Source organism: Sceloporus undulatus, chromosome 1 (genome assembly GCF_019175285.1).
Source record: "Sceloporus undulatus isolate JIND9_A2432 ecotype Alabama chromosome 1, SceUnd_v1.1, whole genome shotgun sequence".
NCBI lineage: Eukaryota > Metazoa > Chordata > Lepidosauria > Squamata > Phrynosomatidae > Sceloporus > Sceloporus undulatus.
In genome coordinates, this window is record NC_056522.1 from 106032276 (window position 1) to 106104142 (window position 71867).

General features: G+C 41.1%; 3 protein-coding genes and 1 non-coding gene across 5 annotated transcripts; 2 read left to right on the forward strand and 2 right to left on the reverse strand.

The window, feature by feature from the left end:
* Nucleotides 1–2061: 2061 nt before the first annotated feature.
* LOC121919102 (amine sulfotransferase-like) lies at nt 2062–19116 on the forward strand. 2 transcript variants are annotated; one of them, XM_042445343.1, is made up of 8 exons: nt 2062–2334; nt 4475–4647; nt 5475–5641; nt 9521–9729; nt 13044–13170; nt 14862–14956; nt 16885–17065; nt 18138–19116. In XM_042445343.1, the coding sequence occupies exons 3-8, from the start codon at nt 5500–5502 to the stop codon at nt 18260–18262; spliced, it is 879 nt and encodes a 292-aa protein (XP_042301277.1). In that variant the 5' UTR covers nt 2062–2334; nt 4475–4647; nt 5475–5499; the 3' UTR covers nt 18263–19116. The 2 variants fall into 2 exon arrangements, with proteins under 2 accessions (XP_042301277.1, XP_042301276.1); XM_042445342.1 differs by lacking the exon at nt 4475–4647.
* Nucleotides 19117–35311: 16195 nt separating this feature from the next.
* On the reverse strand, nt 35312–35418 carry LOC121920099. The gene has a single exon (XR_006101641.1). It is a non-coding gene; the product is annotated as a U6 spliceosomal RNA (small nuclear RNA).
* A 7198-nt stretch (nt 35419–42616) lies between these two features.
* Nucleotides 42617–51534, forward strand: LOC121919104 (amine sulfotransferase-like). The gene is made up of 6 exons (XM_042445346.1): nt 42617–42758; nt 46312–46520; nt 47973–48099; nt 48223–48317; nt 50196–50376; nt 51410–51534. Exons 1-6 carry the CDS (start codon nt 42617–42619, stop codon nt 51532–51534), a joined length of 879 nt encoding a protein of 292 aa, XP_042301280.1.
* A 10563-nt stretch (nt 51535–62097) lies between these two features.
* On the reverse strand, nt 62098–71815 carry RWDD1 (RWD domain containing 1). Its single transcript, XM_042445348.1, has 7 exons — nt 71541–71815; nt 69198–69263; nt 67695–67825; nt 66821–66964; nt 65009–65141; nt 63872–63934; nt 62098–62377 (listed from the first exon to the last, which is right to left on the reverse strand). The coding sequence occupies exons 1-7, from the start codon at nt 71611–71613 to the stop codon at nt 62265–62267; spliced, it is 723 nt and encodes a 240-aa protein (XP_042301282.1). The 5' UTR covers nt 71614–71815; the 3' UTR covers nt 62098–62264.
* Between the last annotated feature and the right edge of the window lie 52 nt (nt 71816–71867).

The following is a 71867-nucleotide window of genomic DNA, read 5'->3' on the forward strand; positions in this document are numbered from 1 at the left end:
CTACCATAACACAGTGCCTCATTTGCTAATGGAAGGGCAACAAGGAAGGAACCATCCTAGATACCCCAGGGAGAGAGTTCCAAAGTGGGAATAGCCATTGAGAAGGCCCTTTCCCATGTTGCCACCAGACATAACTGTGAAGCTGCTGGGACTGAGGGAAAAGCCTCTCCACAAGATTTTTTAGTTTAAATAGGCTCATATAGGGAGATTAAGGGGCTATACAGACCAGTAGAAAAAGCTGGGTTGGAGCAAAGTTGGAGCATGGTGTCCATATGACGCATGGCTCATCTCTGTCCCCAGGCCAGCATGACACCACATGCCACACCATACAGTGCACAGCATCACGGCGCTCCTCTGGCACTGTGTCTGCATGATGCAGCTCTGAATGAGAGTCGTAAAGACATGGAGCCGCAGATATCATGCCCTTTCCAGGGTGCAAAGAGGAGCTCCTTTTTTCAGTTTCTTTTTGTGCTCTGCAAAGGCCATATCGGGGCCATGGTGTGTGGTTGTCACAGCCCTGATCTGGCTGTAAAAGGGATGACTGGAGGCCACCCCTTGGGGGCTGCCTGCACAGCCCCAAAGTCCCTCGGATTCCAAGTCATATAAGTCCATATGAGTTCAACCTATACAGTATAAGGTTTTATAAGCCATAACTTGCACTTGGAATTATGTCTAGAATGACAGAAGAGAGAGAGAGAGAGAGAATCCACAGGTAATTGATAAGTACATTACAATATTTAAAAAAGACATATCAGTTGATCCAAAGTATAATTCCCACGGTCAGTTCAAATAATCTTTAAGAAGAACTATCTCACAATTTTCGGTATAGGATTATCTCATAAAGTTATTTTAGCATGCCCTGTATATGGCAAACTGCAGTTTGTCTTAAATCTTTTCCCTGAATGAACCAAACCTTAGGTAATCCAGCCAGCCATCTAGACATGTCTGTACACCTTGCTTGATTTTTAGGTGGCTTAGAAATAGCAGAGATAAAAGCATATAAAAGGAAGTAAGAAATGAGCCTGACTGAAACCCAATAGGTCTATTGTGTTTTATGCAGTTCAATGGAAAACTATCCATCTTTTGGCTTTTCTGTTTCTTAGAGGTTCAGTCACTATTTTAAACTGTTCTGTTGCCAAAGAAGCTGCCAGTGGTTCTTTATGCATGTAATTTAGGTCCAAAACTGCAGAAATATTCCAGTTTGAAACTGCTTTAACTGCCCAGGCTCAATGCTACGAAATTCTGGAAACTATAGGCATGGTACAGAGTGCCAAAAAGAGGTGCCGGGGAGGCACCTCTCCTTGCTCCACAGCAGCGCCGCAGCAACCAAATTGTGTGACACTGCTGCGCAGCAAGAAAGGAGCGCGCAGAAGCGGCTCCTTTTTTGTAGCATACTTGCACTGTGCCAAAGCGCCAGCAATGGTTTGCTGACATGCCAGTGATGCAGCCCCATTTGGATGCTGTGCTCCTCGCACATCATTGCTGCACGCACCATCTGGATGATGCCGCGCAGCTGTGATGTGCCCATGACGTGCTAGGGTTGCGGGGCCTGTGCACGCCCAACCCCCAAACAACACTAGCACATCATGGGCATGCCACAAAGGGCTCATCTGTACCAGGCCATAATTTTGTGAGACATATAGCCTTTTCTTTCAGAGAGCTCTGGTGCTAGAATAAGCTACAGTTCCCAGGATTCTCTAGCACTGAACCAGAGCAGTTAAAGTGGTCTCAAACTGGATTGTTTTTGAAGTGTATTCTGGACCTTAGAATAAGAATTTTAAAATGCCATGTCAATGAAAAGTATTTTTGAAAAAAAGAATAAGAATTTTAAAATGCCAGACTGATATCTTCCAACATAGTACGAAGATTATTCTACAAACCTTAAAAACAGGAATGAAAATTTGCTTTCCCCCCCTTTTTGTTTTCTTTCTTTTTCTGTTTTATTCTGTTTGCTCACGTACCATCTGTACTGTCCTGACTCTCCTAGTACCTTGGACTCAAATATGTTATTGAAATTCTGATTTACATGGCAATAGGTCATGTTGCAGTTTTTAGCAAAGAACCAGGAAGGGCAAACTACAAACTGAAATAGTACAGTTTTTTTCTGTGTTTTTCATTTCTTCCTCCTTCTGAGTTGTTAGCTTTTTACTGTGTAGAGCATGTGCTGTGACCTTTCCTCTCATATAAGCCTTGCATGCATCCCATTCAACAACACACAAAGAGCTGGAACCTTCATTACTCAGTCTTGGGGGCTATTTGAACTTAAGTTCTTCATCATGGAGAAAAGATATATTTAATCATCAAATCTGAAAAGGTTTGACGAGATCAGTAAAGGTAATGTTACAAGGTTTTGGATAATATTCTGATATTGTGATTTTATGGATATTAGAGGATGTGATATGTTGATGTAAGCTGAAATGTTCAGAAAATCTTGATGTACAGAATAAATATAGTTTCTCTCTGTTGTTTGTTGTTGCTCTGTGTCTTCAGGTTATTTCAGACATAAGAAATCGTATCACTGGATTTTCTCAGCAAAGTTTCTTCAGATGGGGTTTGCCTTAGCCATCCTCTGATGTTGAGATAGTGTGACTTGCCCTTCTCTGTGAAGCTTTATTAATGGCCACCCAGTGGCTTTCTATGGCTTGGTAAAGATTCAAACCTTGCTCTCCAGAATTGTAGTCCAGCTCTCAAACCACTATGCCATGCTGGCTCGCCTTTCTGTGTAGACAGATGTTTAAGATGTGGGCAAACCTTCTGCCCTTAAATATAGCAGGAACAGCCCTGACCCCCAAAGTGGCTCCCCCTTTAGTGTTGCCTTTGCAAGTGGGGACCTTGCCTGTGGGAGGTGCAGCCTGCAGGATTCCCACTGATCTCTTACAATCCATATGGCTAGAACAGTTCAGCTGCAGAAGTTGCTTGATACTGCTAGCTTGGGTCTCAGTCCTTCAAACAGCCACTTGCATAGAGTTGAGGGCATTCTAGGGTGCATCTCCACTGTAGAAATAATGCAGTTTGACACTACTTTAACTACTTTGGCTCCATCCTATAGAAACCGGGGATTCGTAGCTTTGAGAGGCACCAGCACTCTTTTGCAGAGAAGGCTAAAGACCTTGCAAACCTACAAATCCCAGAATTCCATAGGATAAATAATAATAATAATAATAATAATAATAATATATAAAACTTTTATTTATACCTCGCTTTTTAAAACAATCAAAGCAGCTTACAATACTAAAATAATACAACCATATGGGATGGCACTTCACTACTTAAATTGGTGTCAAACTGCATTATTTCTGCAGTGCAGATGCACAATACAATGTACAACAAGGTGGCAGATGGAATGGCCAGCAAGCTCTCTTTCCCCCGTTCACAGGTATTCTTCTTGGCTCTTTCTCTGCACAGAATTATTAATGGGATTTGATTAGCATTTAGCTCATGTGCTGATTATTAATTCATAATTATTGTACTATAAAGTTTGTGCTATTCTTTATAAATATATGCCATATTTTGTGAAAACGATATGTTTATTAACTTATGAGAACTTCTGAAAAGGATGTTAAATGGTTCTTATTGTGTTCTGGAGGTAAATTAATATAAATAAACTAGAGGCAAGGCTTGCTGACAAGACTTTGCCCCCTGCTCTTTCCCCATGGCCAGATCCTTACGCAGGCGCAAAAAGTGAAATGATACAGAAAGTGCCTCAGAGCATCTAAGCACAGCTGAAACTACAAATGTATAACAAGGAAAAAGCAGGGTGTGAAACTGTGCAAAATGCCTTCAATCCAAAGAGTCTTTCAGGGCTTTTGTAGTCACAGATAAACCCAGTTAGAGGTAAAATATTTTACATGTTACAGACTTTATGATGTAAAATTAATTAATTAATTAATTAACCATATATAACTGTGACAGAGTTGCTAGGCAGTCCAGGAAAACCATGGGGGGGAGGCTGTGGGGGAATTGAAAGGCATAAAAGCTGCTGTATGTGTCTGAGGACAAGGAAGCTAGGGAGAAAAAGACAGAAAGTTTTCCGTTAAGATCAGATAAGGATTCTGGCAGGAGAGGGAGTTCAGTTCAGTTAGTCCAGAGAGGACTGGGATTCAGTTAGGATGAGTAGGGTACAGAGTTTTTAAAAGCCTCCAATTGTTGTTGTTAATGTAACCACACTAAATTTGAAATAACCTACATATGATACTTTCTTTCTTAATTCAATTCAAAGACATAGCCGTGTTAGTCTGTAGAATCAGTCTGTAGAGATATCTTATAGCACCTTTGAGACTGACTGAAAGAAAGAAGTTGCAGCATGAGCTTTCATAGGCTTCAGCCTACTTCCTCAGATGCATTACTGAATTCTACAAAAGCTCATGCTGCCAATTTCTTTCTTTCAATTAGTCTCAAAGATGCTACAAGATCTCTCTGCATACTTTCTTTCTTAATGTTATTTAATAAAATTACTGGGGTTTTTTTTTAACAGTGGACGTCTCTGAGTGATTTCCATAAACTATAAAGAAAAGCAAACACACTACCTAAGATATTGAACTGATTTATGGGACACTTGGGACCCTGACCCTTATACGCTTCAAAATAGTGCCAATAAGGTAAACTCAGGGCAAGCAACAGAGACTAGAAGCCTTCTGTGGAAAACAGGTAAAGCTAACGTAAGATTTGAGAGAAGGTCCCATCACAGTAGCCTATAAATGTACACATATCATGGCTACAGTCAAGCTGCTCATGCAGATCATTAGTGGTCAATTAAAAAAAGCCTAATCCCTCTTGGATATTTGGTAGTTCAGCACATGGCTAATAGTTATTTCTCGTCCCATTCCTACTTGTTTGGGTTTGGGAGATGCATTATCTTTCACACCATTAGTATTTTTCTCTTTCAACTAGTACAGTATCTGGATGTGGCCACATCTTCTGTGATCCACTCACCTCTGGATTAAATAATTGCATTTTATGCTACAAAACGTGAGGCTGCCAGTGTGCCCTCACCTTACACAGGGAATCAATTCCAGACCCCCCACACATGTAAGGTGAATTCCGTATAAAATCAAGACCCATTAGTTTGAATGGAGTGTGTCCGTGCGGCGCACAGTGTGCACCACAGGCACATGCCCCCTTCACCATATTAGGGCTCACTGTACACATGACCTCAAGTCCACGTATTGCGAGCCTGCATATGGCGCAGGCATGCTGTATCAGGCTATTAGCCTTAGATAGCATAGCAAAAGATGAGGAAAGCTGGGAGGGGCACATGATTCCCACTTTACTATTGCCATCTGAATTGCATGCTCAGGCATATGTCCTAGTAAGTTAAATGGGTCTGGTGCCTAAGTTAATGAAAAAGAAATGGAATGGGAAAGAAAAAGGAAAAAAAATAACAAAAAGTTTAGCATAAAATCAATTTCTATTTATTGATATTTTGTCATCCCTCTTTCTACCATAATCCTAAGAAGAACTGTTGTCATTTTCAGAATTGTCCTGACATTTCTGCCAGCAATGGCATCATCGGAGGAGTACCTGTTTGAGTACAAAGGATGTTACTTTATCAAAACTCTAATTACACCAGAATACCTGGATACACTGGAGGATTTTGAAATCAGAGAGAGTGATGTATTTCTAGTCACTTATCCCAAATCAGGTAAGATTTAAAACATTTTCCTCAGAAAAGCTGGTCTGTTGTTTGCCTCTCTTCTTCTATACAAACTTCACACAATGGTACTGTAAAAGGGTTTTAGCTCATTAATTGGATTTTGAGAGAGGGGAACCATGTACAGAACAGACATGTAAAGGAACACACTTTTGAAGATACGTGAATGAACTGGTCCTATTTACATGTTTATGGGGCTTCTTTTGTTATTTTCTGTATTTCCTGAAACTGGCTATGACTAGATGGCTCTGTTTCTTTATTCTGGAAGCATGTGGAATCAACATACACAGAGGAGTATGCTAGCCCTGCCTTTTCTGCCTCCCTTTCCATTATTCTCACATGGAGAGTGGGGAGTCTGCATAAAACGAATGTCCCCTAGATGTTGTCACTCTTGGTGGTTTTGGTTCCTACATAAAAAGTGTTCACATGTAGAGAGTATCCACATTAGTTCTCCTACTCAGCCTTATCAATCTCCATATGAGGAGCTGGAGATGCAGATATGAAATTAATGCACCACTTTTTGATTGTTAGTTTCACAAAGAAGAAGACAAGGTTATCCAAGATCATCTCTTTTATTTGCCCTCACTATTGAGCCATTAGGAAGAACAAGTAAGAATCATCACAACAATAAGGGAGTAAATGAGGAACTCATAAACTGAACATATATATGGATGATACTTTACTTTATCTTAAAGATCTAGAAAACAACATTCCAGCAATTAGTTTTGTGAGATATTTAGCCTTCTCTATCAGAGAGCTCTGGTGCCCCAATAAACTACAAATCCCAGGATTCTATAGTACTGAACCATGGCAGTTAAAGTGGTGTCAAACTGCATTATTTCTGCAGTGCGGATGCAGTCTTAATTTCTCAGGTTTTAGATAACTGGGCATACTATCACCTATTGATATTTCCCTGCTTTTGTATCCTAATTATAATGTGGTATTTAAAAACAAGAAGTGAAACAGAAAGAGTGGACAAAACAAATTGATTATTATGAGACTGTTACCTATTATTAAAGCATATATTATCTTCTAAATTCTTATTTCTATTTCAGACACTTCCAGTAGACCAAATTTTCAACAACAAAAAAATCAGTGAGGGGCCAAAATTTTGGACCTTCCTACCCAAATTTGATATATTAAATAGAAATAAGATTTAAATTTGATCAGATTTGTTAAATTAATCTGAATAAGACATGCACAGGAAATTTCAATAAATTAAGATTTGTTAAATTAAATGTAAACAAGCTATGGACTGGAGTGTCTTAGTGTTCCAGATATGATTTAAAGAGTTAAAGAGCCAGCATGGCATAGTGGTTTGTGTGCTAGATTACAACTCTGGGGACCAGAGTTTGATTCCCCATTCAACCATGAAAACCACTAGGTGGCCTTTAACAAGTCACATGCGCTCAGCCTCCTGGGAAGGCAATGGCAAACCTCCTCTGAACAAATCTTGCTAAGAAAATCTGATGCTAGGTTCACCTTAGGGGTCAGCATAAGTCAGAAACAACTTGAAGGCACAAAACAACAAAGTTCAGTTAAAACAAATTTCCCAATTTAATGGTGGGGATAAAGATTATCATGATAGGAGAGTTTCACAGAAAATGCTAAGGAAATAGATAGGGAGAATCTAACATTGGTAATACACTCTATTACAACAATACCCCAAAGGAATAGCAACAAGTCTCTAATATAATATAAAGAACCTCATTGTAATGATACTAGCAAACACATTAATACATAATGGAAAGTGTCTTGGAAAACTGTATATTCCAAACTGTTATATGGATGGAGTAAAGCAAACAAAATACATAGGTCAGGGGAGACTTTAATCACTGCTGTAGACAGTATATCCTGGAAATGAGTAAATGTGCCTGTAGTAGAACATACACTGAGATTAAAATCCTGCAACAAATAAGTCCACAGTGCTCCCTCTAGTGTAGCAACATATAAAATAGGTAGTGGTTCTAGAATATTGTGAGAGCTAGACTTCTGTATTTCTATTTTGGAAGCACAGTGGGCCAAAATGTTAACCACATCACTGTATAAATCACTTTCAGTCTCATCCCAGGAATGCACACTGCAGGCAATTAAGGGGCAGCAATTAACATCAGTCAAACTTCACAAAATAAATAGTCGTATTTTATAATACTGTCAGTGGGGCTGTTGAGCAGCTGGGACAACAGACCACATGTGGTTGCAGTGTCCAAAAGTAATGGCTCATTGAAATGGAGTAATTGATTTTTGTAAAGAAAATAATTCATTAAGAACTACATCCAGAGGGACTTCATTATTATTATTATTATTATTATTAATAAACATTTCTAAAGGGAAAATGCAAATGCTTTCTTAAAGTGCTTATAACTATACCATTGAGGTCTGCATAGTTATTGATTACCAATAAAAATACTAGAAGACTTTTCATTTTGACACTGTTCGGACTGGATGTGGAGCTGCTCTAACAAAAAACTGACTTGTAGATTCTGAATGATTTGTTAAATTAAATGTAAACAAGCTATGTCACAATTTTGTTTCTTTTTATTTTATATAGAACTGAGCAAAGGTGGTCCACCATCACACCAACAAACAATTTGGATTTTGTCTTTTTATTATAATTGTGCAATTAGTGGGATAATGTTGCAATAATATTGGGACAGAGCAAAAAGGAATCTTTGCAATGCTTGGTTGCCAAAGTTGTTGTTGTTGTTTTGATTTTTCTCTCTTTTTTCTTTTTTGGATGCACTGATTTATTGTTATTGTTTGGCAATGGCAATGAATTAGTTTTTAAAAGTAATACTACAGTGCATACTCTGAATCTCTTTATAATCTTAACCTCTGTCAATCTAATTCTTTCATTTTTAATCATGACCCCCTAGCTGTCCTTCTTTTGTTGTTTCCTCCAACAAACTTGCAATTCAAATGGCAAGTTCTTTGAAAAAGAGATATAGTGTTTATTTGTAAAACACCTAAATCCTATTGTTAGTCCCAAACATTTTTAGGGCTGAACAGAGAGCCTGGAAAAGCTGTCTTCTAGTAGCCTTGGGGGTGTGGCATTTTGATGATGCATGCCCCAAGATACCTGGAAGTCACGCTGGGTGATTACACAGGAATGGCTTCCAGTTGCTCCAAGAGCAAGGCCTTTTGACAGTGCACATCTCTGGGGTGCCCAGAAGCCACCCTGGAGTTGCACTGGAGCCACCAAAATCTTTTTGGCTCCTATTTGGGCTAGCAGTGGGGTGAGGATTGGGACAACGACATCTGTTTGCCATGGCTGTGGGGCAAGCAGCTTTGGGGCAGCCCCAATCCACCCTTTTGGGACAGTTTGTTTCACCTCTTAGTCCTACCATTGAATCAATGATAACATGGCAGTTCAACCTTACCTACATTTCATTGATATGACGGCTCTGTGTTCATTAGGATTCAGCATTGGATTCAAGCCTAAGGGCCAAAACAGACAGCTACAAAGGGGCAGCTTGAAGACGCCCCTGCCAAAAACATCTCAGGACCATAGCAAACACACGGTATGGTCACGAACCAGCCCAAATAGGAGCGGAAAAGATTTGCTCCTATTTGGGGTGGTTTTGGGCTGCCTTAGGCGGCCCCAGTACAACCTCAGGGCAGCTTCCAGCCATTCCAGAGGCATGTGTTGTCAAAATATCATATCCCTGGGGCAGCATGAAGCTGCCCCTATCTGATTGGTTGGGCAGCTTCCAGATGGCTTGGGGACATGCTCCATCAAAGCATCATACCCCCAAGCCACCTGGAAGCCAGCTTTTCCAGCCTGTCTGTTTTGGCCCTAAGTTACTTTTAAAGTAAATGGTGTCTTTATCTCTTCGGATGAATTCAGTGAGGCTGTTCATATTTATGCAGGCACTGTGTGGACACAGAATATTTTGAGCTTGATTTATCATGAAGGACATCAAAATGGGACTGAAGAAGCAGACTTGATAGACAGGGTTCCATGGCTGGAGTGTAAGTTCCGCAATGTTGATTATGCCACTCGTACATCACCTCGCCTTTTTGCTACCCATCTGCCCTACTACCTAGTTCCAAAGGGATTAAGAAATGGAAGAGCAAAGGTAGGACCTGCTACAACATTTGCTGTTGTAACTTGTTCTAAGTTTACTGAATTTGTCAGAAACAAAAAACTAACAGAGTAAATTTCTGTAGTGAGATTTTAAGGAATTAGTATAGTTTGTTGAAGTGGCTGTGATCCAAAGAGAGGACCACATGATTTAAGACATATAAAAATGGAGGAAGTTTCTGTAAAGAATCTTCAGAAGGTCTAGGCATGTTGAAGGCAAGAGTGAGAGAAAACTGAAATATGAAGTTCTTCTGAGAGTGAGCATCTGCAGGAAAGGATACTCTGCTTCAAAAGTGGGTATTATTTAAAGATGGCTAGCCGGGACAGAATAGTGATTCTGTTGCTGTACTGTACACCCCACTACTCAACATCTCTCTTCCAGAGCTAGCCAGGGTGGTCTCAAAGTTGCTGTTGGAGTCTCTTTGTCTAGTAAGGTTGGGGGGCTTTAACATACTGAGATTGCCCTTTCAAGAGTGGCTAAGGACTTCATGGTCTCCGTGACAATCATGGGTCTGTCCCAGGTGGTATCTGGCCTACTCATGCTACAGCCATTTGGACTGCATGCTCAAGACATATTTCTTAGTAAATTTAATGTTTAAATGGGTAAGTTAAATGGGTCTGATATCTCTGTAAATGAAAAAGGAATAGAATGGAAAAGGGGGGAAAAGGGGGGGAGGCATCACAAAAAGTTTAGAGTAAAATCAATTTCTATTTATTGATACTTTGTAATCTGTTTTTCTAGCATAATAATAAGAACTGTCATCATTTTTAGAATTTACTGTGTTTTATTCTTTTAACAAGTAATCTGTTTTAATATTGTAATAGTTTAATTCTATTTTAATGAATCACTTTTCCATATTTTTAATTATACTGTTATTTTAAATTATAATCCATTCTGAGTCCCAGTTTATGGGGGAAAGCAGGATACAAACAACAACAACAACAATTCATCAATTGCAGAATGCCAGTAAGTGGTGTCACTCTGGTTGACGTCACCTGGTGTGGGTGCCCAAAAAGGATGGTGGGGAGGAGGACTGCTTCACTCACCTGCCCTCCAGCCAGTTAGCCACTGCTCAGCGAGACCACTGTTGGGGGCCAGAGGCCCATTTAGAGTCTCGTGCCATTGCTGGGCAAGCAGCCACACCAAACTCTAAACATAAGATAGTGCCCTCCCAGCAGAGCCACTGCTGGGGGGAGCAGTGCAGTGTTATGACAGCCTGTATAGGGTCTGGAGTGACTGCTGTGACGAGCCACCACACCAGGTCCTAAATGGAAGACATTTCCCACACAGTGATGTGGCCCTGGGACAACCTGTCTAGGGTCTGGCATGGCTGCTGGGCAAGCAAGAAAGGAAGATAATGCTTTCCTTTTGAGCGAGAAAGAATGTTGCTTCCCTTTCCCACTTACCAAGCAGCTGCACCAGTCTGACTGGGCATACCGCCCCAATGGATATAAACTCCCACTCTGGGATATCTATCACTCAGTGTGGTCCCCACTACTTGCAGCCACCCAGTGATATCCCTGGTGCTGGTTATTAAAAACTCAACACAAGAGAGGAAAGCATCTTTCTTTTTTCATTGTAAAAGTCCCTGCTATACATATCCGAAATATAGATTATCACATTGCTTTTAAAGTGCCTTATCCCTAACAGGATAAAGGCACATTTAAACTTAAAACTGTGTATTATTGCACTCACTGGTGGCCTGGTGAATGTAACCCATATGCAGCCCAGATCTCGGCCACACTTATCCAGCAGCTTTTCAAAAATGGCAAAACCTCAGTTTTGAAAAGCCGATTGATAAGCACAGCTGGGATCCAGGCTGCATATGGGTTGCATGCACCTGGCCACCAGCTAGTGCAATAATACACAGTTTTAAAATTAAATGTGCCTTTATCCCAGTGATGACGAACCTATGGCACATGTGCCAGAGGTGGCACTCAGAGCCCTCTTTGTGGGCACACATGCTGTCACTCTAGCACAGAGTTTGCCAGAGTTTCTTACTAGAAAGTCAGAGGGACGTGGCACTTTGCAATAAATAAGTGGGGTCTGGGTAGCAGTTTGGGCACTCGGTCTGTAAAAGGTTCATCATCACTGCTTTATAGTATTAGGGATAAGACATTTTAAAAGCAATGCAATACTCTCCAAAGCATTTTCCATTTGATCCATACTTGGTTTCTTGATCAATCAGTTTAAATAAGTGTATTTCTATTAATGTACCTGTAACAATCTTTCTTCCTATCTGATGAGGCAACAAACTTTCAATCTCTGGCCTCAAATATATAACTGGTAGCGTGTTCAAAACTCATCACTCAGGCCAAGCAGATCGACTTCAAATCAACAAAATAAGTTTATTGTATAAACACAACAGAATAAAAGATTGTCAAAAAAATAAACAGTTGTAATCTTGTTTCTCAATCAATCAATTGTAGCAATTCCTAGCAACTCTTATTTTAGATTCCACCCTTCTTCCAATCTTTAGACCCTTCCTTGATCTATAAGATTAGATTTACTCTTTTCACACCTTGTCCCCTCAGGGACTTCCAGACTATATAGCCCTCCTCAGGACCAGTCTATTCCCCAACCTCACTCAACCAACCCCTTCTAACTTCTTCTCCTTCTCAACTGCCTCAGAATCTTTTATAGCCCCAGCCTGCCTCTGATTGGTTCCGAATCTTTGGCTCCTGATTGGCTGGCTCAAGATTCTGAGCACCACAGTACCTTCCTTCAGCAGCTGGTTCCAAGGCAGATTAATAAAAAAGTGATAGTAATAATGCAAAATTACACAAAAAGGCCAAGTGACAGCAATTAAAACACTTCATTGTAGACTTTATAAGGTCTTAGAATACAAACAAGATGGCTCATTTCCTGGTTCGGGGGCTGGCCACCATTTTGGGTGTTAGGTAGGAGAAGGGAGTCTGTCTCTGGCTGCAAAGGAGGAGGGCACAGCCGAGGCCGGCTGAGAGGGATCTCTCCTCCTCCTCCTCGAATTGGATAGGAAGGCCATCCCCCGAGAAGAAGCTACCGCTTTTAAATTTTAATTTAAAAAAAAAGAATACAAACAAGATGGAAAATGAGGCATCAGGTGATCTTCCCTTTGGGAAGATACCCAGAAAGGGGTTGCTAAGGGTAGGACTGCCATCTATTTCACAACTTAGGGTTTTCACTGTCCTAAAAAGATGGTGAAAATAAAATGAATATGAAACCAGACAATTCTGTGAAGAGAACTGAATCTGAGAGAAAGTACAAATACTTTATATTTAGTTTAGGTGATACCACACTAGAGATTCTTGATATCATTTTTCTTACAGGTTATTTATGTGGCCAGAAACCCAAAGGATGCCTTGGTCTCCTATTATCATTATTCCAAACTAAATATCTACATCAAAGATGCACAAGATTTTGACATTTTAATGGAGAGTTTTTTAGCTGGTAAAGGTAAGCATTAATTGATGGTTTATTATTTTGAATACTGAAAACTTTGCAGAATATAGTAGTGCAACTAGGGTTGCAACCGTTTTTAGCCATTTTGAATGTCCCGGCCCGGGTTTAGAGCCAGTCCCGGCTCCAACCTCCTCTGCTGCCGCTCCTTCTCCTCAACTACTATCTCCAGCTAGACTCTCCCCCAGGGACCCTTTGGGCCCAGATGCCTTCCACCCAGCAGCATCCCCAGAAAGGGTGGCTTCTCCTCCAGAGCCAATTCGGCCCTGAAGCCTTGGAGAGGCGAGGGTAGGGTTGCCATATCCCATATTCATCCTCTCTTCCTCCTCCTCCTCCTCCTCCTCTTCTTCTTCCCCTCTTCCTCCTCCTCTTCTTTTTATCTTCTTTCTCCTATTCTTCTTCTTTCCCCTCCTTTTCTTCTTTCTCCTCCTCTTATTTCCTCTTCTTTCCCTCTTTCTCCTTCTATTCTTCTTCTTCCTCCTCCTCCTCCCCCTCTTCCTCCTCTTCTTCTTCTGTTGTTGTTGTTGTTGGTGGTGGTAGTGTGTGCCTTCAACTCCTTTCCAACTTATGGCGACCCTATAGAGTTTCCTTGGCAAGTTTCTTCAGGGGGTGTTGCCTTTACCTTCCTAAGAGAGGCTGAGATAATGTGACTTGCCCATGATCACTCAGTGGGTTTCCATGGCCAAGCTGTGATTTGAACCCTGTTCTCCCATTGTCCTAGTCCAATACTCAGGCCACTACACCATGCTGGACCCTCCACTGCACTTAAAAGTACAGTAATCAGTTGTTTTTTGCTGTTGTGTACCTTCAAGTTGTTTCCCGCCTTATGGAGACTCTAAAGCAGGGGTAGGCAACCCTTTTGAGCCGGGGGCCGGGTTGCTGTCCCTCAGACAACTGGAGGGCCGAAGCCAAAAAAATAAATAATTAAATAATTTTAAAAAAATTAAATAAATAAAACCGGGACAAATGTAGGACAAAATTTTCAAATGGAGGGCACTTTTTAAATAAAAAATGGAGGACACGCAAAAAAATTTGCTGATTTTTTAAAAAATGTTAAGATAAATGCATGTTTCTGAGGCTTCTATAGACAATTGCCCCACCATGCCCCTCGCGTGACACGCCAAAGGCCCCGGCGGCAATCGGCGGCAGGACCAGGCTGGGGCCGGTCCCAAGGCCTCGCCGGGCCGCATCCGGCCCGTGGGCCGCAGGTTGCCTACCCCTGCTCTAAAGCAAACCTATCCTGCAGCTTGCTTGGCAAGATTTCTTCACAGGAGGTTTGTCATGGCTTTCCGCTGATGAGGCTGAGAGAGTGTGATTTGCTTGAGGTCACCCAATAGGCAGGGAGTCGATCACTGGTCTCCAAAATCCTAGTCTAACACAGAAACCACACAAAGCCAACCTTCTATCCAGGAAGAATGTAAAAATGTCCTCCATTTTCAGAATGACTGAGAAAAATGTATCTATATTGTTTTTTTATTAATTGTTTTTTTACTTTTAGTTGGTCATGCCCTCAATTTTTCTTGAACGTCCTACAATTTGTCCTACATTTTGTCCCATATCATGTCCTCCATTTTTCCTACACTTTGTCCCAGTTTTGTGGAAGAGAATTATGGCAACCCTAAGTGCAATCAGTGATCTCAAATGTCATTTTAATTTATTTTATTTACTTTTACTACCTGTCCTCCCAGTGCCAGCCGGTTTATGGCTAGACCATATAGATGGCTGGTCTACTCACAGGGATAACTTCAATATTCTGTTCCTTACCTATGAAGAGATGAAAAAGGTAAGACACAGCACAGCTTTACCATTTAATATTGAATAACCACCAAAGAAAAGGCAGGAAGTAGGGATGATTAGGAAAAGTGAGGTTCAAAAGCATGTTCAGTATGAATATAAAAAAATAACATGACAATTTAACTGTTAAATCCCTTTTCTTTTCCTTTTCTTTAAAAAGTGCACATTTTTGTAATATTTATCTTTCTTTTTTCTTTTTTCTTTCTTTTTTTTTTTTTTACAAATTGCCCATTTTAAGATACATTTTTAATAGCTAGACATGTTTTGTGCACAGTTTCTTTGTGAAACATACTGCAAGACTTACAAGTAGGGTTGCCATTTCCCAGTTTTACACAGGATAATCACGGTTTTACCCATTGTTAGAATGTCCCGCCTGGTTCAAACTTCCTGTCCTGACTTCCAATAAGGGAACGCAGCTTTGTACCAATGGTGGAAACAAGGGAGTTTATCGCACAGGCCCCTGGAATGGGCCTGGTGCATTTCAAAAGGGCGTGTGATGAGAACAGAAGGTGGCATAGAATGCTGTTTACCGCACAGGAGACGCCACTGCCGGAAGTTCCCATCGCATTCCAGATGCATCCCAGAGGAGGCGATTTTCAGGAACACTTTAGGAATGCTTCTGGGGGATGCAACCAGAACTTCAGGCAGTGACGGTGGTGTTCTGCTGTGCGGTAAGATGCATTCTATGCCACCTTCCCTTCCCATCATGCCCCCCTTTTGTAACGTGCCAGGCCTGTTCCAGGGGCCAATGCAATAAAGCCCAAGGTCAGTGCTAGGACCCAGGGGATGACAGAATACCTAAAGTTGGGTCTGGCTTGAGCTCTGGGGCTTCTGGGGGTTGGACCCAGCCAGCAGGGTGGTTTGAATGCTGGCTGGATTCAAATCCCCCTTCAGCTAAGGAAGGCAGAGGGAGGGAGGAAGAGGAGAACTACATCTCCCGGCAGCCCCTGCCACCCTTCCCTTCCTGCTACTGCCAGTTGGCCGGGCTCCCCTCAGCATCTCCTTCCTCTCTAGCCTCCTCTTCCTCTCCTGATTCTCTCCTTCCTTCTCTTTCCTCCTCATTCTCTCCTTCCTCCTCTTCTCTCCTGATTCTCTCCTCTTTCCTTCTTGTTTTCTCCTTCCTCCTCTTCCTCTCCTCTTTTCTTTTTCTCCTTCCTCCTCTTTCCTCCTCTTTTTCTCCTTCCTCCTCTTTCCTCTTCTTCCTCTCCTTCCTCTTCTTCCTCCACGGCAGTGCTGCTGGCTTGGCTGATTCCCCTCCAACGGCACCAGGCCTCCCCCGCCTGCCCAATGCTTTGAAGCTCTTGGCAGACAGCAGAGACCCACCAAAATCCAGCACTTCTCACCCGCTGTAGGTGAGCCGCATCTGGGCTGCCTTCCCTTGCCCACAGGTGCCCTCCTCTCCAAGCCAGAGCCCCATCTTCCTGGAGCTAAGCCAACATCCTACAATTGCCCTACATTTTGTGGAGGCTGAGGACCAGGGTGGCAGGTGCCCCAAGGAGGCCAGTCTGGCAGCTTCAGACATTTGTTTGGGAAGTAGGCCATGAGAGCATGTCCTATGTTTCAACCTTCTTTCTGTCCAGGATGAATGGCAAAATCTCCTCCATTTTGAGCATGACTGAGAAGCATGAGTTTATATTATTATTTTTTTATTTGAGTTGTGTCCTCCATTTTTCTTGCATGTCCTATATTTGTTTTACATTTTTCCTTTATTTTCCATACACTTTGTACCGGTTTTATGGTAGAGACTTATGGCAACCCTATGTTGGACTTACTCCAAAACCTTACATAATGGTTACCATTGTTATTTCTTCTTTCAGCGAAATTGTTATCAATTGTTGTGATCAATGTAATTAACTACAAAGTTGTGGCAATCTTCAGTCATTCATTGTATCATAGCTAAGCACTATCCCATTTCAGGATCTGAGAAGCTCTGTACTGAAAATATGCAACTTCCTAGGAAAAAGTCTACCTGAAACAAAAGTGGATGATATTGTAGATAAGGCTTCATTTGACAAAATGAGAGTGGATCCTAGAACAAACTATGAAACTATTGCTCCTGACATTTTAGATAATACCAAAGGACACTTTCTTCGTAAAGGTAAATTTGAGGTCAATCAAACTCCATGTTGGCACTTCTGTGTAGTCCCCACAGACTCATCTGAACCCTATTCTGATATATTTTATTTTATAAACTGGTTAATTCTTGGTTTTACTGTAATGTATATTATGGTGCTTTCTTACTATACTCTCTTTGTATATTATTGTTGCATTTTTAAACGACAAAGTGTTATAGAATTCATTCAACTGAATATATAAATAAAAAGAGATTAGTATTAAGGCCTCCTCTTCCATTAACCATTGGGGGGGGGGATTAAATCCAGACCTATTATGAGATGGTAGCTGCCACAGCATGAATATACCCCTAATGCTACCATGAGATAACATTTCTGACATGGAACATACTGGAATCAGCTAAATTTGGTGTTCCATGTAGACTGTACGATTAATTCCTACATTCATGAGCTTTCAGAAATCCCAGGAGTTCCTTCTGCCATGCATTGGAGATCTGTGGCAGTTCTGTTTGATCTCACAATGAGCACAAGACAGCAAACAGTGGTACAATAGTAGCACTCAAAACAGAGAGCCAGTGAGGAGAAGTGGTTTGAGTGTTGGACTAGGGCTATAGGAGACAAGGGCTCAGATTCCCCACTTGGCCATGGAAACCCATTGGATGATCTTGGGCAAATCACACTCTCTCAACATCAAAATAAGGCTATTTATTTATTTATTTATTTATTTATTTATTTAGGTATTTATACCCCGCCCTTCAGCCCTAATGGCTCTCAGGGCGGCTTACAATTATTGTTTTTAATCAGACAGTTCCCTGCCCTCAGGCTTACAATCTAAAAGGCACGAAACAAAAGGAGAAGGGAATGGTGGAGGGAAAGGGGATGGCAAATCCCCTTCAAAAAAAATATTGCCGAGGATCTCCCATTATAGGATTGTCATAAGTCAGAAGCAACCTGAAACCACAGAAAAATAGCAAGTGCTCAACATAATTCCCTACAGCAAGGATTATGTTATTTGACCTCACCAGCACCCATCTCCATTAAGGATAACAGATACTAACCATAGCTTTCATCTCCCTGTCTCTTTGTGTTCTGGGCCAGGTACAATCGGAGACTGGAAAAACATAATGACTGTCGCTCAGAGTGAAAGATTTGACAGCATTTTCAAGGAGAGAATGGAAAAGCTGCCTTTCAAGTTCTGCTGGGATATCAAAGATGAATTGTGAGGAGAAATGGGCAACTGCATCCATGAGGGGGGGGGGGAGAAACTATAGTCACCCCTCAATGTTCACAAGGGTTAGGGCACAAAGATCCCTGTGAAGTGGAAAAACTATGTATATGTGTCCCCCCCCCCCCCAAAAAAACATGAATGATAAAGAGTCCTCTCCTGCCAAGAGTATCACCTGTAACTCTCTTTGCAACCTTGAAACACATAGCCTCCCAACAATTCCAAAATGCTTCCACTTTCATTCTGATGTAAGCAGCTCCTCCTCCCTTTCCCAGCCAGACAAAAGCAACAGCATATCTTCCCCACTTTGACAAACTTTGCATTCTCCTCATTTCCAAACTCTTTCCAGTTCAAATCTGATGTTTGCAGCTGTCACCACAAAGAGAAATTGTTGCTTTTGTCTGGCTGGGAGAGAGGGGAAGAAGAAGGAGGGAAGAGAAGCTGGATCCTCCCCATGGGTGGTTCAAAACACTGGATTCAAAGAGAAATGAGGGGGAAATGAGGAGGATGCAAAGTCTGGCAAAGCAGGGGAAAGTACGGTGTTGGTTTTGGCTGACTGAGAGGAAGGGTGAGGAGGAGGGATGAAGAGGTCAACCTTGTTAAGCAGCAGCTGATGAGGAAACACAACCTCCAAATGATCTACAGACCAACCAGGAAAATCCAGCAAATGCTACGCTCATTGAAGGACAAGATATACCCTTTCATGGCCACATTACCTCATACTGTGCAGCTGTAGACAAGTGTACATAGGGACCACCAAATGCAGCATTCAAACACTTTTCAAGGGACATGAGAGACACTGCAGACTGGGCCAGCCAGTAAAATCAACAGTAGCAGAACATGTTATAAACCAACTGGACATAAAATGCTATTTGAAAACACTGAAATTCTGGACCATGCCAACAACTACCAGGTCAGAATGCATAGGGAGGCCACTGAAATCCACAAACACCGGGCAACTTCAACAGGAAAAAAGAAACACTGAAAGTAAACAAAGGCACGGCACAGACTGTCATAAAATGGTGTACTTGCACTGATACCAGGGTTAGGGAGCACACACCAACCACATGCTCCCTAATCTTAGTACGTGTGGACGGTGCCATCGTTACATGATGCCGTCCACATGGGGCGCATGATGACATCATGCACACACCTCATCCAAATGGAGCAGCGCATATATGACACATCTGCGCCACCCCAGGCCGCTTACGGTGGCCTAGCTGCGGCATGGCTGTGGCTCCTGGGGTGTCCGGGGGCATGAAGCATTTTGCTGCTTCTCCGTGGCCTGTAAAAATGGCAGATTGGGGTCACAGGGCTGCCAGTGAGGCTGCCCTGGCCCCAATCTGGAGCAAAAAGGGGCAGGTGCAGGCTTCCCCTTTGGGGCAGTCTTTACCATGCCAAAGTCTGGCTACCAGTCCTGAAAAATACCAAAATCAAGACTCAACACATACAAATGAACACCACTCAAGCTCAGGGAGTTTCACTGCAGACAATGGATTGCTAATTAAATAGACACAAATCCCCCTAGCATATCCCCCCCCCCCCCACAACACAACTCCAGGCTTTGCCAGCAATGCCAACAGTACAGCAAACTAACTCCACCATTAACATGCAAACCACTTCCTCCCAACCAAGGGTCCCACAGGTATATATACTACACACTTCCATGCCACCACTCTCTAAAGATGCCAGCTACAGATGCAGGCAAAACATCAGGAATAAATTCTTTCAGAACGCAGCCACATAGTCCAAAAAAGAAACAAAACCCATAGGAAACTCATTATTTTTGTTTCATTAATGTCCAACATTAAGCCTGCCATAGCACTTTCCTCTGTGACTTTCTGTAAAGTCCCAAATGGTAAAATAGATTAAAAGTGTGGCTGCAGAGTTCAGCCAGGACGACTTCTTCCATTGCTATCTTGACCCTCCTCCATTGGCCAAATGCAACACCAGAGTGTGGTGATGTCACATCACGCTGTGTCACACTGAGCTTTTAAATCAGCACAGCCACAGATTTGGCCTCTTTGCTATTTCTGCTCTCCTGGTCATAGGGTTGCATTGCACCATCCCAGACTCTGTGTTGCATTTAGCTCTGTTTTCTCTATGTATTTACAGCCATTTCAGCTACCTTTTGGCTGAGTGCATTAAAGGTGCACCTATGCTGTAGAAATAAAGCAATTTGGCACCACTTTAAGTAGTGCAGCTCCATCCTATGGAATCCTGAGATCTGTAGTTTTACAAGGTGTCTGACAAAATTACAAATCCCAGGATTCACTTAAAGTGAATGTCAAACTGCAATTTTCTACAGTGTAGATGCACCCTGATAAGGCTCTGTGACTGCATAAACATTTGGTGAGAAATGCTTTATGAATTAGAAATTAAGGAAATACGTATGGGTGGGGGGGAGGAGGATAATTTTTTATTTCTTCCCTGCTTCTCCTTGAGGTGGAGTACAGCATGTTAAAATACAAAGCACAATTAAAAGCACATAAACCCACAGTTAAAATACACTACTATAAAACCATTAAAATACACTCATACACATGTACAATATTAACAGAAGTAATCAAGTAAGGAGCTGGCCAGAGAGGGTGAATGAATTAAATGATGATAGTGAGTGAAAATTGGTGGAATGTTTTAAGGGATTTGAAGAAGGATAGTGATAGTGGCTCTGAGGGACTGTAGAGGGCAGTGTGGAGTGAAAGAATGAGAATTAGAGTTGGAAAGATCAGTCAAGTTTAGGAATAAATAAATTGGATTTAAAAGTCTTGAGTTAGCTAAGAGAAGAATGTGAGTGAGACTGAAACATTTTAAATGTATTGTACCATGAATCTGTTATGTTTAATGTTTGTTAATAAAATTTTGGTTGTGCATATAGTGCGCCCTTGTTATCTGCGGGGAATTCTTTTGGCACGGGAACACTGTATCATACATTTCTGGCCTAAGGCAACACTATATATATAAAAATTGGATTCAGATGGCAGAGAACGCTGATGTGCAGTGGGTGTAGATATTGCACAATAGCATTCATTTGAACCTGGAGGACATCTAGTAGGTCCCCACAATGGCGGCCAAAGCAGTGGGACAAGATGAGGATAAGGGAAAGCTCTTCAATTTGGTGACAGCAATGAGCGAGTGGTGTAATTGGGGACAGGAGCCTCACAGCCTCTGTGAAGAAAGCATCACTGCCACTCCTTACAGCACTGAGTCCTTTAGCTTATAAGCCACCTTGCAAGTTGCATATGTACACTTGGCCTCCACTTTCCTTTTGTTTTGCAGACTTAGCCACACCTCACTCTTTCCGAGCCACCAGTGTGTTGTGTGTGGGTCTCCCTGCAGTCTTTAAAGCTACAATTTCTCTCTGCCTTCAGTTATGGCACTCCAATGCATTTTGCTCAAACATGTCCCCTTCTTCTGGGGCTACCAGCTTTTGCCAAGCTTGACTGTACCACTGGTTGTATGTACTCTGATTTTTGGCACTGTGCCACATTTAACAAGTCCAACACTATTCTAACCAAAATTCCTGCTACCTAATATTCATGGTGCACGGCCATCTCATCCTCCTTCCCACCCCACTCAGGCCTCAAGCAGGATCTGTGGGCCTTGTCCTCCTGCATCCCTGCTTTCACTCCCTCCCCTTTTCCTTGTATGTCAGTCAGTTGCTTACTTTAGAAAGACAGTTTTCCTCTGGGCCATATTTTCCCAATGATGATAATTCATGATGTGTGATTGCCTCCTGCTGGTTGGCTTTGGGAATAGCATCAGCTTCGGCATCATCATCCTTGTCATCATCAGAAATATCATCATCATGAATCATCATCACCTAACAATTAGTAGATAACTAGGATAACACAGCAGATAAGGAATTTAGCATAGTACCTTAAAAACTTTCAATTGTTTGGGTTAAAAAAAGACTAATATTGATAAATATTAATTCAATAAATAATATTTTTCCTTCCGTATAATCCACCACGCACACTCAGGTCCTCTGGGAGGAATTTGTTGCAACCTATAAAAACTATAAAAACTAGATTGTCTGCAACCACCCAGAGGACCTTTTCGGCAACTGTTACCACATTATGGAATGGCCTGCCAGATAAGTTCTGTCATATTACCACCTTAAACAGCTTTAAAAAAAGCTATTAGGACAGATCTCTTCCAGCAGGCCTTTCCTGAATAGTTACCAGCCACCAATAAAGTTGAACCCACTATATCTATGAGGAACAACAACAATTAACAGACCAACCACATCAGTTAAAACATGTCTATTAAAATACACATCAATTTAAAAGGACAATTATACACATATTAAAACAATCTACATTTAAAATACATCATTTAAAATTCACAATTTAAAAATCATCTGGGTAAGCCTGATGGAAGAGACTGGTCTTTAATGCTGTTTTTTAATTCAGACACTTTATTCAGTTGTCAAGTCCAAGCAATTTATCTGCAAAGTGCTACATCTTCCAATGCAGTGCGAAGATTATTCTGTGAATCTTTAATCAAAGGAATGAAATTTTGCTGGATTTCCCTTTTTCTTTTCTTTCTTTTTTCTGTTTTCTTTTGTTTGCTTATGTACCACCTGTTCTCTCCTGACTCTCCTAGTATCTCAGGCACAAATATGTTATTGCAAATTCTACTTTATGTGGCAATAGGACATGTTGCAGTTTCCAGTAAAGAACCAGGGAGGACAAACTACAACCTGACATAGTACAGTTTTTCTGTGTTTTCCATTTCTTCCTTCTTTTGAGTTGCTAGCTTTTCCCTGTGTGGAGAATATGCTATGACCTTCCCTTTCATATAAGCCATGCATACATCCCATTCAGCAGCACATGAAAAGTTGGAGCCTTCATTACTCCATCTTGGGATCTATTTTAACATAAATTCTTTATCACTGAGAAGAGATACATTTTTTAAAATTTATATACCGCTATTCCAAAGATCATAGCGGTGAACAGCAAGTAAGCTAATTAGCAAGTAAGCTAATTTGCCCCCAACAGTCTGGGTACTCATTTTAGCGACCTCGGAAGGATGCAAGCCTGAGTCGAGCTTGGGCCCTTTGCTGGTCTTGAACTCGCAACCTTGTGGTTTCGAGTGAATGGCTGCAGTACAGGCATTTACCCACTGCATCACCAAACCTGAAAAGGCTTGACCAGATCAGTAAAGGTACTATTACAAGTTGTTGGAAAATATTCTGATATCACAGTCTTATGGATATTGGAGAATGAGACATGTTGAGGTAAGCTGAAAAAGTTCAGAATATTTTGATGTCCAGAAGAAATATAGTCTCTCTGTCAGTGTTTTTATTGTTGTGTGCCTTCAAGTCATTTCTGACTTATCGCAACTCTTATCACAGGAATTTCCCGGCAAGAGGGTTTTTGCCTTCTCCTTCCTCTGAGGCTGAGATAGTGTGACTTGCCCAAGATCATACACAACACTATCCTACACTATCCTGACCAATATTCCTGCTACCTATAGCTGAACAGAGGTTCGAACCCTGGTCCATGCTGGCTCATTTCTCTGTGTAGGCAGATGTTCAAGAGGTAGGCAAACCTTCTACCCTTACAAATAGCAGGACCAGCTCTGACCCCCAAAGTGGCTCTCTCCCTTTCATGTTGCCCCTGCAAGTGGGGACCTTGCCAATGGGAGGTGCAGCCTTCAGGAGTCCCACTGATCTCTTCCAACCCATGTGGCTAGAACAGTTCAGCTGCAGAGGTTGCTTGATACTGCTAGCTTGGGTATCAGTCCTGTAAAGAGGAGCTTGCATAGAGTCAAGGGAGTTCTAGGGTGGATTTACACTGTAGAAATGATTCAGTTTGACAGCACTGTAACTGGTGAGGCTCCATTTTATGTAATCCTGGGATTTTGTGCTGGCCAAATGGCCGTAATAAAGTTATTATTATTGTAATCCTGGGATTTATAGTTTTGTGGGATGCCAGCACTCTTTGGCATAGAAGGCTGAAAACCTTGCAAACCTACAAATTCCAGAATTCCATAGGATGAAGCTGTAGCTTTAGCACTTAACATGGTGTCAAACTGCATTATTTCTACAGTGCAGATGCATCCCTAGAATGAACAAAAAGATGACAGATAGAACAGCCAGCCAGCTCCCTTTCTTTCATACACAGGTATTCTTCTTGGCCCTTTCTCTGCACAGGATTATTAATGGGATTCGATTAGCATTTAGCTCATGTGCTGATTATTCTTAATTATCATACTATAAAGTTTGTGCTATTTTTTTTATAAATATGCCATATTTTGTGAAAACTTTATGTTCATTAATTTATGAGAACATCTGAAAAGGATGTTTAATAGTTCTTATTGTATTCTGGGGGTAAATTAATATAAATAGACTAGAGACAAGGCTTGCTGACATGGCCAGACCCTTAAGCAGGCACAAAAAGTGAAATGATGCAGAAAGTGCCTCAGAGCATCTAAGCACAGCTGAAACTGCAAATGTATAACAAGGAAAAAGCAGGGTGTGAAACTGTGCAAAATGCCTTCAACCCAAAGAGCCTTTCATGACAGTTAACATAAAAATTTTATTGTCACAGATAAGCATGTTAGAAATCAAATATTTTACATGCTGCAAACTCTAAGTTGTAAAACAAAATCAGTCAATGTGTAACCTATAAATGTATAAATGTTGTGGGCTGCATCTGCACTACAGGAATAATGCAATTTGACACCACTTTAACTGCCATGGTTCAATGCTATAGAATCCTGGGATTTGTAGTTTGTTGTGGCACCAGAACACTCTGATAGAGAAGACTAAAGATTTCTCAAAACTATAAACTGATCCATGCCAGTTAAAGCACTGTAATATTTTGGAGTGCAGATCCAGTCATGGCTATAGTCAAGTTGTTGAGGCAGATCTTCATTGATCACCAATATAAACTAATATTTATCTCTGTTCCTATCTCTACTTCTTTGGGTTTGTGAGATGCATTTGCTTTCATACTATTAGCATTTTCCTCCTTCAACTAGTACAGCAGGTCAAACTCTTCTGGACCTGGCCACAGCCTTTTGTGATCCACTAACTTCCAGATTTAACTATGGCATTGCATTCTACAGAATATGGGGCTGCCCTTGAAAAGTACCAGGCTATTAGCTGATCTGAAATGCTGTTTGTTTACTTGAGCTATTGGTGACCATTTGCTATAAGTTTACATTACTGATTAAACTTAATGAAGCAGCAAGCAGTTTCTGGCGGCAACACTAATCTGAGGGTTGCAAATAAAACCACCTGTTTGGGTTTATGTTGGTATAACAATTTCAATAAAAGCATTTCTTGTTGCGTGTATGTTCCTGGAGGTACGTAGTAAATATGGAAAGTTCTCTTTCCATATTTCCTCATCTGGCCATACCATAGTGGTCATGATCCTGTGGATTCAAACAACACATGGAACAAAACGTAGTGCAAGTGGATTGACAGTTTGAGAATTCACATATAGGGCTATCTGGGCCATGCTTATTTAAACAGAAGTGTGTTAGTGGTAAGTAACAGTGAGAACAATAGGAAGAACCTACTTCTGGGACAGCACTGCCACCACCACAGAAAGAGATGACTGCATTGTATGCAAAGTTGACCATTTCCTTAATGCCTGGGTCAAAGGGAAGAGGTGATTTTCCAAACTACCTCTTATACTTCCTTAGATCTGAAGAGCCCTCAGAGCCAGGCTTTAAGGTGGCAGGAGTCAGAATCATACATAATGCCTGCAGTGAACCTTTCTGCTCTTTCAGGAATGAATAGACTTGTGTTGTTGTTAACTGCCTTCAAGTTGGTCCCAATTTATTGAGACCATATGGATAAGCATCTCCAAGCCCCCCTGTCCTCCCCTGCTCTGCTCAGATCCTGCAAAGACAGTGGCCTCCCTGATTAAGTCTACCTATCTGGAGCATGGTCTTCCTCTCTTTCTACTACCTTCTACCTTTCTAGCATTATCATCTTTTCTTGTGAGTCTCATGATGTGGCCAAAGTACAAAGTACTCACTTTTGTTATCTTTGCTTCCAGGGAGAGTTCAGGCTTGATCTGGTCAAGGCAAGGACCAATTTGTTTGTCTTTCTGGCTGTCCTTATTACAACCACCTGCCCTGTGTCTCCTCCCTCCTCTTGGTTCCAGAAGAGAGACAGTGAGGAAGAGGAAGAGATAAGACTGGAGGGTGGTAAGATAGAGAACACATTTACAAGGTGGAGGTAGCAAAGTGGCAGCAACAAAAGAACCCACAGCCTGCAGAGGCTATGGGATCTGTTCAGTCACACAGCTCTGTTGTTGTTTGAGAGAGAGGTGTGCCCCGCTCCCTGATCTCAAGCAGCCAGTGGCAAGATACAGGGCATGCTTTTATGGGTTAGAAGCAGAAAAGGACAGCTTGCAGGTGGAGCAGCCCAACAGCGTGATATAGCATGCAGCTGGAATGAAATGTATTTTGATGTCTTCAGCCCCAGCATGTCCAACTCCTTTCTGAAAATAGTGTGTGTTCGCATTCCTTATGTTGTCTTGGGAAGGGTACCAATTTAAGGGAAGGCATGGCAGCAGTGCAGATTTGGTGATTGTTGAAGCTGATGCTGGAGTGTGGAGAGTATTTTGTGTGGTTGGCATGTGTGTGTGTGTGAGTGTTTGTAGCACCCTATCACATGGGGTTAAAACTCCAGCTTACCATTCCTGAATTCAGTGTTAATTTTGGAGACAGCGGGGTCCTATCACACAGAAATTGTCACCGGATCACCACCCAGGTCCATCCTGGATGCAGCCCAGGTCCTGTAAGTTATTTCGGTGGCCATTTTTAGAAGTCTTTTTCAACACGGAAGCTTCCAACTTCTAAAAATGACCACCGAAGCGGCTTACAGGACCTGGGTTGTATTTAGGACAGACCTGGGCAGCGACTTGGCAGCGATTTCTGTGTGATAGGACCCAGCTGCCTCCCCAAATCAGCACTGAATTCGGAAAAGGTAAGCTGCAGTTTTAACCCCATGCAATAGGGTCCTTAGTCTATTTCCATCTACTTAGATGCAAAGACTGTTGAGACTGTTCAGTCACTTCCCCCAATGCAAGATACATTACATAATATATTCTGAGTAACACAATTTAAGAAGAATGTGAACAAGCAGGAATGTGTCCAGAAGAGGGTGACCAAAATGATAAGAGGTCTGGAAACTATGCCTATGAGGAGCAGCATATTATGTTTAGCCTGGAGAAGAGAAGGTTAAGGGGTGATATGATAACCGTGTTTAAATATTTGAAGGGATGTCATATTGAGGATGGAGGAAGATTCTTTTCTTCTGCTCTATAGACTAGGGCATAGAGCAATAGATTCAAGTTACAGGAATAGAGATTTCACCTAATCATTAGGAAAAACCTCCTGATGGTAAGAGCTGTTTTATAGTGGCACACTGCCTCCAGGAGTTGTGAAGTCCCCTTCTTTGGAGGTTTTTAAACAGAGGATGATGACCATCTGTCAAAAGTGCTTTAATTGTGTATTCCTGCATGGCAGGTGGTTGGAATAGACAGACCTTGTAGTCTCTTCCAACTCTATGATTCTATAATTCTATGATTCTAAAACCAAACCTAAAGGAAAACATAAAAATGCAACACATACAGGTCCTTCTACATGATTAAATATTTGATTTTCATTCCTCTGCTTCATCTTTCCTTCTGTGTCCTCCACATTTCCCATCCAAGCATAATTTGAGAGATTGATTTTAGTATTGTGAAAATAGAGAGTATTCACCAATTCAAATTTTTTTAATATTATTAAAAAAATACTCTTTACATATATATATATACACAAAAAGAACACATTAATACAGCTCAGCTATATTCTTCGTTACTTCTTTTCTCTTCCCCCCCCCCCCCCCAAAAAGAAAAAATTATACAAGAAACCTGAACATCTTGGTATCAAAACCCTCTGTTTGGTCTCGTAGAAATTTATTCTATTTTCCAGCCTATTCGATTCAACATTTTATTCCCCGATTCATAGTCAATTTTTTCTACTTCATCTCTCTACAATGTTCCATTAACTGTTGCTGTTTGATTGAACGGATCTATGATTTTTTCTCTTTATCATTTATCTTATTTCTCTATTATCTCTATACTGACTGGGAATACCATGCCTCTCCTTCTATCTATCCTCCAGGGAGGCTTTTCCGACTCCAGACCTATCATATCAACTATCAACTAAAGACCAGAAACTAGTGAATTAAACCTCTTAAGATAGATAAGGAAATGTTATCTCATTATCCTAATATTTTCTATCTTCTTTCTAAATAAATGAGATCCGACACAACCATTAGTCTTAGTCAATAATTTAAGGAGCCTTGGCCCTGTCCCCTTCTCGGCTTGCCTTCTTCAAGTCTTCTTTAATGTTTATGTTCAGGACCATCGTTTTTCACAAAATTGTGTTAAAGGTGTCCATATATTCTCAAAATTCATCTCACATTTATCAACATCTCTTAGCCGTGTAGTAATCATGTCCATCTCTATCACATCCATTGCCTTTATCAGCCACTCATCCACATCAATATCCCCGATTCTTCCAATTCAAAATTTTCAAACAAATTAGTAATACATATAAAACGACTGCATTTTTAAAGCATATAGTCCTAAACATGTATGCCAAGGCTTAAGACCTATTTAACTCAATGAGACTTAGGGGCTGTACATACAGCCCCTAAGGGACGGCTTCCAGCCACCCCTTCTTCAGCCAGATCGGGGCCATGGCAACCTCATGCCGCAGACCCAATCCAGCCTTTCCAGGGTGTGAAAAAGAGCCGCAAAAGTGGCTCCTTTTTGTGCCCTGGAAAGGGTGCCTTAGCTGTGTTGCCACAGTTATACAGCAGTGCTGGAGGAGCACCATGATGCCATGTATCTTGTGGAGTGGCACACAGCATCATGGCACCCTGGGGGCAGGGTTGGGGCATGTATCTTCTGGATGCAATGCTCCAACTCCACCCCCAGGCTGGCCTCTCAGGCAGGGCTGAACAGGGCCTTACTTCTGTGTAAAGATGCTTAGGGTGGCACTGTAGATGTAGTATTCTGCCTCATCATAAATCCTCATATAAGGTCAGCTGTATGATGTAAAGACAGGATCCAAATATATCTCCGCAAGAAACAGTTTGGTTGCTCCACCCCTGCCACCACCATTTTGCTAACATGGAACTCAAAATATAGTCCAGGGATGGAAACTCCCAGAAGCCCTAGACAGTACAGTCAATGGTGAAGAAAGCTGATAGGTGCAGTTCAAAGAAATCTTGAGGAACACACGATTCCCATTCCAGTATAACCATTTGTATTGTATGCCCAGACATAAGTTAAATGGGTCTGACACCTAAGTAAATGAAAAAGGAATGAAATGGAAAAGCAAAAGGACAATTTCACAAAATGTTTGGAATAAAATCAATTTCTATATATTGATACTTTGTAATCTCTCTTTCTACCATAACAGTAAGAACTGTTGTCATTTTTGGAATTTTTCTGCAATCACTGCTAACAATGGAATCATCAGAGGAGTACCTGTTTGAATACAGAGGATGTTATTTTGTCAAAAATCTAACTACACAAGAATACCTGGATACACTGGAGGATTCTGAAATCAGAGACAGTGATGTATTCCTAGTCACTTATACTAAATGAGGTAAAATTGAAAACATTTTCCTCAGAAAAACTGGTCTGTTGTTTGCCTCTCTTGTTCCATACAAACTTCACAAGGTTGTACTATAAGAGGGTTTTAGCTCATTAATTCATGTAACTGGATTTTGTGAGCAGAGGACAATGTACTGAACAGACATTTAAAGGAACAAATCTTTGTAGAAATGGGAATGGACTGGTCCTGTGCACATGTTTATGGAGCTTCTTTTGTTGTTTTCTGCATTTCCTGAAACTGGCTATGGCTCCATTTCTTCATTCTTGCAGCATGGGGAATCAACATACACAGAGGAGTGTGCTAACCCTGCCTTCTCTGTCTCCCTTTCCATCATTCTCACATGGAGAGTGAGGAGTTTGCATAAAGAGAACTTCCCCTACATGTCAACACTCTGATAGTTTTGGTTCCTGATTGCCTGGAAAGTGTTGTGATGCAGGGATTGCTCACATTCTTTCTCCCGGGCAGCCTTATTCCTCTCCATATGAGAATGACGAAGCTGGAGCTGGACAGAGGAAGTTAGTGCACCACTTTCTTTGATTTTTGGTATCAAAAGAAGCAAGGTTGTCCAATCTCATGTCTGTTATCTGCTCTAACTATTGAGTTATTAGGAAGAGCAAGTTTAAATCAATGCAATAGTAAGGGAGTATAAAAAGAACTCATAAAATGAATATATATACAGATGATGCTTTACTTTATTCCATCAGTTAAATTCCAAAACAGCATTCCAGCAATTAAAACTCTTGTTTAACTTCAAAATATATTCAGGATTTAAATTATTTAGAAATAATTCCTGATTTATTTATTTTTTTGAATGTGCCAACAGAATGTCAAATGCAAGTTATGAAACTGACAGATCCCTCTCATAGGCAATTATCACATGGAGGCTTACCATGGCTAAAATGTGGCTAAATCATTCCCAAAGCACATGGGTGTGATAGCCAATTGTGCTTGCCTCCCATGATTTAATTGTCCCGCTCCTCTCCCATCCTCAAAGTGTTCATGGGGCAGCCATTTTTCAGCAATGGGAACAGTATACTATTAGTTTCTCAAGTTTTAGATATTTGGGTATACTATTAACTAATGGTATTTCCTCACTATGTTTGTATGTGTTATGTGCCTTCAAGTCATTTCCAACTTATGACAATCCTAAGACAAACCTATCACATGTTTTTCTTGGCAAGATTTGTTCAGAGGTTTGCCATTTCCTTCCACTGAGGCTGGGTGAGTGTGACTTTCTCAAGCTCAACAAGTGGGTTTCATGACCAAGCTGGGGTTCGAACCCTAGTCTCCAGAGTCATAGTCCAACACTCAAACCACTATACCACACTGGCTCTCTATTATTGTACCCTAATTGTAATGTGGTCTTTAAAAACAGTAGGTTAAATTGAAAGAATGAACAAAAGTGAAATTGACTATTCTGAGAATGTTAGCTGTTGTTAAAGCACATAATCTCTCTTAAATAATAATAATAATAATAATAATAATAATAATAATAATAATATGTTTATTTATATCTCGCCTCTTCCATTTGGGGATTGAGGCGGGTAACAACAGAGTTTATATGATACACAATATAAAAACAATAAAGCCCACAAAACTCTGACCCAACACTCCCTCCCAAATTATAAAATTAACATAAAACATGATTAAAATATATAATAATACAACACTACAAGATTATTCTATAATCTGTGAATGATGAGGAGATATAGTAGGAAGGACAGATAGAATCAGTTCTGGGCGGTTATCACTCAGGGAAGGCCTGCCGGAAGAGAAAAGGTTTTGTCGATTTTTAAAAAGCCTCCAATGAGGATAACTGGCGAATCTCTTCTGGCAGGTCATTCCAAGCATTAGGAGCCGTAGCAGAAAAAGACCTCCTGGAGGTCACCGCCAATCTGGTCTTTCTTGGATATAAAAGATTTTCCCCAGAGGAACGTAGTGTATGGGAAAGATTATATGGGAGGAGGCGTTCCTTCAAGTAGATTGGACCCAGGCCATGTAGAGCTTTGTCGGTAATAACCAACACCTTGTACTGAGCCCGAAAGCTAATAGGCAGGCAGTGTAATGACTTTAGAATAGGTGTAATTTGGTCAAACCTAGATTTTCCGGTGACCAATCTGGCTGCCATGTTTTGTATCAATTGAAGCTTCCAGACATGGCACAAGGGTTGCCCCATGTAGGGCGCATTACAGAAATCAAGACAAGAGGTTACCAGGGCATGTACAACCGTTTCTAGATCCCGCTACTCCAGGTAGGGGCGCAACTGGTGTATCAGCCGAAGCTGATAACAGGCACTCCTGGCTGTCGCGTCAATCTGTCAGGACAGATGAAGTGACGAATCCAGGAGCGCCCCCAAGCTGCGGATGCAGTTCTTCAGGGGAAGTGTGACCCCATCTAGGAATGGTGAACATATCTCCATACCTGGGTTGGGGTTACCTATCAAGAGTACCTCCATTTTGTTTGGATTCAACTTAAGTCTGTTTTCCCTCATCCAATCCATTACTGACCTCAGGCAGTCATTCAGAGGAGAGATGCGTTCCTTGGTCACTGAAACAGTCTGAGAAATAGAGAAGTAGATTTGGGTGTCATCAGCGTACTGATAACACCCCGCCCATGTCTCCAGATGATCTCACCCAGCGGCTTCATATAAATGTTGAAGAGCATTAGCGACAGTATCGCTCCTTGAGGGACACCCGTTTGAGCTCCCTCTTGGCCGAACAGCTGTCGCCAAGCGACACCATCTGGAATCTGCCCAAGAGATAGGACCGGAACCACTGCAGAGCAGTGCCTCCAATTCCTGGTTCCCTCAGGCATTCCAGAAGGATACCATGGTCAATGGTATTGAAGGCCACTGAGAGGTTCTATTTCAGACACTTCCTCTGGGGCCAAACAAATAAAAAAATTTATGAGTGGCAAAATTTTGGATTTTGACACCCAGATCAAATACCCATATTTTATAATTGTTATATTTTAAAATAAACATAAACAAGACATGCACAGGAGATTTTATTAAATTAAGGTTTGTTAAATTAAATATAAAAAAGCTATGGACAAAAGTTTTTGGCTGTTCCTGATTTGATTTATTATATAGTATTTCAATTAAAACAATTTCCCCAATTTAATGGGGGATAAATATATTTATACCATGGATTCAGATTGGAAGTGAAGAGTTTGCTTTATGCCTATATTAAACCTAGAATCATAGAGCTGGAAGAGACCACAAGGGCCATTCAGTCCAACCCCCTGCCATGCAGGAAATCTAAATCAAAGCATCCCTGACAGATGGTCATCCAGCCTCTGTTAAAGACCTCTAAGGAAGGAGACTCCACTACACTCTGAGGGAGTGTGTTCCACTGGCAAACAGCCCTTACCGTCAGGAGATTCCTCCTAATGTTGAGGTGGAATCTCTTTTCCTGCAGCTTGCATCCATTGTTCCGGGTCCTGTTCTCTGGAGCAGCAGAAAACAAGTCAGCTCCCTCCTCATTTTGACATCCCTTCAAGTATTTGAACAGGGCTATCATATCACCTCTTAACCTTCTCTTCTCCAGGCTAAACATCCCCAGCTCCCTAAGGCGTTCCTCATAGGACATGGTTTCCAGACCCTTCACCATTTTAGTTGCTCTCCTTTGGACATGCTCCAGTTTCTCAACATCCTTTTTAAATTGTGGTGCCCAGAACTGGACACAATATTCCAGGTGGGGCCTGACCAGAGCAGAATAGAGTGGCACTATTACTTTCCTTGATCTAGACACTATACTTCTATTGATGCAGCTTAAAATTGCGTTGACCTTTTTAGCTGCCGCTTCGCACATGTTCAATTTGTGGTCTACTTGGCCTCCCAGATCCCTTTCACACGAATCTGAATTAGCCAAGAGAAGAATGTGAGTGAGAGTGAAATATTTATTGTAAACGTATTAAATCATTAATCTGTTTTGTTGTGCCCAATTTCTATTAATAATATATTGGTTTAGTGTATTATACACTTCTGGCTTCTGGGAACACTGCTTGTGTGCAGTAGGGGTAGATGTTGCACAATAGCCTTCATATGAACCTTGAGGACATCTAATAGGTCCCCAGAGGGGTGGCCACAGGAATGGGACAGGAGGAGTCTTTACATTAGTGGCAAAGATGGGGAAGGGAAAGCCCTTCCACTTGCTGGTAGCAGTGAGATTTGTGGAGAATTAGGCAGAACTTTGCATCTGGTGGGGAAAATGGTGTAATTGGGGGCAGGAACCTCACAGCCTCAGTGAAAGAAGCACCACAACCTCTCCTTGCAGCACTGAGTATTCCAGTTTATAAGCCACCTCACAAGCTGCAGATGTTCACTTGTCCTCTGCTTTCCCTTTGTTTTACAGACTTAGGGGTTATTCACACTGTCAAAATAATCCAGGATGAATCCAGGTTGAATCTCCATTGTTCACACACTTCCCAAATGCACCTGATCAAGTTGGGGTATCCACAGGGTCATCCAGAACAGATCCCCCATGGATACCTGTACAGAGTGATCAGATGTCCTCACCACAAAGGAGGACAAGGTATTCAAGAAAAATGGTAGGACATTACACAATAAAAGCTAAAGACACTAATGTAAGTTTGTACTTCTTAGTCATGCTCAAAATGCAAGACATTTTGGAATTCTTTGTTGTTGTATGCCTCCAAGTCGTTTTTGACTTAACGGTGACAAAAGATGTTAATGTATGAGTTGTTTTTTCTAAACTAAAACCTCAGTGTTCAGGTTAAATTGCTGTGTTGGCACTTGGCAATAAATAAGTATTTTTTGCATTGTAGTTTGGGCACTTGGTCTCTAAAAGGTTTGCCATTACTACTCTGGGCCAAAGTTCTACATGGGGCAACCCTTGTACCAAACCCGGAAGCTACAGTTAGTGCAAATATGGCAGCGAGACTGGTCGCTGGTGGTTCTAGGTCAGACCACATAACACCTATTTTGAAATATCTTCATTGGCTGCCTATTTGCTTCCGGGCTCAATACAAGGTGTTGGTTATGACCTATAAAGCCCTAAATGGCTTGGGCCCAGGGTACTTGAAGGACCACCTCTCCCCATATAATCCACCCCGCACACTCAGGTCGGCAGGGAAGAATCTGCTGGAGGTCCCAACTGCACGTTATGTGAGGACCTCGCAACAGGCCTTCTCTATCTCGGCCCCAAGAATATGGAATAATCTCCCGGACGAGCTCCGCTCCACCACATCTTTAGATACTTTTAAGAAGAACCTTAAGACCTTCTTCTTCTCTAAAGCCTTCCCCACATGAGGTGTCATTTCACCCCTTATGTTGACGACCTTGTAATGTTTATGGATTCCCCTACTCAGCCGGCCCTGTGTTGTTATTGTGACTGTTTTTAAATGTTGTTTTAAATGTTTTTATCTTGGTGTATTTTTTAAAAAAAATATGGAACGCTTCACGAATTTGCGTGTCATCCTTGCACAGGGGCCATGCTAATCTTCTCTGTATTGTTCCAATTTTAGTATATGTGCTGCCGAAGCGAGCACATCTTGGTGTATTTTTTTATCTAAATTCTGTATGCTGCTTTGATCAAAATTGGAAAAGCGGGATAAAAATAAACTTTTATTTATTCATTATTATTATCTTTCCCCAATACTGATAATTCGTGACGTCTGATTGCCTCCTGCTGGTTGGCCTCGGGAATAGTATCATCATTATCATCTTTGTCATCATCATCATTGGGAATATCATCATCATCATCAACAGCTAACAATTGGTAGTTAAACAGGATAACAAATTAGATAAGGAATTTATCATAATACCATAAAAACCCAATAATCCAATTGTTTGGATTTAAAAGATGACTAATATTAATAGATATTAATACAATAAATATTATTACAATACACTAAATAATAATATTCAGTAATGGTCGAATAATCCATTTGTTTGGATTTAAAAGATGACTAATCTGGGCGCATTACAGACCGCCCGAAACTAATCTGGGCGCATTACAGACCGCCCGAAACTAATCTGGGCGCATTACAGACCGCCGCCACCGCCATTTGCAGTGTGGAGGAGCCCCAGCATACAAACCTCACGGCTCCTCCGTGCTGCAAAAAGAAGCCCCAAATGGCGCTTCTCTTTGTGGCATGCTTATGACGTCACGAGGCACCAATAGCGGACTTGCGGCATCATTTGCGCCATGCAACGTGCGGACGCAATGCATCCGCTACGTCAAGATGGTGGCGGCCATGTGGAATGGGTGCCGCCATTCTGTGCGCGCTCCACATGTATTAGAGTTAGGGGCATCAGGAAGTGACGCCCCTTTCTAACCCTAGTACATGTGGAGCGCGTACTTTATGCCCGTGTGGAACGGGCCCTTAATAGATATCAATACAATAAATATTATTACAATACAACAAATAATAATATTCAGTAGTGGACCCTTGTTATCCGCTGGGGTTTGGTTCCAGGACACCCTACCACACCAAAATCTGTGGCTGCTCAAGTCCCATTTAATACAATGCCATAGAAAATATATAAAACAGCAAAATCAAGGTTTGCTTTCTCAAATTTATATATTTTTAAAGTATTTTCAAGCCATGGATGCTTGAATCCATGGATAAAAAATCTATAGATAAGGAGGGCTGGCTGTACTTTGGGCTTGCCGTCTTCATAGACAATAGCTCAGTTGTCTAGTGCTGCATTTGCTCTGCAGAAATATCTTATATATGTCAGGAGGGAGCCCAGCCAGGGACAGGCTATGGGGCAATTGGTTGCCCTTCCCAGCATTTCCCCAGCTGGGCTTTCCCTTGTGGAGGAAGCCCAGCTGGAAAGAGGTTGCAGGCCAATCAGTTACCCTTCCCAGCTTCTCCCAATCTGGGACAGATATATGTTAGGAAAGATGGAGGGAAGTAGAGGGAGAGAGGCTGTATTCTAAATGGATGGACTCTATTAAAGAGGTCACAGGTATGGCTTTGGAGGAATTAAGCAGAGCAGTGGAAGACAGAAGACCTTGAAGATGTCTGATCCATAGGTTCCCCATGGGTTGAGATCAACTTGAGGGCAATTAACAACCAAAAAAAGATATCTTATTTCACCTAAATATTGTTTCACATCTGTAAGCATAGCAAGTGTCTGGTGTGAAATAGAGCACACTCTACTGTTTTATCCTAATCAGGCTTTTTTGTTGGATTTTTCATTTTCTTTCCTTTTTTGCCAGGTTTACTTTGTTTGCTCATGTACCATCTGTTCTATCCAGACTTTTCTAGTACCTTTGACACAAACATAATTCTACTTTGTGTGACAATAGGTCATGTTGCAGTTTCCAATAAAGAACCAGGGAGGGGCAAGCTGAAAACTGATATTGTTTGTGTGTGTTCTCCATTTTTCCTCCTTTTGAGTTGTTAGCTTTTTCCTGCGTAGAGCATATCTTTCCTCTCCTATAAGCCTTTCATGCATCTCATTCAACAGCACATGAGGAGCTGGAACCTTCATTATTCCATCTTGGAGTCTATTTGATCTTAAATTCTTCATCATTAAGAAGATACACATTTCATCACCAAATCTGAAAAGGCGTGACCTGAAAAGTAAAGGTAATGTAACAATTTGTTGGATAATATTCTGATATCACAGTCTTATGGATATTGGATGATGTCACATGTTGAGGTAAGAGGGAAGAGTTCAGAAAATTTTTATGTACAGAAGAAAAATAATCTATCTATGTTTGTGTTGTTGTTGTTTGCCTTCAAGTCATTTCCAACTTATGGCGACTCTATCACAGAGTTTTCCTGGCAAGATTTCTTAAGCAGGTTTTTGCCTTCGCCTTCCTCTGAGACTGAGATAGTGTGACTTGCCCAAGATCACACAGTGGGTTTCTATTGGCTGAGCAGGGATTCAAATCTTGGTCCATGCTTGCCCATCTCTCTGTGTAGGCAGATGTTTAAGAAATGGGCAAATCTTCTGCCCTTAAAAATAGCAGGACCAGACCTGACCCTCAAAGTGGCTCCCCCTTTAGTGCTGTCATTGTAAGTGGTGACCTTGTCAATTGGAGGTTCAACCTGCAGGAGTCCCACTGATCTCTTCCAACCCATGGAGCTAGAACAGTTCAGCTGGAGAAGCTGCTGAATACTGTTGTTATGAGTCTCCGTCCTGCTGAGAGGGACTTGCATAGAGTCAAGGGTGTTCTAGGGTGCATCTGTACTGTAGAAATAATGCAGTTTGATACCAGTTTAACTGCTGTGTCTCCATCCTATGGAATCCTGGGATTTATAGTTTTGTAGGACTCTTTGGCAGAGAAGGCTAAAGACATTGCAAACCTACAAATCCCAAGATTCCATATGATGGAGCTGCAGCACTTAAAGTGGTGTCAGACTGCATTATTTCTAAAGTGCAGATGCATCCCTAGAATGAACAAAAAGGTGGCAGATACCTCCGATCTGGGCACAGAGCTATGCAATAACATCGGTTTATACATAGTCTCAACCCGTGCCCGTGCTCAGATAAGGGGGAAAGGCTGTGTGATAATCTCAAAAAGAAATGATGCATTACCTGCCTCCCATCAGAGACTGGCTATATGCAATCTTGATCACTTCCTTATTGCCTGGGTCAAAGAACAGAAGTGATTTTCCAAACTACCTCTATTTAGGGTTGCCATAAGTCAGGACCTCCAAACCGGGACAAATGTAGGACAACATTTTCAAGCGTAGGACACATTTTTATAAAAAATGGAGGACACGCAAAAAAATGTGATGATTTTTTAAAAAATGTTAATCTAAATGCATGTTTCTTAGGCATGATCAAAATGGAGGACATTTGGGCATTATTCCTAGACAGATGGCAGAAATGTACTTCCCTTTCTGGCCAAACCACCCCCCTCCATTCCAAAACACACACAACACACATTTGGGCATTGAACATGGCTTTATTTAACATTGCCTCTTGCCTATTTCAGAGGCTTATTTCATAACCAAACCCCCTGGGTTTAACACTTAGCATGGTTTAACATGGCTATGCATATTGAACATGTCAAGGTGGTTTCACAAGAAGTGGATTTGCCGTTTCAGGTTTCTTGCACCAACTATACTTCTCAAAAGTATGTACTTGGTCAAGGGACTTTGGTTTTTCTTCACTACGCATGAGTTTGTAAAAATCAGAGCAAATTACATTGGCCATGCCTCAGAGGCTTGCTGATATCAATATCACCACCACCATCATCATCACTATCATTGTCAAAACAAGGGAGACTTGTTAGCATTCAAAGCACCAAAAACACACAGAAAAAGCACTTTGGAAAGTCACACTATCTTGGCTTCAGAAACAGTGAGTGCAGGCCTTAGAAGCTGGCTGATATCAATATCACCATCTTCATCATCATCACTATCATTGTTAAAAGTGATGAAGGCCTTGAGTTCTGGTCCCCACAACACACTCCAGCTCCCTGAATTCCACAGCCTTGAGTCAGAAAAGAGTTAAAGCATTGCAAGCCAAACTGGGTTATTTCTCCAGTGTGGATGCAGCGTGATGGTGCCACTGCCGTCCCTTCCTCCCTCCTGGGCTCCCTTTTGCCTGGTGCCTCCCTCTCAGCCCCCCCCCCCCCCACATGGCCCCCACGAGTCCTGGCTTCCCTCTTGTTGGGAAATGCAGGTCTGGCTAAGGAGGGAGTTGGGCACACAGCAACAGCAGCAGCAGCAGCAGCAGCAGCAGAGGGAGGAGGAGGAGAAAAAAGGAAGGAAGGAGAAAGAAGGAAAGGAGGAGAAAGAAGAAGAGCAGGAAAAAAGATAAAAAGAGGAGAGGGGAAGAGGAAGAGGAGAAGAAAAAGAATAGGAGGAGGAGGAAAAGAAAGAACAAGAGAAAGGGGGCGAAAAAAGAAGAGGAAGCACCTTGCAGGTAAAGCCCTCTCCATGCTGCTCAGCCTTGGGCCCGCTCAGGGAGGAAAGAGAAGCTCCTCCTCTTGAGGCTGGCTGGCCAATGGGAGAGGAGCTGCTAGCTTTCACAGGCTCCTGCAGCAGGGGTGGGCTGTCCAGCCATTGGCCAGCCAGACTGAAGAGCAGGAGCCCCTGCTCAGCCCTGCGTACGCCCACACAAGAGCGCACAGGGCAGCTCATTGGATCATTTTGTGCATTTATCCTTGCCTCCCGCAGTCTCTTTAAACCCCGGTTGCTTCCTGCTGTCCCTTTGAAGTTTAAAGTGTATTACAGTTCTTTTTTAAATGTGCTAAATTTTTTATATGTGCTATAAAACCTGCAAGCAGAAGAGACTGAGAAGGCTCCTAGAATCCAGACTGAGAGAAAGGAAAACAACTCTATTTTTAATTTTAATGTTTAATGTTTAATGACTGTATTTTAGTCAAGGGATGAGGGATGGAATTTAAGTTTGTATAGGTTATGTATTATTATGCATTTGCTTATGTAAATTGTTTATGTATTTTATATATTTGTTAACATTTTTTCTCTCTCTAGGGTAGCGTCGATTATTGTTAACTGAGTATATGTTATTATGCCTTGTACTGTATTTTGTCATATTCATATTTTTTCGTTTCTTTTTTATCTTGGTACTATGTCATGTTTGTAATTTGAATTTATATAATATTATATTGTTTGCGTAATTTTGTTTAATGTTTAATGATGGGTGTATTTTAGTTAAGGGATGAGGGATGGGATTTTAGCTTGTATACGTTATGTACTGTGTAGATATTTTAATTATTTGCTTATGTAAATTGTTTATGTATTGTGTTTTTTATGTAGTTTTGTAAACAGCTTTGATCTTTTTGGAAAGGTGGTATATAAATGAATTTATTATTATTATTATTATTATTATTATTATTATATGTGTTGTTGATGTGCTGCGTCTGAAAAATCAGCTTCACAAAAATCGTATTTTTCTTTTCCTTTAACAAACCGCCATTCCCCCCACTTTATTCCCTCCCAGACAAATGGAAGGGAATTAAGGCAGTGACAGAAAATATACAGTGCATCCGCATCATACACAGGCATGCTATACATGGGTATGCTAACCTGCAAAGAGCCATGGGGGAGTGTGTGGGCGCAAGGGGCAGTGCATCCCATTTGAAATGAATGGGACGTGCGCCTTTGAATGGGGCTCAAGCATACACGGTATTTGGTTTACGCAGGGAGGGGGGCGTTCCGGAACTCACAATAACAATAGATAGCAAGAAAATGCAAAGCAAATAACAACAACAATAAAACCTAGCAAATCAATACAATTTAAAATTAATCCCCAGAATACATGGCAAAATAACAGTAACATGGCGGAATAACAATAACATGGCAAAATAGCATAGCAAATCACAGTAGCAGTAAATGTGAATGGTTTGTTGCTTGAGCATTGCTGGTTATTCCTGGGAGAAGTCTCGATTGAGCACAACATCATCTGAAAATCGGCGCAATTGTATGATTATCCCAGTATTTTGCCTTTTTCTTCCCCCTTTCCCCCCATGTGATAATCTCCTAAGTGGTCAACAGAAACTAAACCAGTTAAAATTAGAACAAGGGAGGGGGCTGACCACAGGAGTTGGCCTCTTAATGCCCTATGGCTTATTAAACCCTCATTACAATGTTAACTTTGATGCCCACAGGATGGGAGCTGGTGATATAATTTGAGTCCATTTTTGGGAACATGCTCAATAAAACCAAAGTCATGTCAGAGGTAGTCTGGGAAATAGAAGGTGTTACCACATGTGGACTAGCCAATAAACTGAACTTTGCTTCTAGAACTCTGCCTGGCAAGGTATAAAACCAACTGTGTGTGGCCATGTGCTTTGAGCCCTTATTTTCCTGCACTAGCAGATGAGGCCGCTCCTTGCTTGCAACCCAATCTGCAAATAAAGAATCTCTTTTGTTATGATTGGGGAGTCTTGATTACTAGGTTGCAGTAGGATGCAATAACACCCCCCTAGTGACGCCACTGATTTACTTTTAGGTAAGAATTACTACAGTATTGTGAAAGTAGAGACTTTCCATCGGTTCAATTTTTTCAAACAAATTAGTAATAAATATAAAATGTTTACATTTTTAAAAGGTATAGTTCTAAACATCCATGCCAAGGCTTATGATCTATGTATCTCCATGAGTCTGTGTAAAGATGTTTAGTGTGGCACCATAGATGTGCATAAACCCACATATAAAGTAAGTTGCATCATTTAAAGACAGGGCCCAAATATATATCTGCTGAAGAGATAGTTTGTCCATCCCACCCATGCCACCACCGTTTTGCTAGCAAGGAGCTCAAAATATAGCAATGGGGGGAGGATGTCATAGACCTGGCATCTCACAGAAGCCCTAGACCAGTGGTCCCAAACTGTGCTCTTTAAGGGATTTGAGACTTCAGCTCCCAGAATCCCATGCTATTGGCCAACATGGCTGAGGCATCTGAGAGCTGAAGTCCAAAATATCTTAAAGGGCACAGTTTGAGGACCACTGCCCTAGACAGTATAACCAATGATGAGAAAAGCTGGTGGGTGCAGTTCAAATCTAAAGGAGCACATGATTCCCATGCCAGTATAACCATTTGTATTCCATGCTCAGACGTAAGTTAAATGAATCTGATAACAAAGTAAATGGAGAAGGAATTGAATGAAATAGAAAAGGAAAAGGGAATTGTCACAAAAATGTTTAGAATAAAACCAATTTCTATATATTGATCCTTTATCTCTCTCTTTTTACCATAATTGTAAAAAGAACTGTTGTCATTTTCAGAATTGTTCTGCAATCTCTGCTAGCAATGGAATCAGCAGAGGAATACCTCTTTGAATATAACGGATGTTATTTTGTCAAAAATCTAACTACAGCAGAATACCTGGATACACTGAATGATTTTAAAATCAGAGACAGTGATGTATTTCTAGTTACGTATCCTAAATCAGGTAAGACTGAAAGTCTTCATCTCATAAAACCTGTTCTGCTATGTGCCTCTCTTATTCCATATAAACACACAGGTGTTCTGAGGGTTTTAGCTCATTCATTCATGAAATTGGATTTTGTGAGGAGAACAATGTACAGAATAGAGAGAGATCGTATAAGATGAAATGTAAAGGAAGAAGTTTTTGAAGATATATGAATGAACTCCTGTACACATGTTTATGGGGCTTCTTTTGTTGTTTTCTATATTTCTTGAAACTGGCTATGATTAGATGTCTCTATTTGTTAATTCTGGAAGCATGGGGAATCAACATGTACAAGAGAGTGTGCTAGCCCTGCCTTCCTCTCTATAATTCTCGCACAGCGAGTGGGGAATCTGCATAAAGAGAACTTCCTCTAGATGTTGATATGCTGATGGTTTTGGGTCCTGATTACATGGAAAGTGTTCACTTGCAGAGATTGTCCACATTTCTTCTCCTGTGCAGCCTTATTGCTCTCCATCGGGTAAGAATGATGAAACTGGAGATGGAGGGATGAAGTTAGTGCATCACTTTCTTTGACTGTTGGTATCACAAGGAAGAAGGCAAGGTTGTCACCTCTATTATCTGCTACAGTCAGCCCTCCTTTTCCACAGATTTTTTATCCACTAATTCAAGTATCCACAGCTTGAAAATATTCCCAGAAAGTATAAATTCCAAATAGCAAACCGGGATTTTGCCATTTTATATAAGGGACACCATTTTACTATGCCATTGTATTTATTGGGACTTGAGCATCCACATATTTTATTATCCACGAGGGGTGTGTGTGTCCTGGAACCAATCTCCAGTGGATAACAAGGGCCCACTGTATTAGGAAGAGCAAGTTGAAATCAATACATCAGTAAAGAAGTAAATAAGGAACTCATAAACTGCATATACAGATGATATTTTAATTTATCTTTAAGATCTACATAACAGCATCCCAGCAATTAAAACTCTTTTGCTTAACTTCAAAAATATATTCAGAGTTAAACATTATTTAGAAATAAATCCTGATTATTATTTTTAATATGCCAAAAGAAAGTCAAAAGCAACTTATGAAAATGATAGATCCCTCTCTTGGTTTCTCAAGTTTTAGATATTTGGGCATACTATTAACTAATTATATTTTCCCATTGTGTGTGTGTGTGTGTGTGTTGTGTGCCTTCAAGCCATTTCTGACTTATGGCAACCCTAAGGCAAACCTATCACATGGTTTTCTTGGCAAGATTTGTTCAGAAATGATTTGCCATTGCCTTTCCTGAGAGCATGTGACATGCCCAAGGTCACCCAGTGGATTTCATGATTGAGCTTGGAATCCAACCCTGGTTCCAGAGTTGTAGCTCAACACTCAAACCACTATGCCACACTGGCTCTCTGTTATTGTATCCTAATTATAACATGGTCTTTAAAACAGTAAGTGAAATTCCAAGAATGGACAAAACTGGAATGGAGTAGTCTGAGAAAGCTAGCCATTATTAAAGCACATACAGGGCTCCCCCGGGTTACGAAATTAATTCGTTCCGCGGCGCCATTCGTAACCCGAAAAGCATTCGCAAGCCGAAGCCCCATAGGCGCTAATAGCGAAAGCCGCGATTTGGTGCGAAAAAGCGCCGAAAAGCACCAAAAATTTTTTCGTAACCCGAAATAACCTTCGTAACCCGGAACAGTTTTTTTTAATGGATTTTTTTCGTAACCCAGAAATTTCGTAACGCGGCGCATTCGTATCCCGGGGTACCAGTGTATTCTTTCCTAATTTCTTATTTTTATTTCAGACACTTCCTATGAGATTAAAAAAAAATCAATGAGTGGCAAGATCAAATACCCAGATTTGATAACTGCTAAAATTCTTATTGTTAAAATAAATATAAAGAAGACATGCACAGGAGATTTTATTAAATTAAGGTTTGTTAAGTTAAATATAAACAAGCTATGGAAAGACGTTTCTGACTGTTCCTGAATTGATATATCAGATAGCATTTCAATTAAAACAAATTTCCTAATTTAATTGGAGGGAGGAGAGATAAAGATATACCATCAATTCAGACTGAAAGGGAAGAGTTTGCTTTATATATGGATGCATCTATTAAGCCTAATATATCCTTTAGGTAAGATTTGTTTGAAGAGCTTTATTAACCCCTTTCTTTCAGAAATGTTGACCATATGGATGACTTATTCCAAGTATTTAGTGCCTGTAATGTCACCTTTGTGACTTTTTTTTTATTACACTTCAGTTTTAAGCATGAGATATATAAACATTATGAAGGCTAGAGAGGTGTATAGGATTAAAGACATATTTTAATGGTTACTACTGAAATAGCCTTTGACAAATCTATTTGATATCGAAGTGGGATGGTTTCAAAAAGCACAAACCTATATTTTTATTAACTATATGGAAGAACATTTGGTTCCCATCGGCATTGACTAAGTTTGAGTCTACTTACACTTCCCACTTTTCAAACATTAAATGAATGGTATTTATATTATATTAAATACATATGAACGAGGGAATGATTCTAGAATATTGTGGGAGTTAGAACCAAATACTTCTGTTTTGGAAGCACAGTGGACCAAAATGTTGACCATTATCACCCTATAAATCAGGAGGCTAATAAGATGTGGCTCTTCTTCTTGAATAAATAGTCATATTTTACAATATTATTGGTGGGACTGTAGTTCAGATCATAGACCACATGCAATGACAAAGTAATAGTGCATGCCATTATAGTACTTCTATTCTTTTCCTGGGAGAGACGGGCATAAAAGTGTGCCTCTTGTCAAACAGATTTTTCCAGCATGACAGAAGACATGCTATCACAACCCCCCTCTCTCAGGAAAGGTACAGAAGTGCTACGACACATGGAAAAGTATGAAGAAAGCCACTGGTCTCCCGATCCATTTCAGCTTTCATTTCCTACACGATAAGGCTCATTGGAAAAAATCTCTCCTGGGCCTAAAATGGTCCCAAAAGGTCAAAAACATGGGGGAATGCCCCCAGTACCTTCCTAGAGGGTATCTGATCATATTTAGGAACAAAAAGGTGTTTTTGTAGTAGAATGTAGCAAAAGAGTTTTCCATGGTCTCTGACAGTCCCCTTCCCACCTACTGGTATAGTAGGTAATTAAAATATATCTATTCTAGTTACTCATCAGAAATGAACAGGTGATATGCTTTTTACATTTTAACTACAAAATTAAAGCAGGGCTATGCCCTGTAATGATAAGTAGTGTTTGAAAGTAACATTCCACACTCTCCAGCTGTCCTTCTTTTATTGTCTCCTCCAATGTTGAAATTCAAATGGCAAGTTCATTGAAAAAGAAATATCCTTTATGGCCTAAATCCTATTCCTAGTCCCAAATAGAGTAGGCCCATTGAATCAATGATAACTTGGTAGTTCAACACTTACCTCAGTTTCATTGATATGATGGATCTATGTTAATTAAGATTAAGAACTGGATTGAAGCTTATGTTACCTTGAAAGTAAATGGTATCTTGATGCCTTGAGATGAATTCTGTCAGACTGCTCATATTTACACAGGCACTGTGTGGACACAGAACATTTTGAGCTTGATTTATCATGAAGGGCATCGAAATGGGTCTGAAGAAGCAGACCTGTTGGACAGGGTTCCATGGCTGGAGTATAAGTTCCGTGATATTGACTATGTCAATCGTACATCACCTCGCCTCTTTTCCACCCATCTGCCCTACTATCTCATGCCAGAGGGATTAAGAAATGGAAGAACAAAGGTAGGACCTGATACTTCTATCATTTGATTCACTAGTTTGCTATTGTAATTTGTTCTAAGTTTACTGGGCTTGACAGAAATAGAAAACCAACACAGGGTAAATTTCTGTAGTGAGAGTTTGAGGAGCTAGTGAGGTTTACAGTGGGAGGTTATGATCTAAAGAGAGATGCACACTACTTAAGACCAAAAACAGATAAAAATGAAGATGCCAGCCACATCAGGAATAAACTCTTCTAGAACATGGCCTCATAGCCTGAAAAAGCCACAAAAAAACTAAAAATGGAGGAAACTTTGTAAAGAATCTTCAGAAGGTCTAGGCATGTTGAAGGCAAGCATGAGAGAAACCTGAGATATTAAGGTCTTCTGAGAGTGAACATCTATAGCAAAGAAAGACACTCTTTGCTTAGTCAATTACAGTATGCTAATGGTTGTAGGGCTAACATAACAGAGGGCATATTTCATTTTTCATTCTATAACTAGCTGACATACATGTCAAAGAGATAAGCATTTTCCAGTTGATCCAACAACTGGAAAATACTTTAAAAGATATACTTGGTTTATTACCGGTAATCACTCTGTTTAAATAAGTGTAATTGCATTAATGTACCTCCCTTTAGCAGTTAGTTTCAAGGTAGGTTCATACAAAATAATATAAAACCAACAGGTATCAGAGTACAAACAAGATGGAAAACTAGGCATCAAATGAGCTTCCCTATAGGAAGCTTCCCAGAAGTTGGATTGCTTAGCCTGGGACTGCCATCTACCTTACATCTTAAGGTTTTCACTATCCTAAAAAGATGGTGATACTTAATTATAAAACTCTTCTTATGAAGAGAACTGAATCTGAGGAAAAAGTACAATTACTATGCATTTAGTTCCGCAGTGAAGAAACCAGAAGACTAGGACCAGGATGGACAGTTTTCACAGAAATGGATAAGATCCTAAAGTGCAAAGATATAACTCTGAACACTGAAGTGAAGATAGTAATAGCAGGGCAGTGAATAAACCTGATAGAAAGAAAATCAACTCATTTGAGATGTGGTGCAGAGAAAAGTGCTGAGAATACCATGGTTGACCAAGACAAACAAATGGGTTCTAGAACAGATCAAGCCTAAACTCCCCCTGGAAACCAGGATGACTAAATTGAGGCTGTCATACTTTGGCCACATCATAGGAAAGCATGAATCACTGGAACAGACAATGATGCTAGGAAAGATACAGGGCAGTAAAAATAGAAGGAGCCCATCCATCCAGATGGATGGACTCAATCAGAGAGGCCACTGGTCTGAACCTGCAGCAGGACAGTTGAGGACAGGGGATCTTGGAGATGTCTTATCCACAAGATTGTCATGAGTTGAAGTTGACTCAAGGGCAGTTAACAACAACAACAAAGAAGTTCAGGGATCAGAAAAATTGACTTCACTAGAGATACCTGATATTGTTTTTCCTGCAGGTTATTTATGTGGCCAGAAACCCAAAGGATGTCTTTGTCTCTTATTACCATTTTACCAAAATAAATATCCACATCAAAGATGCTCAAGACTTTGAAATTGCAATGGAAAGATTTTTAGCTGGTAAAAGTAAGCATTAATTGATGTTTTATTATTTTGAACATTATAACTTTGCATCACTTAGCAGTGCAACCAGTGATCTCAAATGCCATTTTTATTTATTTTATTTACTTTTACTTTCTGTCTTCCCAGTGCCAGCCAATTTATGGATAGACCATATAGAAGGCTGGTCTGCTCACAGGGATGACTTCAATATTATTTTCCTTACTTATGAAGAGATGAAGAAGGTAAGAAACAGCACAGCTTTTTCATTTAATATTGAGCAACACACCAACACCCCTGGCAACTTTGTCATGGAGTCTAGGGCTGAGGGGAAAAGCCAAGTAAGTGGGGATGATTAGGAAAAGTGAGGGCCTGAAAGGACATACAACAGCAAGTTTTTTTTAAAAAAAATAACTGTGGTTTCCCTTTGTCTTTCATTTTCTTTAAAAAGTGCACTTTTTGCAGTGGTTAAAGAATACTTTTGCACATTTTTCAAATATGTGTCTTTTTTTTTTTTTAAGTGTGTTTTCAAATACACATTTTAAGATCCTGACATGGTTTTGTGCATAGTTTTCTTCTGAAACATACTACCAGCCTTCTTAGGCAAAATGTGGCAGTCTTAACATATGTGAAAAGAGTGTTTTCATATAAAAATATGAATCCAAAGAATTTCTTTCTCTTCTGTAGCATGCAGTCATATGCTACAGATTCATGACATTTTCATTCAGATGAGCTATATATTCGGAGTTTTGTCCCATACAAGTATCCTTCTCTAGATGTACTGGAAATTGGTTAAGATTCTAGATTTGATAACAGATTATGGCACATAGACATACTTTGAAGTGTTAGTGATATCTACATGATTCTGGTTTAGACTCAGTCTAGGAAAGCTAATCCTACAAATCACTTTCTAGTCTCAAAGGTTCTACAAGATCTCTTTCCTTACTTAGACAGATGAATATGATTATGTCTTTGAACTCTGCTATCCAGACTTGTTTGAAGATATGTCTTGACTCTGGGAAGTATTTATTCATGTTCACATGTATAAATATGCTATGTGAATACATGGGGAGATTTGTGTGTGTGTGTATGGTTCAGCACTGGTATTCAGTTGGTTCAGGTAACATGATTTAGTGCAAATGGGTTCTCTGCCTGTCCAATTGTTTGTTTATTTCATTTATATCATGCCTTTTCCCAATATGAGACAGAAGACAGTGCTACAACTAGATTCATTTATTTGTCTTGCCCATTTTTCAATCTCTTAAGATAGTTTACAAAGCAATCTCTGAAACAATAAGATAAAAAAAATACAAACTACTGAAGCTATAAAAGTTTAAAGCGTGTAAAATATTAGCAGAATATTAGAATTATTATTATTATAATATAAAAAATGATTAGGATATTAGAATCTATTCAGGTTAATATAAAACATATTTTATTTATCTAAAGCGGTGTACAGACCGCCCCTTTCCCCGTGGATCGGGGCCTCAGCTGTTACAGTGGCAGCTGCAAGGCCCCGATCCACCGCTTTTCCAAGCCGCAGGGAAGTGGCAAAAGGCCACTTCCCCGCAGCCTGGAAAAGGGTGTCCTTGGGGTTTTAAGCCCCAAGGACACCCAACAGTGGTGGGGAAAGGGAGAAAGGGGCCACGCCAGCGACACAAACCCAGGAAGGAGCTCCAAAATGGAGCTCCTTCCAGCGCCACCGAAAAGGTCACAGGCACCCTTCCGCGGCAACAGGACATCACGTCTGCGCCACTCCATTTGGACAGGGCACCGCCATTTTGTACGTACTCCATACGTACTAGGGTTACAGGTGTCTAAAAGAGACGCCCCCAGGCAACCCTAGTACGTACAGAGTACGTACTAAAAGGCCCATTTGTACAGGGCCTAAGATTGGCTGTGAAGTGGATGAAAACAAAGCTATTTGCTCAAGCACACCAACATACAAAGAATTAGAATTAAAAAGGTGTTAGAGTTACTCTAAAACCTATAAAGTGGGTGTCATTGTTATTTCTTCATATAACAAAATTGCTGTTATCCAGTCTGATTACTGTAATTAATTACCAAGCTGTGGCAATCTTCAGTTATTCATGGTGGCATATCTAAGCCCTATCTTATTTCAGGATCTGAAAAGTTGTGTGCTGAAAATATGCAACTTCCTAGGAAAAAGTCTAGCTGAAAAGGAGGTGGATAAAGTTGTAGATATGGCTTCATTTAACAAAATGAAAGAGGATCCTAGAGCAAACTATGAAACTATGGCTCCTGACGTTTTAGATAACAACAAAGGACACTTTCTTCGTAAAGGTAAATCTGACATTAATCAAACTCTGTGTTAACATTTCTGACCTCTATTATGATTATTATTGTTGTTGTTGTTGTTATTTTCTTTTCTTGTATCCTGCCTTTCTCCCAATATAGGGACTCAAGGTGGCAAACAAGTATAAAACAATACAATTGAAAAACAGTACAAAATATTGAAATACATAAATATTAAATTTAAAAAACAGTTAAACAATTTTAAGGATTAAAATATTTATAAATTAAAATAGAATATATTATTTTTATATATGATTTCCCTAGACTTTTTAACTCTTAGTTTTATCTTACTGCATATTGTGGTGCTTTCTGTCTTTTAGTATAGGCAATCTTTCTATATTATTGTTGTGTATATAACATATAAAAATAATTATTTTAAATGACAGAGCATCAATAAAAAGGGATTAGTACTTAGGTACCCAGACCTCCTCTTCCATTAAAAATGTAAAGGTAGTTCCTTGATATGAATGTCTAGTCATAACCAACTATAAGGGGCGGTGCTTATCCCAGTTACTTAGCCAAAACGCTAACATTGTGAGAGGACTACTCTGGTTGTCGTGTGGCCAGTATAACCACCAAACGCTGTTACCTTCCCATTGAAGTGGTACCTATTTATTTACTTGCATTTGTATGCTTTCAAACTGCTAGGTTTGGTCACCCACTGGGTGATCTTGGTAAGTCACACTTATGCAATGGCAAATTCCCTCTGAAAAAAATCATGCCAAGGAACCTATTTTATAGGGTTGTTATAAGTCATATATAGTCATTATCTCGGATTGGCCTTTTTAGTCATCAACACGCTTGTAGAAAGCGTGGGATGAGTCCTTCCTGAATCTTCGTTCGCGAAGTAAAGCCAGAGGGTATAAGTCATAAACATCTTGAAGGCATACAGCAGCAAGTGCTCTAAACAGTTCCCTACAGCAAGGATTGTGGTACTTGACCCCTCCAACACTATCCCCATTAAGGGTAATGGATACTAACCATGACTTTCATTTCCTGTCTTCTCTGTGTTCTGAGCCAGGCACAATTGGAGACTGGAAAAACATATTGACTGTTGCACAGAGTGAAAGATTTGACAGCATTTTCAAGGAGAGGCTGGAAAAGCTGCCCTTCAAGTTCTGCTGGGATATCAAAGATGAATTGTGAGGAGAAATGGGCAATTGTGTCTGATTTGCCCTCTGCAGCTTTTCAACTTTGTGAAACACAACTTTGTTCAATACTCTACTGTATTTGCAGGGCAGTTTCAATATTGCTTGAATTCTATTACTTCCTTGGGTATAATTACCCTAGGGACCTATCTCAAATGATTAATCTGGATATATGTACTCTGATAAAGTATATTGTACAAGATATAGAGAGATAAGCAGGCTTAAAGACAACTGAGGGGTAAGGTAAATACAATTAAAATAATTGTTATATCTAGAATTGTTTTGGAATTACTCTACTATACTTTGCAAGTATTTTCAAAAACTAAATGAATTTTTAGGCGATGGGGGTAGGAAATTGCCTCCTAGAATTTCCATGAAAATTGGAAAATTGATGAAAATTTCAATCAAAGAGGGAGAGTTCAGCCTTCCAGATTTTCTTACATACTGTTGGACATATCTGTTATCATGTATTAATCTTTGGATACATCAATTTAAAATAAGTAATCGACCATTGTCAGCCTTGTAGTCCTCATTTTTGGCACCTCTAGTTGTTATTGTTTTTAAAATCATTTTTATTAAACACTAATGGCACAACAAAATACCAATAAACAATACAATAGACAAAACAGAACAGACTATATACAACCTAAAAACAATACATACAAAAATCCTTCTTTGTTTTTTAAATATCTCTCTGCTTTAATAAATAAACCACTTCTTAACTTCCTTCTTACTGTGACTGAATAATTCTTTATGTCCAAGCTAAAATAATTCGAATATAACCATAGTGCTTATGCAAAACCATTGGTAACAAAGACCAAGATCATAAGCATGTCCATGTCCATACATTATTTTATATCAAGGATAATATATTATCACGGTAAGCAATGCTTTGGGATACTTTCAAAGCAGTTTTGAGGGGCCATCTGTTCAGGAAGGGGCAATACAGAAGAAAATTAGGGAAGCTAAAAGAACTACTTTTTATTAGAAATTACAGCATTTCAAAATCCAGACACCTTTGTTCAGCTATCCAAAAAAAGAGAGCTGAATTGGAGGAGTTAGATCTAAGGCATATACAGTCAGCTCTTTACTTTACAAAAGCCCACTATTATGAATATAGTAATAAGAACTATAAACTTCTAGCTAAATTTGTCCAAAAAAAAAAGGGCAGAAAAGAAAACTATACATAGCATTTCTACACAAGAAGGCAAGATTGTGACCAAACTAAAAGCAATATCAAAGGAATTCAAAAAAATTTATACTGCTCTATATACCTCTGAATTGCCCAAAGAAACAGTCATGCAGGGCTTCATTAGGTCATTGAACCTTAAAACATTAAGCACTGCACATAGAGAAATGCTTAATAATCCAATATCAGAACAAGATGTGAAACCAGCTATTGCAAAGTTAAAAATGGGCAAATCACCAGGCCCCGATGGGCTCACGGGGGAATTCTATAAAATTCTTTCTGAAGACCTGTGCCCTCGCATTGTAAAACTATTTAATGAATTACTCTTTACCTCTTTACCACCACCTAGCAGGAAACTATCACAAATCATTCTACTTCCTAAAACATCTGCAGATAATCCTATGGTAAAGGATTTCAGGCCCATCTCACTTATTAAATGTATTGTCGCCTCGTAGACCTTCTTGGCTCCAAATTCAATAAATTACCTCATTTGTGTTCCAACTAATATGGTCAGGAGAAACCCCTAGATCATTGACCATACTTGAACAAATGTGTACAGTCCCAGGCCCACCAGTGAAGGGAGGGTCAGCTGCATTGTATAACTGGATGGTTGAAAACTCATATGGGAGGGGTACTTTCTATAAAACAGGGTGGGAGTTGGATATACAGTCAGTTATTTCAGAGGCAGAATGGCATCATATACGGTCATGTCCTCCTTATAAGTCTAAGTCATCTGCCCTATGGGAAAACACACTGAAAGTGATATACAGATAGTATCTGACCCCTGTCCAGCTAGCATGAATGACAAGGAAATCATCTTTGTGCTAGAGGGGTTTTGGGACAAGAGTTACATACCTACACATGTGATTGGAGTGCCCAATTGTCCAACAATTCTGGACATAGATTGTTCAATTGATGTCAGACATCACTAAGCAAAAGGTTCAACACCGGAGTTGCTTCTCTTGTTAATATTTCAATTTGATAATACATTTCTCCATCATAAAGAAATTATATCCTTTTCAGTTGCTATAGCTAAATTAATCATTGCCAGAAACTGGAAAACAGGTCATCTGTCCATGGATCAATGGTGGATGAAGTTCAATAATAATAATAATAATAATAATAATAATAATAATAATAATAATAATAATTTGTATACTGCCCTCTGGCAAACCAATCCGGGCGGTTAACAACAGTAAAATATAAAATATGACAATTAAAAACACTTTATCCCTCCCCCCTTAAGACAGTATTAAACAGGATAACATATTAAAACACAATATCAATGCATAAAAACAACAATTAAAAACTAAAAATCCTGATATCCCTCTGTTGATCCTCGACCATCACTAAGATGGGGCCACGGGAGGAATGAGGGAATCAGGGAACCTGGGCCGGGATGGTTAATCTGGAAAGGCCTACCGGAAGAGATCCGTCTTGACCACTTTTTTAAAGCTGTCAAATGATGTTATCTGACGGATCTCATCCGGCAGGTCGTTCCAGAGTTTGGGGGCGACAGCAGAGAACGCCCTCCGGGAGGTCGCCACAAGCCTAGATTTTAGAGGCTGCAGTAAGTTCCTCCCAGAGGACCGGAGAGCACGGGGAGGATTGTATGGGAGGAGGCGGTCCCTGAGATAGCTTGGACCCAAGCCATTTAGGGCTTTAAAGGTGATAACCAACACCTTGTACTGGGCCCGGAAGCTTATAGGCAGCCAGTGGAGGGATCTCAAAACCGGAGTAATGTGGTCCCTCCTAGATGTTCCTGAGACAAGCCTGGCTGCCATATTTTGAACCAGCTGTAATTTCCGAGTCAAGCACAGGGGTAGCCCCATGTAGAGTGCATTACAGAAGTCAAGGCGTGAGGTTACCAGCGCGTGCACAACCGTCTCAAGATCCCTTACTTCCAGAAAAGGGCGCAGCTGGCGTATCAGCCGAAGCTGATAACAGGCACTCCTGACCGTCGCATTTACCTGATTTGTCATCAGGAGCGACGAGTCAAGGAGCACCCCCAGACTGCGAACACAGTCGTTGGAGGAGAGTGTGACCCCATCCAGGACTGGAGGTTGCAACCCAATTCTTGGTTTCGGGGCCGCTACCATGAGCACCTCTGTCTTGTCTGGATTCAGTTTCAATCTGTTTTTCCTCATCCAGCCCATTACCGCCTGAAGACATTCATTGAGAGAAGAGATGCCATCGGAATTCGAGGCCGACGAACGAGATACAGAGAAATAGATTTGGGTGTCATCAGTGTACTGATAACACCCAGCACCATGACTCCATATTATCTCACCCAGCGGCTTCATATAGATGTTAAATAACATCGGGGACAAAATAGCCCCCTGAGGAACCCCACAAGTGAGGTACCTCTTACTGGAGCTACAGTCCCCGAGTAGCACCCTCTGAGACCTGCCCGAGAGGAAGGACCGGAACCATTGCAAAGCACTGAGAAGGATGGTTAATGGAGAAGCTTGCAGATGATGCCAGGAGAACCTCTGAGGCAAGAAACTGCAACCAGTTCAAGGAAAAGTGGTTACCTCTTATAGAATATATTAACTTCAATTCTCATGTTCATGCTCCACCACAGCACCACAGGAGATTTTGGTTTGGAGTTTTGAATGAGACCTCAGTTTTGTAAATCTGTATTTTAGCTTGTGTTTTTAAAGTAGAATGGTGATGTAATTGTGTTGAACTTTTTGTAAACAATAAAAATAATATAATTCTGTCTTTAACTTAATACTCTTGCACTCCTGTCCTCTTTATTCTCATAACAAAAAAAGAGAGAGAGAAATCATGTTATTTTTCTGAATAATGTGAGATGATCTTCATCTGTGACTGCGCCTTGTATCTGGCTTTACTTCACGAACGAAGATTCAGGAAGGACTCATCCCATGCTTTCTACAAGCACGTTGATGACTAAAAAGGCCAATCTGAGATAAACAAGTCCAGTTGCAGAAAGCACAGCAGAAAGTCTCCTTGGGTGATGTTTCCAGGATGTGGTTCTTTCTGCGTTGTTGTTTCTCTTCAAGACTTGTACGGCGTGAGCTTTCAAAGAAGGCTGCAGCATCGTGGATAGTGCATCTCCATGCCTCCTGATGCAAGGCCAGCACAGACCATTGTTGGTGATCAGTTTGGCCAAGCCTGAGATGTTGTTTCAGGGAGTCCTTGTATCACTTCTTTGGAGCGCCCCTCTTACGCTGACCCATGGCGAGTTCACCATAGAATACTATTTTGGGGAGTCGATGGTCCTTCATCCTAGAAACACCTTGTGGTGCAGTGGTTAAATGCCAGTACTGTAGCCACTCACGCAGAGTCACAAGGTTGTGAATTTGAAACCAGCTAGGGCTCCAGGGCCAACTCAGCCTGGCATTCTTCCAAGATCGCTAAAATGAGCTTGTTGGGGGCAATTAGCTTACACACTGTAAACCGCTTAGGGAGTGCTTAAGTGCACCGATAAGCAGTATAGAAACCTATTTGCTATAGCTATTGTTTAATTGCCCTTACATTGTTTCCTCCAATATTTTACAATCGGTCCTGAGACCTCTTCCAGTACTCTAATTCCACGTTATGGTGAACAAATTGGCTCCATTGTACTATTGACTCTTTAATAACCCCTGCTTCCATATCTCACTTTAACAAAATCAGAAATGCCAAGAAAAAAACATAATGGGTTTACTTTAGGGTCACCATAAGTCAGAAATGACTTGAAAGCACACAACAACAACTTTCTAGATGATAAGCCATTTTTGAATATAGGGTTTAGCACTTTCAACATCTGCTTTAAGTCTGGATAAGAACAAAGTTCAGCTTCCCTGTCCAACTCACACTGGAACAGTTACTACTAAAAGCCATACACTGGAACATGGTTGTGTTTGTGTGCCTTCAAGTAATTTTTGACTTATGGTGACCCTATCACAGGGTTTTCTTGGAAAGATTTGTTCAGAGGGTGTTTGCCTTTGCCTTCCTATGAAGCTGAGAGAATGTGACTTGGTCAAGGTCACCCAGTGAGTTTCCATGGCTGGCTAGGGATTCAAACCCTGCTCTCCAGAGTCTGAACCCAACACTCAAACCATTATACCCCTCTGGTTTTCCAGAAGAATAAGTAATTGTGATATATTTTCCTTGTGGAGAATCCCATGTGAAAAAGTTTGTCTTGCAACAATATAAAAACAACCTATTAAAAGCTAAGACATACAGCAATGTTTATGTCGTAGCAGCAGATGAAACAATTATTCAAGTAAAGTATAATAACAGACCCCAAAATAAAATAAATTTTACAAGCCAAAGAAGAGGATACTATATTTAGCAAGAGCATATTTCACTAATAACTCACATTTCTTCTTATCATTTTTGTGTGTCTACACACACTATCAAGTTCCTGTCAATTTATGGTGACCCTAAGTGTAGGAATAACCAGAAAAGCTAGAAATCAGCAAAAGCATTCAAATATGCTTAAGGGATGTGTAATCTAAGTACTTCAAATTTACTAGTTAAACAAGTAGGCTTATAGCAAAACGTTTTCTCTGGTAGGCTATGCAAAGGTCAGTGCATAGTGATAGGTAAGGATGTCTCCATCTTACAATTCTTGAGAAATTGTTTGTTTGTTAGGATTAGTGATCATTCCATCTGCGTGCTTGCTCCCTCCCTCCCTCCCTCCCTTTGCCTGCACTTTCCAGAACAGGAGTGGTGGCCTGGAATATGAGTGGCTTAGGGCCCTGGAATTATTAACTCTTTTCTGATCCATGACTTTGAGGGTGAAAGGAGACATTATGGGGAATATGTCTTCTCAACAGTTCACACAGGGGCTCCATGGACGGGCAGCTCCATGCCGGCCTTTTTAGCCCTGCATAGTTACCACGGCCACCAAATGGCGTGGCAACGATGCGCTCCCTCCCAGGAGCAAAAAGAAGCTGCCTGTATGCTGATGCTGGAGGCAAGAAAGATTGCAGAGACAAACTCTCAATAAATTGTATTTGATTAAAGGGGAAATATAAAAATAAACATTTCACAATCACTCAAACAAGCACACAAGAACTGGGAAACAAAGGCGTTAGCGTGGAACAGAATTGGGCCTTCTAATTGAGATACGGCACCTGAAGGAATGCTGCTCCTACTGAAGGTGTTCCGAGGGGGAGGCAATGGGAACTCAATCACTCTCAGGCCTTGAGGAGTTTGGTGAGAGACAGAGGGGTCTAGCAAAGTACAAACCTGCAGCACTTCTACCTGTGAAGCAAGTTAATCCAACAAACAAAGGAAAGGTTACCCAATTTATAGAGATTTTGAACCCTGGGGCAAAGTCCAGAGAAATGATTGGGGCCAAATGGGCTAAAAATTTGATATGAGTAAAAGGCACTTTGAAGCAGGATCTTCCAAAGGTGTGAGGTGTAAATGGGTGTATTCCTGCAACAAACTGCTTACGGCAGGGGTATGCAACCTTTTTGAGCCGGGGGCCGGGTTGCTGTTCCTCAGACAACTGAGGGGCCGAAGCCAAAAAATAAATAATTAATTTTTTTTTTTAAAAAAATCAATATATAAATAAACCAGGACAAATGTAGGACAAAATTTTCAAATGGAAGACACTTTTTTGAAAAAAAATGGAGGACACGTGAAAAAAATTTCAGATTTTAAAAAAAATGTTAATATAAATGCATGTTTCTGAGGCTTCTATAGACAATTGCCCCCCAAAGGCCCCGGCGGCAATTGGTGGTAGGACCGGGCTGGGGCCAGTCCCAAGGCCTCGCCGGGCCGCATCCAGCCCGCGGACCGCAGGTTGCCTACCCCTGGCTTACGGTATCAAGCGGATATGTTTGTTTACTCCAATCAGAGACATCCTATTATTTATGGCATTTCCTCACCTCCTCTGACATGTTTGGAACATAAAGGGATTTAGGAGTCCAAGTAGACCACAAGGGAATCTGGGGATCTATTTTTCTAAATAGACCACAAGTTGAGCATGAGTCAACAGTGCGATGCAGCAGGTAAAAAGGCCAATGCAATTTTAGGCTGCAGCAATAGAAGTATAGTGTCTAGATCAAAGGAAGTAATAATGCCACTGTATTCTGCTTTGGTCAGGCCCCATCTGGAATACCGTGTCTAGTTCTGGGCACCACAATTCAAAAAGGATGTTGAGAAACTGGAGCAGGTCCAAAGGAGGGTGACTAAAATGGTGAAGTGTCTGGAAGCCATGCCCTATGAGTAACGCCTTAGGGAGCTGGGGATATTTAGCCTGGAGAAGAGAAGGTTAAGAGGTGATGTGATAGCCCTGTTTAAATATTTCAAGGAATGTCATATTGAGGCGGGACAAGCTTGTTTTCTGCTGCTCCAGGGATGCAAGCTGCAGGAAAAGAGATTCCACCTCAACATTAGGAGGAAATTCTTGACAGTAGGGGCTGTTTGACAGTGGAACAAACTCCCTCAGAGTGGAGTCTCCTTCCATGGAGGTCTTTAAGCAGAGGCTGGATGGCCATCTGTCAGGTATGTTTTGATTGAGAGTTCATGCATGGCAGAGGGTTGGACTGGATGGTCCTTGTGGTCTCTTTCAACTCTTATGATTCTGTGATAAACATCCTGGCAATTCCCAAGCTGGCCAACATGACTTGCTCACTTAACACTTCATGGTGTCCACATTAGGCTCATAGAAGCTGAGTTTATGACAACTCTTGATATTATAAGAGGAGGGGTAGCCCCCAAGCCTATCTTACCGGTAACACCTCCTAATTGAAGAATACAGTGGTACCTCGGGTTACGAAATTAATTCGTTCCGCGGCTAATTTCGTAACCCGAAAAACCTTCGTAACCTGAATTGCCATAGGCGCTAATGGAAAAAATAGCTCTCTGCTGCCCTCCGGTGGCGGAAAATAGCGCCGAGGTTTTTTCGTAACCCGAAAAAACCTTCGTAAGCCGAAACAATAAATCCCTATGGGATTTTTTCGTATCCCGAAAAATTCGTAAGCTGGGTAATTCGTATCCCGGGGTACCACTGTATGTGGAATGGTTGGACCTCCCAATGACATTTATGCATTCATATTGATTCCCATTTACATTCTTTATGGATTTAATAGTGCAGGGATGAGTGGCGATCATAAATATCTCTCTATCCTGAGTTATCAGGCATCAGCCACTGTGAGCAACAAGGAGCTGTTCTGTTGATCAGGATGCAGCAGTCTGACATTGCCACCATTCCATCCTGGAAGGAATCTTCAGTGCATTACATATTGCAACAGAGATCTTTGACTGTTGTGCCAGAGATCATTCATTGGGAAGGGTTGCAACCATCAGTTTGCTGACAGAACAGACCCCCATAGCTTGCAATGATTGCAATAACATACATGCATTCTCTCTGTTCTTCGCACATGTTAATCATAACAGCAGCAACTTTCTTCTGGGCTTGGAATTCTGCAGGAGATGCAGATTTTCATTGGTAACATAAGGGAGGCCTGCCGGCACCTGTTTTTCCTCTGCAGGGAAACTGCGCGGCTTCCCTGTGGAGGAAAAAGAACCTGCGAAAAGCGGGTTCTTTTTACCCCGCGGTGGCGGCGTCCCCGGGCAACCCTAGCACGTGATGAGGGCATCACAAAAGGCCCATCTATACCAGGTCATAGATGTGGGAGAATTTGTTTTTAAAGAAATCTTTCCCAGGTGGGCTTCAATCCAAACCTGACAGGCACTATTAAACATACACCCATAAGCACGATCATGTAAAGTAACATGCAGTTTTGATTTAAAAGAAATCACTTTACTCACCCTTTCTGCTAACCAATATTCTGAACTTCTCATAATCTACAAATACATAAACAGCTAATCTAATAGCATTACCCTACCTTTAGTAAATTTTATTAAATTTATATACAGTGCGCCCACGTTATATGCGGGCGCGCTTTACGCAGCTTTCAGCATACGCTGAAAACCACGTGGTGAGAAAGGGGCAGCATGTCTCATAGGGATGAATGGGCCGTGCTCTCATGGGACGCATGCGCCCCCACACTGCCACGTTGCCACGCCCCTGACCCCCATTCATTTAAATGGGGCTCGAGCATAGGCATTTTTTATTTTATGCGGGGGAGGTGGTCCGGAACAGAACCCCCATGTAGAAAAAGGGTGCATTGTAGTTACATTGGTTTCCTCTCTTTTCTTCAAAAGAATTTAAACAGCATGCTACCCATAACCACAGGAACTACCTGCCTGGGTGGGCTCAGAGCTCTACAAGGGGTGGAAAGTGGGGAGATTTTCATTAAGAGCATAGAACGGGGGGGAAAGATGAAAATGTACAAACCTAGGTTAGGTTCTCTGATAGCTACTATTAAAAAAAGTTTGATCATGTCTTTCATCTAATTTTCTGCATTTTCCACCCATTTCTGATGAAAGGTTTTACCTACACCTTGTTCTCACTTGACAGTCACTTGTTACAGAATGATGATTTCGATTCAGAGCCTAAGTGAGATGGTAGCAGCAAAATGGGAACAAGCTTGAGTCTTCTGGTTAATAACATGTTCATCTTGATATTTATTTATATGCTGCCTTTTTGGACCAAGTCCAACCATGCTGACACACAGGATGGTCCCTCCTGGATTCTAGTGTAGACATCACTATATGTGATGACCTCAGGGTTCTTGGCCTCTACCAGCAAGTCCTTAATGGATTCTGTCCAAGGAGGGATAAAATATTTATATAAAATAAATAAATGACAGTACTGTTTGTGACCTAACATGCCGCATTTATAATAAATGAACTGAGCATGATTTTTCCCCATGGTAGTTTATTTCCTATGAAAATAAAGGAATGGCCCTGTAATTGAGGGCTAAACAGCTTATGATCTTCCAGATTTTTCTGCAGTACCACTCCCATCAGCCCCATCACTGCCTACAGGGGATGGGAAACAACATCTTTGAGGACCTGCTTGTTTGCCAGCCTAAATGTAATTGAAGTGCAGGACAAGTGTGCAAACTCCAGGCATATACGGTTACTGGATTTCAGCAAAGCATCCTTCGGGAAAACTGTACTCAACATCCTCAACCATAGTCACTGATAATGTGTTAAATTTTTAGACGGGAGCCACAGCAGAGACATCATACTTTTTCAAGTCAGTCTTTAAACTTCATCCTTTCCATTCTCCCAATTTATCCTCATACCATACATATTCTGGAACGTTTGGAGTAGTGCTTTTATAGAGATAAGTTCCAGGGTGCTGCTTCTTAGAATAACTGCTCCTTCAAAGATAAATTCCTGTATCTGGAGACTGAAGAAAATATGAAAATTGTTTTGTTTTGATTTGATTTGCATCCAAAGCAGCAACAAGCTTTGAATTACAATTCACTTGAAGTACATTTTAAACTTGCAATATAATCCAGTTTCCTTAAGAATGTTAGAGATAAGCAATTTATATTTCAAATGTTAGTTGGTTTATTATCTGTGATGAAAGATGCCAGAGGAGAGGTTTCCTGGCATGAAAATATTTTTCCAAAGGGAACCAAAACATATCTTGGTTTCTCTCTGTACAAATGTTCAAATCTCTAGGTAAGTATAGATGGCACAGAAATTTCAGTCTAGTCACTGTCTAGATGGACAGGATTGTAATCTGGATCATCCTCTTCATCTTCCAATTCTAAGTCATCCATTTCCTGGAACAAGGATTCATCCACTTCCACACTGTTTCCAACTGATGGAGGAAAAAGAAAAGAGGAAGCTGAGAATTTTATAAAAGAAGAAACCAATACCAAATGAGCTGCCCAGGAAGGCTTTTGAGATACTTTAGCAAAATCCTGCACTCTAGGGGATGTGAAGACATCATTCATAATGTGGGCAAAAACAATTGAAAGTACTGTGACAGGGCTGCAAAAACAAGTGATCTCCAGATCCCATCATCTCTGAAAGCTGGTCATACTCGCTAAGACTGAGAGCTCAAGAACATCTGTCCGGCAACATCCAGAGTGCCAACATTTCCCACCTTTGCTTTATTATGGTTATACTGAAATGATGATAATTTAGATGTAAATAAGATCTTCAGTTCCATTATGGGAAGCACAGGCTACACATTCAAAAGGCAAAGAATATAGAGTTCCTCAACCTTTGATCTGTATTTAAAACTCTTTTCTCAGTCTAAAGCAGTGGTTCTCAACCTTCCTAATGCCACAACCCTTTAATACAGTTCCTCATGTTGTGGTGATGCTCAACCATAAAATTATTTTCATTGCTACTTCATAACTGTAATTTTGCTACTGTTATGTTATGTTTTCCGATGGTCTTTGGTGACCCCTGTGAAAGGGCCATTCGACCTCAAAGGGCTCACGACCCACAGGTTGAAAACCGCTGGTCTAAAGCAACCCTGAGCTAATCAAGAGACTAACGGAGTAACAGAAGATGGAAGAGAAAGTATCTACTCTCCTGAGGTTGTTCTTCCAACTGCACATATTGGGTGTTCATAACACCCACTGTAGTTGAAAATGTAGCTTGGGAAAGTGATTTTGAAATGAAAACTATATGAGGATGGGTAGAAAAGACTAAGCATCTGCTCTTCACTCTCCTATTTTCCACTCACTGTTTGCTCATTATTTCAGTTTAAAAGATAACTGAACTAGAGTCTGATTATAACTTAAACCAAACTAGAAAGTGATGTTCTTCCCATTTCTAGGTTACAGAATATCACAGTGGAGCTAGGGTGACCTCTTCTGGACTGAAACTCTAACAGCTTTCCTTTGCTTTGTTATTGCTGCTGTGTGCCTTCAAGTCACTTCAGATTTATTACGACCCCAAGAAAACTATGAAATTCATGAGGTCACCACAAGTCAACAGGTGGTTTAAAGGCATGCACATGCGTGCGCACAGACACGCAAACCTTTCCTGGCAAGATTTCTTCAGAGAGGATTTGCCACTGCCTTATTCTAAGCCTGAGTGTGTATGAGTTGCCCGGCGTCACCCAGCAGGTTTCTATGGCCCAGCAAATATTCGAACCCTCATCTCCCAGAGCTTTAGTCCAGCACTCAAACTAGTAAAGCGCACTGGCTCCCTTTTATTTACTATTACTATATATCTGTTGAATTAACTTTATCCTACTTATACTAAGGCTGCAATCTAAGCAACACTTTAAAAGGAAGCTGCACTTAAAGCAACAGAATTTTCTTCCCAGTCAACAGCTGCAAATAAAATAAGTTACCTTCTTCTAAAAACTGAATGTCAGAAGTGTCAAGATTATGATCTGTTTCAAACAGCTGTTTTCCTATAAGAGAAAAATAGGGATAAATTGTTTCACAGTTACTAGAATTATGACAGTTATAAATATATTCTTTAGGCTCTATGCATCTCTAACCAGGGAGTAAGCCCCATTTAAGTCATTGGAAATGCACTGTTCAAAGATGAATTAATTTTTCTCTCTGTAATATTCTTGTCTCTTACATTCAGCATTCAGTGTTGCAACCCTGTGCCCTAAAAGATGGGCCAATTTAGACATAATGCTATACAACAATTTAGTGTTGCATGCACAGGCCCTTTGAGTTGGCACAAGTCTTGAGTATACACATGCTTCTCTTCATCAAACACACAAGAAAAGACCAGAAGCTTTGGCTTCTACTTTGAAACCAGAATTCAGCCAAGTTCAGACAGAACAAGGAACACTTATTTAACAGTGGATGTTTCCAGTCTTCCCAGGACTGCACGAGAACAGGATGGAATAGGATCAGGCAGATCCATCCGTATCACATACCACTCAACCATAGCAAAGCACTGTATAAGAACCTGTCCCTTACGCCCTATTTTCAACTGTGATTTGCTCTGATTAACATGGTCAGCACTACATCATTGATCACATTTCTCTTTGACTTATAACAAAGGGAACAGTTAAATTACAAGACCACAGTATCTGTGAAATTATTAAGACACTTCCTACTACCTTCAACAGAAGCCTCTACTCATACTCTTGTTACTACCTTTTTGTAGTTTGTTCAAATTGGTGGCTTGGATCAAAAGAATCACACAGTAATTTATTTTGTGTTAGGGATTTTTTTAAATAAGATAATATCTTAACCAGTTTGCTACAGCATGAGCTTAGTGTTCAAAACACAAAGAAGGAAAATAGTCCATTCAAGTCTGTGATGTAACTCTTTGAAGCCTGACTCTAATACAGAAACAAAGTGAAGCCTTCCAGATGTTGCTGAACTACAGCTACCAGCATTCCTCACCACTGGATATGCTGGCTAGAGATTATGGGAGTTTCAGTCCAACATCATCTTGAGGGCCACACTTTGCCCACCCCTGCTCTGGAAGATATGAGACTCAGAAAAATGTAACGTCCTACCTGTTAGCTTATTTTTACCAGACTGCTCTTCTTCTTTCATCCTTTTTCTTTTAATTTCTAAAAGCTCAGCATCAAATCTTGCTTTCCAGCTTAAAAAGTTTTCAATGGTGACCGGAGTGCCATGGAAACAATGCTATGCAAGAAGAGGAGGAAAGAGAGGCAAAGAGATCAAGATAAATGCTGAAAAACACAACCATGGACATGGGAGCCCTTTAATGCTCCAATCATGTTATGAGCATGTTTATCTCCAACTTTGAAAAACAGAATTGCAAACACATGTATTCCCTCATAAAAAGTTACACCAAGAGTGATCATGGTGGGACAATGCTACCCAAGCAGGAAACACAACTGCTTTCTTAATAGTAATAGTGTGGAAAACCACAATAATCCTGTTCACAAATGAGGAACAGCAACAAAAGAGTGGGACCAGGTTTTATAATCCACACAAACCAAATGCCAATCAAGGTAGTCCTCAGAGATTCAGAAACCGCAAACCTCCTTCTACAGTGAAGAAGCTTACCAGCAAACAGCTATTTATTTCAGATCAGGGATGGGAACTGTGAAACTCTCCAGATGTTGTTGAACTGAAACTCCCAGCATTCCTCACCACTGGTTATGCTGCTTCAGGCTGCTGGGAGCTGGTGAGCAACAATATCTGAAGGGGTGCACAATCCCCACCCTGCTTCAGATGGTTCAAGAGAATATGAACATGGACTGGCAGCTGAACCCACAGCATGCTCCACTTCCAACAATCATGCAATGCCTCCATCATACAGTGCCTCCTCCAAGCATAATGCAGGCTTTGGTGTCAATTTGTCTTCAGATGTGACATCTGCAAGTTGATAGCTTCCGATACAAAAATAAAAATTTCATATGCACAGTTAGCATTCATTTATGAACCTGCTTCTATGCTAAATGGAAGCAAATTTATTGTTGATAATTGGAAACCCAAAGAAACATAAACACAAGAAGGCACAACGAACAATTTCACTGGTGCACACTGGCAGATCATTTATGTAACTAAACCATGAAACTTAAGTCCACAGGTTGTTTAGTATGCCACCCAAACCTGGCAGCATTTATTGTTCCCAATTGTTTCTTCCCAAAGAAACCAGAGGAACAAGCCTGAGACAAAGCTTGGCATCTTCCTCTAGTTTTTTTTAGAAGAGAGAGAAGTAGATTTGTGGCTTCTGCTGGATTTGGACACAACAGACTTCCTATAGCTGTACTGGCTAAGTGCCAGTGATCAGCTGGGGCACACCAGTTTGTCATAACCTGCAAACTGGGCCAATTATAATCATCAGTACAGACACCAAAATGTTCTTTTATAATTACAGAACTGGAAGTTACTTCACCGCCCCCCCCCCCCCCAAGATAATTTAACCAGTAGGAGTCCATAGGTAAATCATCCCTGACAAGTGGGAAGCCAACCTCTTCAGCAACATTATTATGCTATGGCTGTTATATGGTTCTTATTCTAATGTATTATGATACTGACTTAAATTTTTCCATATCCTTTGGAAAATACCAAGTTTAGGCTTCCAAAAAAGAGTGATCTACCAACAAGTGCTGATATATTTTGTAAAGTAAAAGCAATAATCCCTCCAACCATTAGAACATATTACCCAATTTGGCTTCAACTGATTTCATACAGAAATAATATCCATTGCTACCATACTAATTGAAAAACTACCATGTTTTTCTCTTTACTACTTCTCTTTGCTTTACAGGGCATTAGTGCATTTAAAGACTGCATGTAATCACTAGAAAGGTGGATACTTATAACATTGTATTGATAGTATTGCTTTTCACCTTTTCTGCCTCCTCTGCTTCTTTCTCCTTCTGTTTCTTTTCCTCTTCTCTTCTTGTTTTTATCTGATCTACTATTTCATTTAATTTCTCTTGCACAGCCGATACTAGTGTGAAGATCATTACCATACCAAGGTTCTCTTCTGCCTGAAATTACAAAGGGAGAGTATCTTCACTCAAAATGAGCTTGGTAGAGCAAATAAAAGATCTGTGTTAATTTTTAATACAAAAACATTTCATAGTAAGCAGCTCCCAAATAGAAAGCAGTTCCCACACACCGTGTTCAATGACTGTGTGTATGTACTTTCAAGTTACCTGTTGACTTCTAGCAACCTTATGAATTTCATAGGTTTTTCTTAGGCAAGGAATACTCAAGAGATGGTTCAGCCAGTTTATTCCTCTTAAATATAGCCTACAGCACATGGTATTTGTTGTTGGTCTCCTATCAAAGTACTAACCAGGGCTGATCCTGCTTAGTTTCCAAGATCAGACATGATCTGTTCTCTTAAGATATAGGTCCACAGAATGAAGGTATGCTGGCCAATTTAATACCACAATCACACCATAATCACAATAACAGTCAAAGGCATTTAGAACCCTGCATATATTTTTATTCTTCTTTTACATTTACGCATTATGGTATCTGCCGGGGGGGGGGGGGATGGATCTACTGCGGATAGCAAGGACCGGCTGTACAGATGACAGTTGAATTGTCCTTCCTTTAACTACTTATCCATGAATTATTTTATATGTCTTTGCATATCGTGAGCCCTGGGAGAAAATGAGGGAAGAACATGACATAAAATTCTGTTTCTCCTATTCCTGAAACATATTCACATGTACATTGGTACATGTGTTTGTTTTGGATGCTACTCACTTGCGCCAGTAATAATTTCAATATGTCTGTAACATCACCATCTTCAAGATTCTCTTGAGAAAGAAGTTCATAAAGTGGGACTTCATCTGGATATTTCTCTGGATATGTGAATTTGAGGGTTGTCTGAACAGCTGTAATGCAAAATAAATAAATAATAAAACCCAATGTTATGATAATTGGCTCCAACTTCCAATTCTAGCTAGCAACATTTAACACTAGTGAAGCTGTAAGCAGCCTGGTGCACATGTCCAGGAGCAGGAAGCTTTGGCATATTGTTGACATGCAACACATTTGTGCTCAACTGCTCCTCGAGCAAATGGTAATAACTGAATAAAGTGCAGATCTACCATTTGTGGTATCTTCATCATGTTGTGTGAATCTAGTACTCTGGCTTTTCATAAAACAAAGTCAGAGTCATAAGGTGGGAACAAACACACGGTTTGTAACTATAGACAAAGAAAGCACAGTTTCATGTTCACACATCAAAATGAACAAACCACGGAGGGCAAGTCTGCAGTTCTTTGGTATCTCCAGACTGCAGGGAGAGTCAAGTGAGAGATACTGAACATTGTGCATCACCACATTGGGCTATGGTGGTGATGTCTGAAGACAGCTGTACATCTCATACCATCAACACAAATCAATTCTAACAAAGCTACATCAGGTAAGGAAGCAAGCTTTAAGACAGCTGCTTTCAACACAGTCCTGAACCAGGCCACCAGGAGTGGATTCTGTACGCACATTCTTGGCCCAGTTCTTTGCAAATGACGCAGCCTCTGTGCGGCTTCAAGCTAGGTTTGAATTGTGAGACATGTAAACAGCATGCCTCCAATGTGGTTGTGTGTTTTGGGCCATAATTCAGATTTGAGCATCCACTAGCGACAAGCCCGTGTTGTCCCCAAAGGCGGCGCATGCATCTGGATGCCATTGTTCCTAATGGTGGTGCAGCCAAATGCAAGTGCCGCCGTTGGGGACAGCAGAACTTGGGCATCTGTGGATTTTGGTATCCATGGGGCGTGTGTGTGTCCTGAATGGATCTCCTGTGGATACCAAGGTCTCACTGTATTTTTGGTGAAAGAAAAAGTCAGAAAGATTGGGGTAGAAATACAGCAAGGTTACCATCAGGCTGTTCTATCATCACACTAAGACTCCTTTCTGAACTCGTGTGTTAAGAATGGAGTAGAAACTCTGGGAGTGGGATCCTGCTCTTCACTGCACATTCGTTTTTAACACTCTACAAGGTCCTACTTAGCTGAAACCCTACCATGGTGACTTGCCCAAGCCAATCTAGTGCTTATTATGAGCTTGGATTTTCCAGCTAAATACCTCAAATATGCCACCATTCAGAAAAAACAAAGATCAGTAGGCTACTGCCTCACAAATTGATCACTTTGCCATGTAGCTTCCATCAGCTTTTGAAATCATGATGTCATACTTTCAAGTACTTCAGTTCTCTAATAGGAGAGCTTCATCCATATGACTGTTTATAAGCAACAAACTCACTTTCATCATTTTCTCCTGCTTCAGACGTCACAGTGATAGTGAAACTTGGGGGCTTTTCTGCTAACACTGTGGAAGAAAGTAAAAAGTAATTAACAAACCCCACAAAATTCTTTTCCGCACAGGGTAGCTTTATTTCGTACCACCAGCAATTTACACGAAGTCTTGCTCAGCCACAATACAGTCGGCCCTTCTTATACACGGATTTTTTATACACGGATTCAAGCATACATGGTTTGAAAATGTTCCAAAAAAGTATAAATTTACCTTGATGCTCCATTTGTTATTAGGGACACCATTTTGCTATGTCATTATACTTAATGGGACTTGAGCATACACGGATTTTGTTATACACGGGGGATCTTGGAACCAAACCCCAGCGTATAACAAGGATCCACTGTACAAAGCTAAGCAGATTCGGAAATGCCGTTTTCTCCTGCAAATGGATATAAACTTCAAATTGGTTTCAACTTCACAGGCGGTCCAAGGAGATCAAATGATCACAGCCTTCCGATTTGTCATAATTTGAAGAGAAGCCATATCCAGAAGCTTTAACCCAGCGATTCCCAAACTTTGGTCCTCTGTATATTTTGGACTTCCTCTCCCAGAATTCCTGACTGTTGGCCAAGTTGGCTGGTCCTTCTGGGAGTTGAAGTCCAAAACATCTGGAAGAATTTGGCAATGTCTGCCTCAACCCTTTGAATAACCAGCACAACTCAATACAACCACATATTCTTTTCATGCTGAAGATCAAAGGAACAAACCTTAAAATCTCCAGTTAGTAGAGCTGCTAGTTGGTGCAGATTTAGCTGGACAGACCCAATGTTTAAGAGGCCTACACTGTACTACAATGAACCTGGTTGGCCTTGGGATGGCAGGTAAACCTACAGAGGTTGATGAATTGTAGGGCTGGATAGCAATAGCAGCTTCATTTGTATACTCGATTCTTTCTGCCTAAGCAGTCTCTAAGTGGTTTAGTAAGCTAACTGCCCCCAACAATCTGGGTACTCATTTTAGCAACCTAGGAAAGATGCAAGGCTGAGCCAAGCTTGAGCCTGGCTGGTACTGAACTCGCAACCTTATGGTTTGTGAGTGATTGGCTGCAGAACAGGCGTTTGACCACTGAGCCCCCAGGGCTGCATGTGAAGCAACTGCAGAGTTGATCCTCAGGATTAGCAACACACAAGTAGGATGTCCTGCACCTTGTAGGTCTAATCCTTTCTTTCCAACAGTAGCCGATATCATGACACAAAGACTCCTCCCTTTACAGTGGGCCCTCCTCCGCATTGGCTGGGGAAAACACCAATAAAAACCCACTTTTTTCACCTGAGAGAACACCTCTCTACGAACCTCCAGGTCCTCCAGCGCAACTCTATGGCCAACTTCTGCCAGAGGCTGACCACACAACCATGCTGGAAGGCCCACAAATGCCTAGGGGAGTGTCTTCTCCAGGAACCTAGATGCTCCAGCAGAGTCGTGCTGGGCCCACAGAGAATATATTAATCAACTCCCTAAATGATCAAACCTGCAAAAGTCAAAGAAGCAAATGCGGGGTCCCTGGGGCAGAGCTGGCAGCCTGGCTCTTTCTAATGGCTGCACACTGCAGAAAGAATCCAGTTTGAGACCGCTTTAACGGCCCTGGCTCAGTGCTAAGGTATCTTGGGGACTGTAGTTTATTGTGGCACCAGAACCCTTTCTGACAGAGGAGCTTAAATCTCCCACAAAACTACAGTTCCCAGAATTCCCTGGGATTCAGCCAGGGCAGCTGCAGCAGTGCAGATACAGCCCTATTTAAGCAAGCTGTTTAATGCTGAAGCTGGGTTGGCTTTTTAAAGGGTACGTTTCATCTGAACTTTTAAAAAGCCAGTCCCGGGGTCTCTGGGAGCGTTTCCCACATTTCTTTTGGACTTTCCTGCAGACATTTTAACGCATTCCGTGAGCCGCCTTGGGTCCCAGTCTGCGAGAAAGGCGGCGTATAAAATAAAGCGAATAAACGGATTAAAATAAAGGACCCAGTTTCTCCCTTTCCCAGGCCAGCAAGGAGAGCCCGCCGCCCCCGGGAGACAGGCGGCACAGGAATGCATGCAATAAATGAATTACAATGAAGGCACGATCATGTCTCGTTCTCGCAGGGCAGCAAGGAGAGCCTCCTGAGGGGCCTGGCCCTCCCTCCCTCCTTAGAAGCATTTCCGCAGAGTGGCTGGGGAAAGCGGAATAAAAGGTGCAGAGAGCAAGTGGAAGAGGCGTGGGCAACGCGGGGCCCTCCAAGCATCGCCCCAAAGAGGCGCCCCCCTGAGTTCGAATCCTACCCCGAGTCACACTCTCTCAGCCTCTCAGGGGAGGTACCTGTGAAGGAGTCCGGGTAGATGGACTCCAGGGCCTCCAGCTCGTTGCGCTGCTCCTCCCCGTAATCGGCCATGGCCCCCGACGACAGCCATCAAACGCCCGCCCCCGAACTAGCCCCGCTGTTGCCTCCGCCGCCAGAGGGCGCCCGCGGGCAAGGAAGGAAAGAGGGGAAGGCGCAGGCGGGGAATGGCCCCGAAATGGCGGAAGGGGAGCGAGCGTGTGCTTTCTGGACGACGACGCTGACACGCGCAGGCGCACTGAGCCTCCCCGCCTCCTCTAGTCGCTCCTCCAGTCGCAACTCCGCGGCCTGGCAAGGGCATCCGTTGT

Excerpts from the sequence above, each read along its gene's own strand:
- LOC121919102 (XM_042445343.1), top strand. The coding sequence starts at position 5,500 with ATGGCATCATCGGAGGAGTACCTGTTTGAGTACAAAGGATGTTACTTT. Across the intron at positions 5,642-9,520 it reads AGTCACTTATCCCAAATCAG|GCACTGTGTGGACACAGAAT; the intron begins GTAAGATTTAAA and ends ATATTTATGCAG. Across the intron at positions 9,730-13,043 it reads TAAGAAATGGAAGAGCAAAG|GTTATTTATGTGGCCAGAAA; the intron begins GTAGGACCTGCT and ends TTTTTCTTACAG.
- LOC121919104 (XM_042445346.1), top strand. The coding sequence starts at position 42,617 with ATGGAATCAGCAGAGGAATACCTCTTTGAATATAACGGATGTTATTTT. Across the intron at positions 42,759-46,311 it reads AGTTACGTATCCTAAATCAG|GCACTGTGTGGACACAGAAC; the intron begins GTAAGACTGAAA and ends ATATTTACACAG. Across the intron at positions 48,318-50,195 it reads CTTATGAAGAGATGAAGAAG|GATCTGAAAAGTTGTGTGCT; the intron begins GTAAGAAACAGC and ends ATCTTATTTCAG.
- RWDD1 (XM_042445348.1), bottom strand. The coding sequence starts at position 71,613 with ATGGCCGATTACGGGGAGGAGCAGCGCAACGAGCTGGAGGCCCTGGAG. Across the intron at positions 69,264-71,540 it reads CTACCCGGACTCCTTCACAG|TGTTAGCAGAAAAGCCCCCA; the intron begins GTACCTCCCCTG and ends TTTCTTCCACAG. Across the intron at positions 65,142-66,820 it reads AAGCAGAGGAGGCAGAAAAG|CATTGTTTCCATGGCACTCC; the intron begins GTGAAAAGCAAT and ends CTTCTTGCATAG.